A 52,681-nucleotide genomic window follows, 5' to 3' on the forward strand; every position below is an offset into this window, starting at 1 on the left:
ATTAACAGAGGTAATATATAGGGTGTTCAGTACGAGAGAACCATTTTGTGTTTGCTTGTGGAGTTCTCGTGTGAGTCTCTCTATGGTCAAATTTAAGTTGTTCTGCAACAAACAAAATTGGTCTCTGAATCCACAAATATCAATTGTGGTAATAAACAATGCAGTGCATCTTTAATTTCTTTGCAGCACAATAATTATTTCTGCCATTGTTTTTGCGATTTGTACAACAGTACATACAATACATACAAAGATGGTTCAGGTTGTAAGGTATGACAGTACAGTTCATTAGAAATGACACATTTACACGATGAAGTAACATTGCCTTAACATGAAATAAAAACATGCTGTTGCTTTTGGATGTTCCTCTGCAGGACTTGAATGCCGACATTGACCTTGTTTTTACCGACTTTTGTACTCGCCATTCAGTCAAAAATCATAACTAAAGATGTTGCCTTTTAATCATTTCCAATACAATTCTCCCAGGAGACCGACCGCCTGTTTGCTCTGACCTTCAGCCAAATCCAATCCATGATCAATTATCCCTCTATATACCTGAACTGTAGATTCCGCTTCCACTGACAATGCGTCCGCTCAATAAAAGTGGAGCATGTGCGGTATGTCTCTCAGAGTACTCTTTGGCCTCCTCCTCCATTCTATTCTACATTGAACCCAGTGACATCTCTACTTTGCACGGCATGAAATAAGTTTAAAAAAAAGTGTGAATGACTTCTGACTTGTTAGAAAGAGTTCCTGCAAAGTGTGAAATCGAAAGCCTTTCCCGACACACATGCATACCCGTGTACTCAGGTGCGTACACACACACACACACACACACACACACAAACACACACACACACACACACACACACCCAGACAGACACACACACACACACACACACACACACACACACACACACACACACACACATAAAACGGCATCTTCGGAATGTGTCCTACAAATAAATTTCCCTGTGCAACAGCTGAGTGAGTTGTTTTCATTCTGTATCTCACATGATCCGATGACTAAATCTGCATGTTTACATTCTTAGGAGGTAATGATATCATTTTGGAGTTCACCATCTCTTTCAGATCAGTTTCCATGGTGATAGCAAAGCACATTCTGAGCATTCGGATAATCACAATTAGTAAAGCTATTTCAGACTGAAAGGCCTGTCAACAGATTGTCCAGAATAAATATAGAAAGTATTGAAAATATTTGGGGCAGTTAATCCCTGCAACACGCCGCCCAGGTGGTATTTCTGGGCGCCTCAGATGACCCTTTTCCGGCTTATTACTGTAGTGATCTTCGAAAGTCAACAGATCAAGTTGTCAATCGACTGTAAATATACTTTTACTTTGGATACATTTTCCAAGATAAATCACGCCAGTGAAAATGACAGATGGATTCAACCCACAACCTCATATAGCCTAGTGAAGAAGAGCTTATGATCTGTCCGTTCACCAGAACATCCACCAGAACTCATGTATTGAAAGGATTCATTTATAGGGAATGTGATGTTGACATCACACTATGTGAGGTTTTTCCACACCCTAAAACCAAACCCTAGAACCCAAAATCCAACCCGAAAACTTAACCCTAAACTCAAACACAAACTCTGGAACCAAAATTCAAACATTCGAACCTTACAAAAAGTGCAATACATAATTGAATGCTGCCTAACACATAGATTGCAGACTAATTTCAACCTAGTTTATCTTTTTGATGACCTCTGATCTTAGAGCTGAACTAACCCGCCATAAAGTCACCTGAACTCAAAACAAAGGAATGTTATGCTGCAACTAGAATGTAGATGAAGGGAGTTTTTATTAAGCTATAAAAGGTAGTGGAGGCTTCAAAGAGACACAGCGATTAAGAGAGAGAGAAAGAGACAGGCGTGATCGACAAGGCCACACACACACACACACACACACACACACCTACACACACACACACACACAAACACACACACACACACACACACACACACACACACACACACACACAGACGCACACACACCCAGGCCCCCACCGTAGCCAAATGCCCCTCCACCCCTCCACCCCTCCCGCTAACCATTCACCACCCGCTGCGTCTCACCCCCACCATTCTCCTTCCACAGCCTCTCCTCTTATTCACCTCTCACTCACCAGGCCTCCCCTTAACAGGTCTTCGCCCGCTGCGTCTCATTTCCACTGACCTTTGGCTTCTGCTGTGGACCCCCACATCCCCCCTAACCATAACCCCCCCTTCCCTCCTACGCTTCACCTTAACCGCCCCCCGACGCTGGTTGAGGGGGGGGGGGGGGGGGGGGGGGGGGGGGGGTCTTCCACTAGTGTGAGCCTGGATCCCTGAGCCAGGTCATATTTCCCCACAGGTTCCCTGAGGGGGACCCTGACATCAGGAGACGATCAGGGGAAACAACCACAACCACACATTATGCCGCTCATCAGCACATTCACATTCACATTTTGGAAGCTGCAAGATATCCGATTAAGGGCCTGCTTCTTCACAGAAACAAGGAGCGACCCGGCTCCACACCAGAGCCACTTTAAGCAGCAGGCGGTCTTCCTGAACCACCACGCCTCCACCTCTAGCCCCTGTCTGCAGAACCTCCCCATACACAACAAAAACATAACTTACACCATCACATGCTCCCGACTGCCAAAAACACTCCATGCTCACTGGACTCAAACAGCATATTAGTACAAAGCACTTAGGCACACATGTCACATGCCTTAGAGGATATCAACCTCTTATTGTTTAATTTATTCTCGTTGCAGCTTTATTTCGCGACTCAAGTTTTAATTGGTGTGACTATGTAAGAGATAAAAGGCTATGTTTTATTTATGCTTTTTATATTCTTATTTATTCCAGCACTTATCCTCAACCACTTTGTTTATTTATTATTTGTGTCTTTTGATACTTTAGCCTTTTTATTTTTTCCGGGCTTTTATCAAATTAACCTTTAATTTTACTCATTCAATCATTCCTATTCTGCCTTTTATTCTTATTGATCATTATTTATGACCATTTAGAACACATTTGTTCATCATGATATATTATGTGTGAGAATGTTTGCCTAAATGCATCTCTCCTAGCCAGGTTATTTAACTTGACTGCTCCTTTATAATTGTATTTATTCTTTATTTTACAAGATGTCTATATGGTTGTTTTTCGAAGGACTATCCTTCTGCTAAATCCCACTTAATTCTACACACTGCACCTTTAAACGAAGTCATCTTCTGAATTATTAAGTAAAATAAAAAATAAATAAGAGTTAGACAAACAGATGTGAAAGAAGTTTGAATGTGAGTTGCTTGACATTCTGCCTAGACGAGGGCCGCAAGCTATATTTCTGAGATGTGGCCATGTGGTGAATTAAATCTTTTCTTCATGAGGGTACGGAGAGCCTATGATGGCCCATGTCCCTTCTGGATGCAGATAAGTAGGCTACCAGATGCCCAGACGTACCAGCTGCCATATGACAGGGGATGATCTGGCTTCCAGAGATCTTTCCTTCTCCGTTGTAGAGCAAACAAGGACATTAGTGATGTCAATAAACAGATTATCAAAACAATAGGTTTTAGTAAATAACAATCGACACTTTTCATGGAGTCATCGTCGTAGGACAAACAAAGGTGTCACTCATTAGGCTAATTATGGTTCTGATCTCCAACGTTCTGGTACAGAACTGTACATAAGAGTAAACATACTTGTTAATTATATTTGGAAGGGGTGGAGAAGGAACTATCCTTACAAATGCTCTTAACACATTTACAATTACCTTTATTGCTTTGAACAAAATTCAGACCTTACTGAATGCTGTTTTGAGCATTTTTAAACTAGCGTTACCCAAAGTGATTTCTAATGGATACGTGACATGTTTGTAGAGTGGTTGGTCACTTCTTGACATAGAATGCAAAAATAAATAAATACAACTCAATACAAATACCTGATTTTAGAACTATTTTGCTTTTTATTCACTACCGGCAAATATTGAAGGTGAAAGGAAGTGGGAACTCTTGGAAGGTTAAATTCTTGGCTGTGATGGAAAGGAAACTGATTGTTGACTTGAAACAACACGAGCAACTTGTACAAAATTCCTTCAAAGGCTATATTTTATGTCGCCAGAGCTGAAAAAAATGAGGTTTTTGGTGGATGTTGATTGAAAAGAAACCTGTACAAAACAAAAGATGTCACCAGAGGAGAACTGCGGGAGAACAGCGGCCCGGCCTGTCAGGCATAATTTATTATTCTCCAATATTGAGGAAGGCTTTTTCTCAGTGATGAACAACCCAGACCATCTCCATCTCTGTTGGGAATTCAGGCCGCGGGTACACAGGCTGCTAATGGCATGTTACCCTACCTGTGGTTCATCTCTAATAAACATCTACCTGCAAGGTACATATATTTTATACAGGTTATACAAAAGCATGGCCATTGTATGTAACATATCCACACAACAAACTCCACAAACACTCACTCACACACACACACACACACACACACACACACACACACACACACACAAACACACAAAAGCAGAAACACACGTGCACACAAACACACACACACAGATCACACAAAAGCATTAACACACATGCACACACAGACGAAAGCAGAAACACACACACACACAAACACACACACACACACACACACAAATGCAGGAACACACACGCATACACACATATGTGAAAAAGCACAGAGCAACCTTTATGAAATATTAAATATTAGGAGAACTGTTAACCACAGGAAGCCTCAGTATGGCTTCTGACCATTACACGTGTGTGTGGTACGCGCATGCGGCATGCTTATCTCTATGCTTGTTTATCTTGGCTTCTAATTGCATACAATTGATAACAATAGCAACAAGGAGATTAAAACAAATAGTTGTGGATTCATTAAATATAGATATATCATAGACACAGCACAGCAGTCACACTCAAGTAGAATTTTAATGAAATATCTATATTAATATATATAAATACATTTATATAGAATTACTTTCTGATGCCTACACCAGGTGCTTATCACTTCACCATTACAATCCCCATAACACTGGTATTACTAATTTGGGCGTCGCTGTGCTTGACAAAGGGAGAGATAGTAGGCTACTTGTTCTTATGTTATACTTCCCTCTGGTGGTAGAAATCAGTTTTAGAGTTCATAACCAAATGTATTTAATGGTGTGGAAGCAGATATTCTAATGTGACCAAAATTGGTGAAATATTGCTTTCAAATATTTAAAGAGGAACAAACTAGACCCGGTTATAGCTGCTGCTTTGTAACCAATAAACAAAGGCCCTGTTTAAAGCTTGGCTCTACCGGAGAATTTCGTGAAGAACGTTTTGGAGCTTGTGAACAGATAGTGTATCTGTCATCCGATAAATTCCCATGGGAAAATTAAAACAGCTGGCCAAAAGATGTGCCAAACACCATGGAGGAGCTCCTCAGTGTCTCTGCCAAAAACCAGCCAAAGATTATTAATACTTTGTAATAGCTCAGATTAAACCTGAATATTGAAAACATTGTAATTGGATGAGAACACAAACTAGGGCTTTCATTGATTATAATACTAGTCTAGACCTCTTTTGTCAACAAATGTAAAGAAAAATTTAAATTCAATTTGGTAATATAAGTTTCTGTATTTTTTCTATTGTTGGTTCATTGTGGGGGTTTGTTATAGGAATAATAAAAAACATGAACTTAATTCAGATTAAAATGATATATGCAATAAATCATGGAGGATTCTCCAGAACTCTCCAGAACAAACCTGATGTTGAAACACTGTGTTTGAATAGCGGCTGTGTTGCCTAAGAACTGAGGACGTGTCAGTGAGACATCTGGAGAGAATTACAGTACAATCAAAGTGCCGCGCCAATACTGTACTGCAAAGCGTTTCCTTTTCAAACAGTGACTCTCTGTCTCTGACCCAAGTGAACACTCTTCATTTCCTATTCTCGGTGCTCCGAACAAAATAGACACAACATCGTCCAACATCGTAAAGTTTGCATGACACATGACACGTGTGTATGGCAGAGAGAGAGAAGGAGAGAGAGAGAGAGAGAGACAGAGAGATAGAGAGAGAGAGAGAGAGAGAGAGAGAGAGAGAGAGAGAGAGAGAGAGAGAGAGAGAGAGAGAGCAGAGGAAGACATTGGGAGGGACCGGCGATAAGGTTAATTTAGATCTGGATCCAAAACAGAAAAACACAGAACATTCTGCAACGCCTACCATTACAAAACTTTAGGTAGGCGTTGCACCAGAGACTGCTCTGAGCTGTGTAGAGTTTGACAAGCTGCAGACACAGGGAGTACAACCTTTTCCACTCTGGAAGGATAACTTGGAGACACACTGCAGTGCCAGGGATATCAGCCAGTCACACTGGTGTTGTTTCAGAGCCATCAAGGATGTCCTTCGGCCTGATCGTTCCCATCATCCTGCTGTCTCTGACCTGGTTGGAGTCGGTGAGGGGACAGGGTTCTCCCCAGGAATCCTTCATGGTCCAGTACTTTGAGAGGAGGATGACACACTTGGAGGTAAGTGACACTAGTGGCTACTACACACAACTCCTTCAGGTAGTTGTGTGTAGAATTCCTGTGAAGTGATTTATTTATTTTTAACTTCTAGAGGCAATGTCAAGAGAGCCAACTGGTCAGAGCCTATTCTCTGAGTGTAAAGCGTCCCACTTGAGCGTTGCCTCAGTTTGTTTACATTTTTGTTAAACACACACCATCTGTTTTAGGTGGCTTTAGTCTTGCCATTGTAACCATTTTTTTTTTTTTTTTACTTACATCTTTGTGGTACAGTTTGGGAAACTCTTCTTGTGTTTTTGTCATCCATTCCAGGAACGTCTGAATCAATGTGAGGCGAACGCAGCGACCATGACCCAGAGGTTCTACGACCTCACCTCAGAATTCAGGGGTCAACTTTCCGCTCTCACTGCTGTGAAGTACGCACCACTTAAGAGCTCGATGTATATGACGGACATGGCAAGAGACTGGCTAATATACCAGAGACAGAAATAAATGACTTATGAATTCTTAAAGTGTTTTTGAAATGTGGCAGTGACACTGGCAACATTTCTGACATATAAGTCCCATTGTCCAGAGATGCTAATCACATAAAACAAAAAAACATAAATAAAACAAAATGAAACATTTCAATCAGTTCAACCCAATTCAACTGAAAGAGAAATCCCGCACATGAACGTCTTCCTCAGGTCAGAGGTGCGGTCCCAGATGGAGAGCATGTCGTCGCGAGTGGACCGTGTGGAAGGGGAGCTGGAGTACCTGGAGAACAAGATCCCCGCCCCGCAGAACATCGAGATAGAGGAGGCCCTGCTGGAGCAGCAGGTGATGGACGCAGAGCTGGAGCAGCTCAAGAAGAAAGCCAAGCTCAAACTGAACAATGGTATAGGATGTGTGTGCATTCATGCCTGTGTGTGTGTGTGTGTGTGTGTGTTTTTTTTGTTGTTTATTTTTGCATTGTGTTTAAGTGGAGCCAGTGAAGTTGGTTCAGATAGACAGTGTACAAAGAGACAGACGAAAGGGGAATAACAACAAGGCAAACAATTAACAATAGTGTGGTTGACTGCTCCAAGTGTGAAAGGATAACATCTGGATTACTCTATTTTCCTGTCATTTTGGGTCTAAGTGGCTAATGCAGACAATTTTGGAATTTGGTCCAGTGTTGAGCGAAAGCACTTCAGCCATTGCAGTCGTGAAACTGGCTGCAATGTAACCCTGAGGGCTAAAAGCAGCCATTTATGTCTGCCTCTTAAAGTGCTTATTCTTTGGCACTGATTCAGATTGTTATTAAAAGTGCCATTGGCTGAAGTGCTCCTGCTCAATACCGCTCTCGCAAAAATGATGGGAAAGTGGAGTGGATGGAAAAATCCTGAAATTATCCTTTAATTTAATCTTTTCTGTTAACTGGTGATCCCATCAGTAAAAACATGCACTTGTCCACTTGTTTTTCTGCAGTCATGGTTCATTACACTTCAAATAGGAACGGATATCCTCTATTGTTTTTGCCTGTGGCCCCAGATTGCAGCACTGCCTTGAGTGCAGTCAAGTCCCTGAAGATTGTGAAGAAGGTGGGAGACACCCATGGATCCTGGTTCAAGGACCCTACCCCAGGTTCCTCCAAGGTCAGTCCTTTAAAATTATATTGTAGATTGCGAGAATGTTTTTTTAACACTTTAAATTTATTATGTACTGTTTCAATTTCAAGTTAAGCTCACTAAGAAAATTACTCTATTTGCTTTATTACATATCAAGGGTGTGGGGTCATTGCAATCATAGCTTAATTTAATAAAAGATTATGACACTTTTATTCAAAGCAACTTAAAATAAGTACATTTTTCAGAAGAAAGAAACAACAACAATATATTGCTGTCGGTACAGTAAAGATGTTCATAGAAACAAGTACCTTGCACAATCGCTTGGTTAACCAATTTTCTGTATACAACAAAGATAGCTAGGATAAGATGCTACACAATGCTAATTACTATTTTTAAGTGCCAGGACGTACAAAATACAATACAATACTTAACAATACTTAACAATGCAATACTTAATAGAGATATGTTTGGTTCAACCCCTGTTTGACATGGCGGGTCTGAACCCAAACGGGTTCTCCCAGGTGTACTTCCTCAGCGGTCTGAGAAACGACACCGTCCTGGAGTACGCGTCGGTGAAGAGCTTCACCGAGGGCAGCACCGGACCCAAGGTGGTGAAGCTGCCCTCCCATTGGCAGGGGACCGGTCATGTGGTCTACAAAGGGTTCCTCTACTACCACAAGGCAGACACCCCAAATCAGATAGTGAAGGTGAGTGACATATAACCCCCCATGAATGCCCCCATGGTAACCCCTCTTCATTTTGTAATGTTGTGTGTTGGTGTGTCCACGTCTGACCAGGTGCGCTTGCCCAATGGCACGCATGCAGACACTATGCTGCTACCAGGGGCTGGCCGTCTACCGGCCTACAGTCTGAACCCCAACACCTACCTGGACATGGCCGTGGATGAGCTGGGTCTCTGGATCATCCACGCAGACCCAGACTACGCTGGGAACCTGGTCATCACCAAGCTGGACCCAGGTACACACTCTGTTACAGCCAGAAGTGTAGTGGACTGTTTGTGTGTCTGTGGGTGTTTTTGTGTGTGCGTGTATGTGTGTATGCGTGTCTGTGAGTGTGTAACTATGTGAGAGAAAATTACTGAGAAACAGAGAGATAGAGAGCGAATGTATAAACGAGAGAGAAGAGAAAGTGAGAACGAGAGAGAAAGAGGGGGAGGGAGTTAGAGCAATAGTTAGAGCAAGCTAGAGATTTATAATAACAGAAGAGAGAGAGAGAGAGAGAGAGAGACAGAGAGAGAGAGAGAGAGAGAGAGAGAGAGAGAGAGAGAGAGAGAGAGAGAGAGAGAGAGAGAGAGAGAGAGAGAGAGAGAGAGAGAGAGAGAGAGAGAGAGAGAGAGAGAGAGAGAGAGAGAGAGGATGAATGGGGGACCTCATGCTGCTCCTGTGTGCCTGTGCTCAGCCAGCCTGGCGCTGGAGCACACCTGGGACACGTTGTGCCGGAGCCGTGGGGCTGAGGGGGCCTTCTTGATCTGCGGGACCCTCTATGTGGTGTACAACACGCGGTACGGCGGGCGCTCCAGCGTCCAGTGCCTGTACGACATCCACGACACCATCCACAGGTGGGTTCCAGTGGTGATCCAGCTCTGTTTCGTCTGAATCCATTTCTATTTTTGTTGTATTTATTCACAAAGCGTTTTGACAGAAGCTAAAAATGGATAACAGCAAAACAACTCTGCCTCCATCTTTTCATCATCAAACTTTTTCAACTATGAATAAAACAACAACAAATGATTGACTATCATAGAGGATTACACTTTGAGATGAGAATGGTTTGAGGAACACTACATCTGGAGTTATTTTCCACTGATGTGTCCATCCTGAGTCCAGATGTGCTGTACACAGATCGAAAAAATGCTTGGGATGCTGGGGCAAGCCTATTGGATAAAAGGCCAGTCTGGCCTCCCAAAAGTTGTGTTTTCTTTGGTGAAAATGTTAACAATAGGATGGAAACTGTTGATATTTACCTTCCATTAGGGTAGTATTTCTATTTGGTTTTAAAGTCCTCCAATTGGCTTTATTTTTACACTGGCAGATTTACATGACAAGTTCCACACGTACAGACACATAGACACACACACACACACACACACACACACACACACACACACACACACACACACACACACACACACACACACACACACACACACACACACACACACACACACAGATCCTTCTAGGTTTAGGGGGTGTAGGATTAGGGATACCATGTAAACAAACACATACATTTATATCCATGTAGGCTTATATTGCAGCACATCTTTCATAGCTATACTAACTCTATGCTGTAGATACTGTTTCTAAATAAACATCATTGTTTAAATATGAATGTGATAATGAATGAATAAATATCCTTCAAGAAGCCACACATTGAGACCGATCATCTTGAGTCAATCACGTGTGTTGCAGTGAGGAGAGTCCGGTGCTGTTCTTCCCCAAGCGCTACACCAGCCACACCAGTCTATACTACCACCCTCAAGATAAGCAGCTGTATGCCTGGGATGACGGCTACCAGACCGTATACAAGGTCGAAACACAGAGGAAGGAGGACCAAGTCTCGTTTGGCACCGAATAATCTCATTGATATGTGTGCTACACACGACCATTCTGTGTATTACTACTTCTAACATTTATTAAGAACAACATGTTATTGTACCCGGAGAAATTCAAGAATTGCCTTGAACTATGTCTATGTAGAATAAGTACACCAATAGGCGTACTTATTCTCCACTCTGCTGGCATATTTTGTTACCTACACCTCAATAAAGTTCTTCATCGCTTTTGGATGTCATTTTATGTCTCTCATGTATATTTATTTTTGATAGGTTATCTGCTTTTTGTTATGAATTTATGAGAATAACATTTGACCGTCTTGCAATAATCCGCGAAACATTCGTAATAATCATTATAAACGCTGACCTAGCCATAGCTGATTCTCTCATTCATGCTGTTGACCAATCCCTGCGGTCACATCCCTAGCGGTGACAGATGTGTCGGTCAATCCCGCCCATTTTCGGTTGACTATGACGTCAGGAAGGAGGCGCGGCATGTTTGAATGTTGACAGCAGTAGCTCGCGTGGACACAAAAGTAGCGACCAAGCGTTTATCCGTTTAGCAATTGTCCGTACATTCATACTTGAAAGTGGCCGATTTAACTCTACAATGAGGAGGAGAAGCAGCACTAACGGCAGCAGGAGAAGCTCTATTACGAAACAACGCAGTGATAATCGGTGTTTTGACGAATTCGGTTTTGCCCTAACTAAAAGAAAGGACCAAAAGCTCTATCATCGATGTCACGATTACAGGTGCGGGATTAGGGTCCATTCTGCTCTGTTTTTATAACTTTCTCTCTTTACTCGTACTTCATAATTGGTTTAGTGATTTCCTTTCAGTTGCAGCTATCGTTAATAGACTTACAGTGTCAAACAAATACATAAAAGACCATCAGTCTTCTTCATTCGCTGGCCGAAGTCACTGGGAAATGGAAAATAAACCGTCTCTTAAAATTGACCAAACTAAAACATTGCATCCACTTTATTTATAGTCTATGTATAACTTCTGAGGATTAAATATTTCATTTCGTCATTTGTTCTGCCCTCTAATATATTCATTGACTAATGTTACTACTAGTTGTGGAAAAAAGACTTCAGGGGTCAATTATTTGCATACAAGCAGTGTGTTGTTGTGTCTGCATATATTGTATAATGTTTGATTGTCTTCATTCTTGGGGGGCTGCTTTTCAGGAAACTAGGACATTCTGTTACAATATGGTTGGTATTGTTTGGGATTTCAATTTGGCGTGGTCTTTTCTCAGATACCCCCAGATGAGCCCAGCCAGGGTCAAGGAACTGTGTGAGCTCCTTAGCTACTGGAAGTGCGGCAGCTTCATCTGCAGAAGTCAGGTGAGGGGCTGACTATTTAATGACTCACTTAGTCATTTAATCTTTTTACTTAACCCAAAAGGTAAGTAAATGTCAAGTTAACTCGCATCCTTTAAATTACATCATTTAAATGACATCATTGTGTGATGTCATTTATTTTAGAGTTTTTTTAAATATTTGTTGTGTCTGTTGTGTTTTAAATAAGCTGTTCCTGTGCATGTGTTCCAGATAGAACGCTATATCAGGATGGGTATTCCTCCTAGTTTACGAGGTCGGGTGTGGAAGTGTCTGCTCGGCATTGACAGCCAGAGAGAAACCAGTGACTTTAACTACCAGGTACTGTTTCGTCAAAAGAACCATTTTTGCGTTTAGCACAATGGTTTGTATACATTTTGTTGTATATTGTATGTTGCTTACTTATATCAAGAGTGTGTTTGTTATGAATATCAACTGTATTCTACTTCAAACGTATCTTCAACAGTGTCAGTATCTTAATATATTCAGCGATCGTTTTTATAAAGTGTGATTTCAATTTGAAAAGGGTGTAAATTGTACACATTTATTTTGGGAGACACAAACCAAATCTTTCACAAAATGACAACAATAAAACATCCTTCCGGCAGAGTTGCTTGTCAGAGGTGCGGGGGGCCCTGGTGGACCTGGGGGTCAGTGAGTACGGTGTCCTCTCTGCTATAGCCGCGCTGAGCGACACCCAGAATGACCTTGGATCAACCGATCAGCCGGTTTCCAGTGGCCTGCACCCAGGTTACTCCAGGGAGGACGTCACGCTATTTCGACAGATCGCTCTTGACCTGCGTGAGTAGAGGGACGCTGTTACATGGCGTGTGTGTGTGTGTGTGTGTGTGTGTGTGTGTGTGTGTGTGTACGCTTGTTGTCAATATGTTTGTGTTTGCATGGTTTCAAGGATGAAGGGAGGGGTACGAGGCAGATGCGCAAACAATTTAAGTAGCAATATGTCAAATTTCAGTCGTACAATATGAGTAACAGTGTATTCAATAGTATCTGAAGCTGTGATGATTCCCCAGAGCGTTCGTTCCCGTCCCACCGCTCCCTGATGGGGGACAGTCCTGAGGCCATCGAGGGTCAGGCCAAACTCTTCAGGGTCCTCATCGCCTATGCCAAGTACAACCCAAAGATCGGATACAGCCAAGGTGGAAAGGCAGATTAGTTTATTCATATTTTATTCAATCTATGAGTGGGTATCCATACACAGAAGTTTGTATGTATTTGCGTACATCTCAGTAAATCACAGTAAATCACAGCTCTTGTTAAGCTGCAGTATAAACTTTAACCACTGGAGGCCAGCAGAGGGCTAAAGTTGAATCAGTAACAATGGGGATTATCATGAGCCATTGCAGCCATTGAGTTCAGTAAACCAAATTCACTATTTTTTTCCAATATAAATCTGGGTTGGTTGCTGTAACCATACTTCCACACCTTCCATTGTTGACGTTATACAAAATGTGTCACTGAGCATCTGCGTGTGTGTTGTATTTCCCCTCCAGGGATGTCCTACCTAGCTGCAGTGCTGCTGATGCAGTTGGGAGAGGAAGAAACCTTCTGGGCCCTGGTGGTTCTGCTGGATAAGCCCAAATACCTGGCCCAGCTGTTTGACCTCAACCTCACCGAGTAAGGCTGCCCTTAAGCTCCATTGCCAAAACAACAGCAGACAGAATTAGACGTGCCTGATGGTAGAACGCACGATGAGCTCAAAAGTCAACATTATAAATAGCCACTGGTTTTTTGTTGTTTTGCATGCAATTAAGGTAACTTGTGTATTGGATAAGGTACTGTAAAATGTGATTGGCTGCTGCACAAGACTAATAATGACCATCTTGTATTTTGTCCAATAAGGGTCCAGCATCAAGTGAAGGTGATTCATTATTTCCTGAAGCATAGGAAGCCACAGCTCTCACAGCACTTGGTAAGTAGTATTCCAGGTGGCTATATGTAAGACCAGCTTTGTTAATTGTTCAAATGTATGTATTCATAAGCTAAAGATATCCACTGTGCGTTTGTTACACATAGGGTTTATCTGGGAAGGGCATTGAGACATTTTTTTAGAGATGGCATCCTTTTAATAGACCAGTCAACAAAGCAGTCACTCCAACTTTTAATCTGTGTATCCTGGTGTAAAGGTAATTAATAATGAGGAATTTCAGGTAGATCTATGTAAGGGGGACTTCACAGGCCTTTGAGTGCTCTTCTGACCCAGTTATAACCAAGTGACGAGAAGTTCATCCACCCTTAGGGGCCTCTGTGGCATCTATCATCAGATGGGCCCCGTTTCTGCTGTCATCTACTCTATTTCTCGCATAGAAACAACCCCTACCTTTCTACCCAGCCACCCAACAATTGTGTCTTCAGTGTGGTTCCACTGGAAAACACACACACACACAAACACATAGTCACACACACACATGCACGTGGACATGTACACCACACACTCACTCTATTCACACACTCATCTCTACTCTCTTATCTCCCATCATTTGTGCTGCTTGAATGTGTTGAACGGGGTAGTGCCTCACAACAAGACGGCAATCGGCCTTTTCCCCACTGATATACACCCACACTCAAATAGGTAAAACCTATGTAGAGACATTTGTAGAACCTATGGTTGCTGGCTATATTATGGTATTACATTTTAATTTTAATGAAGCTATTATGTTAAATATGTTAAATATTGAGGAGGAATTATGATTAATGCAAAAGGGACATATCTTTCAAAGCAATGGATTGGCTTAATCTCCCTTTTGTTGTTTCGATGCATTGACTTCTACTAATAATGATGACAAACACATATTGTTTGAATATAGTGATTGTTCACAAGTCGCTCCTGCTAAATGATTCCTAGTTGAATGTATAATAATTGGGATGGGCAAATAAACCAAATCCCGTGCAACAGAACAATGTCTGTCTGAATGCCTACTCTACTCTGTGATCCAGGAGTCCATGGGTGTGTCCTCGGTGCATTTCATCATGCCCTGGCTGCTGACCCTCTTTACCTCTCTGCCCTGCTGGGACTCTGTGCTTGCCGTATGGGACCTCATCATGCTCAATGGTAGACCAACACGTCTCAATACAGGGCCTAAAGCCTTGTGTTTAATGTAATGTGATGCCCAAAGCACATGGCTGTGTCTAGACGGCTATAATTGTTCAGAATGTACACGTCCAAAATGTTGGATATTGCGAAGCAAGCCGAAAAAATTCAAGCTCTGTTCAAACAATATGATTCTATTTCTTCTTCGGGTCGGTGGACATTTAAGGACTGATGTTCACGGTCTGTGGGCTTTGGGCTACAGAACCCATCTTGTGGGAAAGCAGAATGTAAATCCCTTTTTTGTGTGTGTGTGTCCAGGTGTGTGTGTGGTGTTTCAGACCTCTCTGGCCATCATGGAGCTCCTGGAGCCTCTTCTGCTGGTTCTGAATGACGAGACCGCGGTGCTGCCACTGCTGCTCAGACTGCCTGTCAACATGTGGGTAACGCATATTGACTCTATTGAAAGGAATTTGGCCATTATTTAAATCATGCAATACTTTGAATAACTAATAGTGTGGCGTTAGACACTTGTTTTTGTTTACGTTGTTTTTGTGTGTGTACACAAAAACTAATCCTTTTTGGGAATGTGCATCCCACTTCCTTGCAAAACAAGTCAAACGTTTTTGTCGTTCCTTCAATAGAACTCCAGGCAGCTCATGAATATCAATCGGCTCATCAGCCTTCCCAGACGAGACATGTTTGGGACATCAAGCCTTTTCCCAGAAGAAGGAGAAGTCTCATTGTATGGCTGTGGTTGTGATTTGCTTCTCGTCTATGTTTGGATTAAGCATCCTTTTATGCTAAGCTGGTGTTTCCTCCGTGGCGGCTCCCATTGAGCAGGCAGTCGGACCCCCCACTGTCCTCCCACCCCTCAATGTGTTGAATATAAACGTCACATGCCCCCGGACATGTTTGGTTGTCATGGAGCTGTTGTTATGGCAACCCCAAGGGGTCACCGGGTTTGTGCGTACGGCAAGTGCGTCCGTGACTGCCCGGTCACCGTTGCTTATTAAAGTCCCCTTTATCATATTTGTTTTAACTACTAATCTCCTTACAAGTGCTTTGTAATTCGGCACACATACGGTGTGAGGCGAGTGTGGAGTAGTTAGAGCAGTTGGAGTTGGTGTAGTAGATACACCATCTACTGCAGGTGGAGTTGGTGTAGTAGATACACCATCTACTGCAGGTGGAGTTGGTGTAGTAGATACACCATCTACTGCAGGTGGAGTTGGTGTAGTAGATACACCATCTACTGCAGGTGGAGTTGGTGTAGTAGATACACCATCTACTGCAGGTGGAGTTGGTGTAGTAGATACACCATCTACTGCAGGTGGAGTTGGTGTAGTAGATACACCATCTACTGCAGGTGGAGTTGGTGTAGTAGATGCACCATCTACTGCAGGTGGAGAAGGTGGCCCCTCAAGTTTGTGTGCCTTGGATCAGGACCAGTCAGGTGCTGGGCCGTTTGACTCCTTCGCGACATTGTGATAAAACACGTCATGTTCAATAGACACGCAATGCCCGAGTTAGAACTTTGGGTTGAGAAGGACAAACCTTGTTTGGCGTAGTTATAAATGGTAATCAAATGAGACACAAATCCAATTCTACCTCTCTACTAGACCAGATTTGAAGATTATGCTCCCTTATCCTTTATACCTGCACTTTGTCACGCGTCAGTTTGTCCAAACAATGTTCGTGACTTTATATCCACAGATTAAATGGTTTTAAAAGAAGATTCCTGAGTTGATTCAGATGTGGGTGGATGGGTTTGAGTTCATTGTTCCTGTTAAGACTTGGTTAAAGAAGAGCTAAAATCTCAAAGCATTCTGGGAAGGAGCTTCAGCCTTTTACGAGAAGACGAGATGCAGACAGCTTCCGTCAGCATGGATTCAGGAAGATTAGACCATTAACAAATCACCTGACCTTAAAGAGTAGGCCACTTCTTGGAACAACTGTATCATGCACCTTGTAAAGGCACTTTCCACACTTAATCTAAGTTATTGCAGTTGTGAACCCTGTGATGAGACGGACTGTTGTGTTGCTGTGCTTGTTGGTGCGGCAAAGCCATCACCCATGTGGGCGGTTGCCAAGGAGCTGCTATCTGAGCTCCTTCACATCCTGGCCGCCTGGCCTTGGCACTGCTGCCATGACCTGGTCATGAGTCAACGTGGCTAAGTGGTTTCCCAGCCTCGTGGGCCTGATCACTTTACAGTGGGAAGATTCTGCTGAGGAAGGCCCAAACCCAAAGGGAAGGCAACAAGGCTGGGTTGTACGTTGTTGGGTCAGCGGGTGCATTACCAGAGGTCTTGAGGTGAAGGAGTAAATACTTTTCCCGGTCTCTTTGAACGTCTTTGCTTGTGATGCGAGTTGGTGAAGTCTCTCCTGTTCTGATTAGTGATTGGTTAAGACGGCTTATTCATCCAGCCCTTTCTTTTTTATCAAGCTGTCAATCAGCTGTCATCTGCATGCCTTTGGCTACAACAATAACCCCAACCCTCTGACTACGAACTACAACCAAAGAAAGAAAGATTCTCCCCCCTCCTCGGTCTCTATGGGAAAGCTATTTAAAAGATATGTAACAAACGTGACTATCTCTATCTACCTACATTCCCCCTCATCTCCGATCAATCACATACATTCCACACATAGTACACAAAACTACAACACGTATGCACGTATAGCTCAATGCTAGTTCGCCGTTGGTATGTTTTTTGTTTGTGACTAGACGACACAGAATAAGCACATCAGCGCAAACAGTTTGCGTAAAATGCGTCTGGACGCAGTGGAATGACAGAATCTCTCGTAAAGGAACAAACAAAATGGTCCTCTGGCAACGATGCATAGCAGCACAACTTCCATGCACTGATCTCCCCTTGTCGTAGTCCTTTACTCCTTACCCCCCCCCCCCCCCCCCCCCCCCACTGCCTGGCCTTCTTCATCTATTCATCCCCCCTGACACTGTGTTATTCTGCTGGGTTTGACACAGCATTTGTTTACTCTGAACTGACACAGTCAGCTCCTCTACTTGCTGTCCTTTTGTTTTGTTATAAACAAAACTACTAGGGCAGAATTGTATGGATGCCGAGCGTTGTAGTTTTATTGATCTGAACAATTCAATCTCACACACTCCTGTTGTTTACAACAAAAAATGATGCAGTTGCTTCTGTGGCTCTCTACTTTCCGGCCTCAGACTGCTTATACAATGGACTCACAAATGTCATTTCATGTCCTAAACGGAAGCGGATCCATCCTGAAGGGTTCCGGACATCCCTTCCTTATTACCCAAGTCCCTGCTGCGTGATGGCTCCCTCTCTTTTCTCTGGCTCTCCATGTGCTCGATCACCCGCCGCGAACATCCATCTCAATTTCCGTGGGATGCAGTTTGTCACAATCCAGTAGACGGAACAGCTCAAGCGTGTAAGCTATCCTCGTTACACATCATGGATTTTAATCATCATCTGTTCCTCCCCTGCTCGTCTGCCGTCGGCACACCCATGCCTCCCGTATTCAAACTTTCCCACAGTGCTCCCTTCTCCAACCCTCACTTGTGATTGGCGATGCTTCCTTCTTTCTCTCTCTCTCTGCGTTTCCTTGCTCATTTTCGGTGTCTCTCTGTCTTACTCCCGCCCGGCAGTGCCCAGTACTCCGTTTTGGTGCCGGCCCTATGGAGAACCGAGGTCCAAGACTGGGAGATAAAGTGCATGAGCAGCCTGGTGCTGGACGACACACTGCATGGACCTGCTGCTGGTACGTGTATGCACGCACGCTCACACACAGTCTCCCAATCACTCAACCACACACACACACACACACACGTTCGTACTCAGTGAACACAGTGGGTACTCGTTGTACAGAGGGGGTACGGGCTGAGGCCGACAATGGAGACGGCTCGGCATCAAACGCCGGTAACTCAAGTCCTACCTCAAGCACTTAACCCGGTAGTTTCCATCACACTGGGCCTGGTTGTTGTTAATTTGTTGTTGAGCCCCCCCCCCCCCCCCCCCCCCCCCCTCCTGCCACTGGGCCTGGACCTCCGGGAGGACGACATGGCGTCGTCGTCTCCAGGCTTCCTAGACAAAGGAGGAGCACAGTCAGCCTCTGTCTCGCTCCTTGTTCCCTCATTCAGGCCCTGCTTGCTGGCACACATGCTTGGCCAAGAGTGCTGGCCACTTCTTCGATTACAGGCCCATCGGTTCAGCTTTCACAAAAGGGGCCCCCTTTTTTTTTTCTTTTTTTTTTGCACCTTATTTATTAGATGTGTATCCCTTCGCATTTTTATATTTCTTGTCTGCATATTTCTTGTCTTCAGTTGTCAAAGGTCATCGCAGTACACAAATCAGTGCCGTATTTTCCTGCGATTTTAAATGGTACACTGCCATACTTTTGAGGTTTGTGTTCAACTCCCTGTACAACATCCATAAATAGATCAAATATGCTTATTTTTAAAGAGAGTCGTGGTGGTTCATCTTTAAAAGATCAGTAAAGTTTGTGTGTGTGTGTGTGTTATACAGATTCCCAGGCCACAAAGATGAGTCACAGTGCTGTTGATATTTGTATTCATTTATGTAAATGTGTGCATGCATCTGTGCATATGGGGCCCCAGTGAAGGGATAGAGATGACAGCCAAGAGTCAGTTGCTCTTTCGAAGAGAAGGACATTTTGTAGATTTAGTCCTGGAGACTTAAACACCGACCAGTGTGTGGTGTTAAATCCATTGCACTGGCATTGTGTGTGTGGGTGTATGCATGTGTGCGCATGTGTGCCAGTAAGGATGACTCATCCACTTTTCCAGGTCTGTCAGACAGTCTAGCCCCCGGCTCGGCAGGTAGAGAGAAAGGAGCTGATTCACTCCAATGACCCCCATCAGTCTCTTTCTTGCTTGCTCTCCAAACCCCCCTTCTCTCTCTCGTCTTCTACCCCCCCTTCACTCTCTCTGTGTCTGTCTGCTCTCTCTCTGTCTGGCTTTATATTTCTCTCTCTCTCTTTCTGCTCTCTCTGTCTGGCTTTATATTTCTCACTCTCTCTTTCTGCTCTCTCTGTCTGGCTTTATACTTCTCACTCTCTCTTTCTGCTCTCTCTGTCTGGCTTTATATTTCTCACTCTCTCTTTCTGCTCTCTCTGTCTGGCTTTATATTTCTCACTCTCTCTTTCTGCTCTCTCTGAGGCTTTTTTCTTCTCACTCGGTCTTCTCTGTCCCCCATACCTTCTCTGTCTCTCTTGCCTTCCCTGTCTCTCAGGCTTTCTCTGTCTCTCAGGCTTTCTCTGTCTCTCAGGCTTTCTCTGTGTCTCAGGCCTTCTCTGCTCCCCAGAACTTCCCTTGCTCTATCTTTCTCGAACGTCATTCAACACATCCCAAAAAATGTTCAATGTTAAAATAGCCATGAGTGGCTTTCTCAATAAATCTTGGTCGGCACCTGCTGCTAGTATATTAGAGCTGTCGTCTAAGATGCAATGTTGCTTGAGTGGCTTGTGATTAACACGGCAGTCCCCAACGTTTGGAGAGCAAACGCAATCAATCATAATTTAAGCTCCGTCAGGATATCCTTCGGCCCATTTGTTGCCAGGACAAAGTCTGTCACCTCTGCTTTGCAATTAAAAGCCTGTTTTGGAATAATTAAAAAAAAAGGTGAATAATTTAACTGGAGCAGATGGTCAAGATAATTCCTGGTGGACTATTTTAATCGAAGTAAAATAACAAACCCCCAATATGTTTTCATTATAAAAAGTGTTATTAATTGCATTTATTCCAATATTCATTTTGATTACAATATTAAAGAGCCAGTGAACTCAAAGCACTTTCTTTTTGTTTTAAATGTGGTCATCTTTCTTATATGATCGTCAACATAGGAATTTATGCCATTTTATCACTGTTACTAAAATAAGTCCCCAATTTCGAGAAAAAAGGGGTGTTTTTTCTTCCCAAAACGCTATGTAAATGTTCAGCTCTGCTGAATACACAGGTGGCGTTCTTTTCATGACGTTGGACACATGACGTCTCTTTCTGTCTCTATTCTGCCCCTTGATTGTCAGACTGCCGTTTCTGAAGTAGTCTGACGTCACAACCAAGGGGCACGGCTGGCGTGGTTTGTGTGGACCTGTGGAGCTCTGTCTGGGCAGCAGTTTATTTTATGTCCACGTCCGAGTGAGGGTTATGCTTCCCGGACCCCTATAGTATAACGCTATGGTGGGCGGAGGTATCATAAAGTTGGCGTGGGTCGTAACCATTGGGACAACACCCCACCTATTTCCTAGAACTTAGTGATTGAATTCCATCTGTAACAGTGGGCTCACTGGCTCTTTAATATTACATTGTCTTGTTCCATTTTATGCTGGCTGCTTTAAATAGATTACAATTTTTGTGTAAATGTTTTGCCCCAAGTACACCACGCTTACGGCAAAATGTGGTCTTCCTGAACTTAACCCACTCAAATCAGCCAGAATAATATTTTCTAAGAGCAAGAAGGAATGGCAGCAAGGAAACCCTGGCTGTTTTCCAGTTGAGTAAGTGGGTGTTTTGGGGCAGGGGAGCAGGTGTATGCTTAGTCAGGTTTAGGTATGGGTTCTCGCATCTTCTGGTTCAGACTGCTGCTTCCTCCAACCTTTAGAGAGACCTTGTGGTCTCTCTAAAGCCTCTTCTATCTTTATTTTTCTAGTCTTGCTCTACAGCCCTCTACCTGTATTTCTCTAGTCTCTCTCTATAGCTCTCTTCCTTTATTCCTCTAGTCTCTCTCTATAGCTATCTTCCCTTATTCATCTAGTCTCTCTCTATAGCTATCTTCCCTTATTCCTCTAGTCTCTCTCTATAGCTATCCTCTCTTATTCCTCTCGTCTCTCTCTAAAGCTCTCTTCCTTTATTTATCCAGTCTCTCTCTAAAGCCCTCTTCCTTTCATCTTTTCAGTCTTCTTTCACCTTACCTTTCTCACCTTCCTCTCCGTTACATTTTATCAATTTGACCCCTGCTTTAATTAAGCTACCTGTCTCTCTTCCTCCGAGCTGTAGCTCTGCCCTTGTTTAATGGCCACTTATTTTCTTTGAAATATGCCCTGGCCTCAATTTTCGTGTGTTTTCACCAACCCCCTCCTGCTCCCCCCGGTCACCCATCCACCCACCCTACCTTTGGCCTTCTGTGTCTTTGTTCTTCTCCATGTCCTTGCTCCCTATGTCTCACCCCCCTCCCCCAGCCTTTCTTCTCCCTTCTTCTGTTCCCTGGCCACTGGTAGCAGATGCCGGTGTCCTGTTCCTCCTCAGCGGGCCTCTGTGGTACCGGGTTGTGTTGTCTTGCTGGCTGCCAGGACCCAGTGAAGTGACTCAGCATACAGCCGGCTCCATGTCCCTGTGCAACCTCTTGTATGATGCATTACTGTCTGCTGTGCTTGCATAGCAGTGCTTTTTGTACCTGTAATTTCAGCACTGCAGGATGTATTTCCTCTCCATAATTGTTTCTCTTTTTTTATTATTCCAAGAGTGGGTTTCTCTCTCTCTGTCTCCCTCTCTCCATGCCGCTCTCTTCTTTTATCACTGCCTTATATACAGCATTATTGACCTCAGCCCATCTGTCGTCTGGTTGTTTTGCTAGGCTGCACAGGGTGTGTGTGTGTTTGATTGAAGGAATATATGTGAAGAAGGCATCCACATATTCAAACCTTTTGTCTAAATAAGGTCATCCTGAACAGTAGCAAGCCAGGTACAGAGCAAGCTTGGTGACATTTTTGCCCTATTCCCTTTACAGGAAACTGTTTGCACTTCCAGCAATCAGTGTTGGTTGTTAATCCTTTTAGAGATTTCTCTGAGGGTGGGTTCGGGTTTAAAGGTGAAGTGGATGAGAAGGTCTTGTTGCAAGGTCAGGTTAAAATGTAAGATGATGGAGTGTCAGGATAGGCCAGGACCTATGGGCAACACACACGTACAAACACCCACCTACAAAGATTGACATGGCAAAAATCTGTGATTGTAGGCTCAGAACAAGTCTGTGTCCCCTAGAGACAAAGAGACATTTATTTTACTTTTCTGTCCAGACAAGATGTTGGCGTTCCTCTAAATCCCTCCACCATTACCCCAGTACTTGACTCCAGTGTTCAGTTTGGTGAGTCTATAGGTCACTGATGAAGTCACTGATGTCCTCGGCAGTTTCCAGTTTCACAACATTCAGCCTGATCCTATCCGTTTCAGCAAGGGCTTCTGGATACGTTTGATGGGAGTACATAGTTACAGATATTAAATCAGAGGATATAGACAGAGTAAAAAAGAAAAATGCTGATAATATTCAACCATGTGTACTCTGGAAAGAATCAGGTGGTGATGACACTCTGTCGAAGAGCATATATGAATGATGTTAAGCTTCTTGTTCTGATGTAGATAATCTGTGTGCGTGTTTAGTGAGTTACCTTTATGACGTTATGTTTGCTGCACATTTCCAATGCTGCTTATCTCATGCGATACAAAGCTGTATTTCCTTATCTTATCAACGAGCAGGACAGTACGCTGGTATAGGGCAAACGATAACGCCAATCAAGGTAGCAAAGTGATTTATTTCCTTTGCTTTTTAGTTCAGAGATTATAGCCGGTGGACGTATGTCATGTTTCTTCTAGTCGTTGTGCTCCGAGGGCCACAGCAGAGGCCAAAGAGAGTCTCTTAGTCCAAGAGGAATGTCACCTTTCTAACCTGGATAAGCCGTGCTAGCCTTCAGCACTTAGCCCGCTTATGACCCCTTGCTTTCTAGTAATATTTGGTCTCCGGAGGGCCCTGCCTCCCACCCGTGCTTCCACCCATTAAGTCTCCTGGCCTGAGTGGTCTTCCACCTGGCTAAGTGTATTCTCTGAGTACCAGGGTGTCCTTTTGCCCTCGTCTGAAACCAGGAATACAAATCCTCCTGAGAGGGTCATGTGGTCCGTGTAACTCGAATAACTTGTCCTTTCCTTTAAGAAAGCCGGAGAAAGTGAACTGACTATTTTTAACACCTTTTTAAAAATAGACCGCAAGTCTCTGCAGGTATCCTCCGATTTTATATTTTCTCTGAGGGAAAGATAGATATTCTTCTAGGGAATGCTTGACTTCCTGAAGGACTAAGCCTGGTCACAGTGTGGGTCTTATAGTCTGCTTTCAACCAACGGTACAAGCTAAGCTTTCAGTTCATCTCCCTTGAGTAAAAGGGGTTCTGGAACTTGTATGCACAGTATCCATTTATTGTAGAAAAAAAATGGATGGCCCACATTTTAGCAAACTATAAAATGGGCTTGATGGTTAATTCTACCTTGTCTTGATTAACAGACGAAAATAAAGAAAGTGGAGGAACACAAAATGAGCTTGCGATTCAGGATTCAATTCACTGCTGCTTTGCTCAGAGGACCACGACCCACCACTGTAACAGTGGATCTTGGAGAACCATCTGGGGAGAACAACAGTGTTGCTTGCCATTAGGCAGCCGGTAAACGTGAATTTCTGTTCACAGCCAGTGCCTAATTAGGCAGATTTACTAGTGAACTGAATTAATGAGTTATTATTTTATATTCAATGTGTAGTCGCTGAGATAATAGTTTGCAGATACAAATAGAGATGTTTCATTGGTGATACTCATTTCAAGAACTGCAAGATTTACAATCAATGTAAATCCTCCATTTAGGGTTAGGACTAGGAATTTGGTTTATTACATAAAAAAATAGTTTGTCCAAAGGATTAGCTAGTTTGCAATAGAAAGAAAAGAGTTCCTCCGATTTAAATCTACCAAGATTTCTTTGGTTGATTAAAGCCCTACTGCCCAATTTTCTCAAATATTGCCAGCAAACGGAACAGTTCCACAAGTTTCCAGTTTGTTGTCGTTAATATACATATATTATTATATGTTGCTGTACAACCTCTGTAGCAAGCTTTGACCAAACAAGGAAGGAATGCAACTTTACAGTTTATCTCCATAAAGTAATTATATACACTTGCTCATTGTTTGACAGGGTGATGGCAGAGAAAGAACCTTGTTATGCTGTGTTTTGTCATCAGTATCAATGACAGGGAAATTATTATAAAATATTTAAAGAGCTGAAATTAGAGGGCCCAGGATCCATTTTTAGATTGTACGTCACTAGTTTTGACAGGGCTAATCACAGTGCTTAGTCAAGAAGTGCTTAAGTTGAGGTCCTTTCTTCTTTGCTGAACATTTCCTTTTGGAACTTGGCTCCTTTTTTCTTTTTTTCTGATCAACCCCCTCCTTAAGGCTTACTGCTAATAGACCAGAATCCCTGTTGGACCTTTGCTCCCTCTGGGGCTGAACTTTGACCTTGCAGTATGCCTTCAGGCCCATTAACTTGCAGGTGTTGAATAAACGGGCTATGGTCGGGTTCAAACATCATAGGCCATCACCAGGGATCCATCGGCAAACTCCACCGGGTTCCCTCACACTATTCTCCTACTCCTGTTCCTACTCTGTCTTTCTTCCTCTTTGTTCTCTCCCTTCCTCCTGCCACTACTTCCCTCTACATGTATTTCCACCTGCTTCCTCATGACCATCCATACTTCCTCCTTGTTGCAGTCCCTTCCAGCCTTCCTTCCTTCCTTCCTTCCAATCCCCCTCGATCTCCCTCCATCCTCCTTCTTCCCTTGCCCTTCCATTGTCCCTAGAAGGTCATCGTGTATATGTGGGTTCTAACTGTAAAAGTTATATTGTTTGTCTGGTTAAGTTTTCATTCATTCATTAATATCAGAATATGACCTATGTTCTTTGCAAAATCTGTTTCTTAAAGTCCTAGACAACACAAACATACCAATGTAATGCAGCCAACGGGCAAACCCGACGGTAAGGAAGCTGCTGCCAAGGACCTGATTAATGAGACCCAATGCAGGGGATTAGGTTTGTATCCTAAGCTAAGCTATTATGAGCAAGCATGATTGTGCTGCTAAGTTTGGGCCTTCCTGAACACCAGAGAGTTGTGTGTGTGTGTGTGTGTGTGTGTGTGTGTGTGTGTGTGTGTGTGTGTGTGTGTGTGTGGGGGGGGGGGGGGTGGGGGGGGGGGAGGGGGGGGGGGGGGGGTGATGCACTTTGTCTGTGATGACAGGATAATGAATCGTTACAATCTTTGATGTAATCAGCATGGTGAAGATCAGATAATTATGCTGATTGCACTCCTCTCACTTGTCAGTCTGCCCCATAACTTGTGTGGACCACAACGTTCTCTGCTCACAACATCGCTCAAGGTTACCCAGGATTCATGAAACCTTTCCTTCACCCCGTGCCTTACTCTGGATCCCAGTGGAATCTACCATGCCCACTGTTCATGGTTTACTATACAGCCAAAAAAAACCCACTTCTGTTTTGGTTTTGTAGTGGCTGTTATTCCTTTTTCCATTTGTTCCCACACATAGGCCTGGTATAGAGTTTCCTGTAGCTCAAGAAAAACATGCTCCTGGCCACGCTAGGAACGGTTGCTAGGTGAAGCTCACTACTTTGAACATTGTTGCTTCCCATCTACAGTTGACTCAACAAGTTCCATTGTAAAACCCTTTTACTGTGTTCACTTGTTTGTTAGTGCTGGTGTCCTTGTGCGTCATTGTGTAAATGTGAGGGGCGAAAAGGGGCCTTGCGCCTCTGTGTGTGTACATGCCCTTTGACCCTATCAATGGCAGTGCAGTGCTCCCGTTTGCTTAGTTTCTTCTTTAGCCTCTTATCTTCTTTCCTCCTACTGTTGACTCCTCACCTCCCATAGCATCTCAGAGTCCTGGAACTGGTTGAACTCCCCAGCACACAGACAGACAGACAGACAGACAGAGTCACACACACAAACACAGACAGACAGAGTCACACTTAAAGAGGGCATGCAATTCAATGCATATTCCCTCTGTCGTGTAGGTTATACTTGCTCCTTTTCCGGCCCATCTCCCTCTTTCTTTTTGAGTTTCCAGACTGCACAAAGCAGCGGGGGTCCACGCTGGCACCCACCCTGTGTATTGTCGTCACCGTTCGTGGTGTTTCGGAACGAGTCACAGCCTCAGTGTCAACCCTGGTGTATCCCGTGTCTCTGGATGTTTTTCTAGCACACGTGAACGTGTGTGTCAGCAGGTGATAAGAAGAGCAGAAATGTCCTCCTGTAGTAAGACCGCAATCCAGCCTTCAATCATATAATGGGAAGAATAAGACTAAGTGAGCTCTTTTCTCAGTTGGTTCAGTGCTGTGGAACTCGTATGTTTTTGACTTGCATGCAAGGTCATTCAGCATTTTAGTAACCCCTAGTCAAGCTGTCCACCTTCAAAGTTAGATAAGTCTTTGAAGCAGGAGCATCTTTGATGTTGGAGAGACTGATAAGATCGCTGCACGTCCACAGCCTCAGCCTGTCTGAGTGTGTATTTGTCTGTTTGCCTGTGTGTGTGTGTGTGTGTGTGTGTGTGTGTGTGTGTGTGTGTGTGTGTGTGTGTGTGTGTGTGTGTGTGTGTGTGTGTGTGTGTGTGTGTGTGTGTGTGCTATGTTTGTGTATGTGTGGTTAGGGTGTGTTTAACCTTGGTTTCTCAGATTAAGGGTATAGCTTGTAAGAATCGTGAAAACTGAACAGGATTCGACTCAACAAAACACAGGTGAACTCAAAAGGCGTTAAGATTCAGATTAAGCAATTTGCTGCAACATATTATGCTACTGTTGAAAAGTCAGTACATTACCATTGTGTCATTTTGCCAGAAAGGTAATGAGATCAAGCCCATATATTCTTACTCTGTAGGCCAAAAACTCAAACTCCGAGCATAAATGCCTAGTTTGAATGTTTATCATAATCAAATTAATAATACATAATAAAGGGTTTCTGTATTAATAGTCTCCAAAGGGATATGCGGTGCATGTTTCCCTGACTGTGCGTATGAGCGGTTCTACACAGTAAGTCACCAAGCAGCCCAGCAAATCTGTAGTTCTGCTGATTAGGTGCCCACGTTATCTCCCCATACAAACACACGTCTTGCCTCTCTACACACTCCAACGATGATTATTCACTCACCCCACCCCTCTCTTTTCCTGCCTTTCTCTCTTCTTGCTCTCTTTCCTCTCCTTCCTCTTTGCCTCACTCTCTCCCTCTCACTGTGGCCTATCTCACCTGCCCTCTGCCCGGGCTGTGTCATGGAAACAGCCGAGCGGCCCCTTTGTGTTGTTAGACCGTACGCTAATCACCAGGAAGGATGTAGGGAACGCAACGTAGGGCTGCCAGGTTCATACAGTGGGCAGAAAGCAAGCAAAACAAGGAGGGAGCCAGAGTCTCCTCGTCCACGGTCGCCTGCTGCCGCGCTGGGAGACGGAGACTCAATAAAAAGGTTACAGCGTTTGATATCAATACACTTATATAAACATTTCTAAATCAATGATCCCAGGCACACATTTTTTAATTCAGAGGCTGTCCAGAAGAATTGTATTCTTCTCAACACACACACACACACACACACACACACACACACACACACACACACACACACACACACACACACACACACACCCCTTTTAAGACCTGTGTAAACCAGGCTCAGCGTTTTAGCATTGAGAGCATAGCACATTCAGTCTTTTCATTCTTTTAGAACATAATCTCTCAGCACTTTAGAGCTACTGTCGAGCTCATTGTCTGCGATCTGGCCGCCGGGCCGCTGGTTCTGCTGAGAGCAGCCTTGTACAGCAGCTGATACGGCTTCTCTCTTACAGGTGTTCCAATGCCCCGACCCATCCTCTACCCCAAAAGCACAGCGCTGGGTGCTTCAAACGCACAAAAACACAACCTTGAAAACTCTGTGTCATCAGCATTAATACCTGGACATTGAGGAATCAGCAGAGCACAGCGTCATCTGAAACGACAGTGTGTGCGGGCGGGCGTGCGGGCGGGCATGCGTGCCATGCGGTTCACCTTCTGTACAACACAAACGCTGTCATTCAGACCATCTCATTATATCCCTGAGTCATAGAGACACCCCTGCGTGAGCTCAGTGCTGCCGGGTCCGTGGGTGGGTGGGTGGGTGTTTGTGTGTTCTGACAGCCAACAGGAGGTCTCTGCATAATGACAGGGGGAAGTTTAAATCCCTGACACAAACCAGACGCTGACCTTCACTACCTGTCTCTTAAGGCGAAAAAGGCCACAAGCTTGTTTCTGTCCATATACGTCTGCCTGGTCTGAGCAACACCTGCAAAAAAAATCGTTCCCTGCTCCATCTTAGTGCAATCCAAGTAACAAACCTGTCTCGTGCTTTTATTTTTAAAGATTGTGGAATAGAACGTCTGTCTTCAAGTTAACTTGTACTTTCCATCGCTGTCTCTTGGTGTGAGACACGGGCACAGAAAGGGTTTACTTCACACCTGCTTGTACACATGTGGTGTCTATTGTTCTGAGGCTCGGCTAAATTTAGCTTTAAACCTCAGCCCCCAAATTAAAGTGTCACACTTGCACTGCATGTGTGTTTGTTTGTGTGGGGTGCTAAGTGTTTGTCATTATGGCATTAGTCGTGTAGGGTAAACACCTATTTTGGAGTCCTGTGTTGATGCTCTTAGGATCACCCATTTATTATTCAAGTGTGTCTAGTGTGATGATCCAGTTTTTAATGCTGTAGCTATTTTAAATCTGTCAGGTTTTGACTGCAAAAGCTCAAAAAGCTGGCACAGTTGAAGATGGATTTAATAGAAAGTCAAGCTAGCATTATAAGAAATTGCACACATCATGTAGTTTACCCTGAATAGGCGGTCTGTTTACAGAGTGTATTCACTGTTTAATGTTCCGAGACTTCTAATCTGTAAAACCGTCCCCAAAATATGTGTTCTACTACACCGAAATGCGAGCAGCGTTGAATCTTTACATGCAGCTTCATGGCTTTCTGCCATGCTTTTCAGGTCATAAAAACACTGACTCATACACGCACATACGCAGGCCCTCTTATTACATGCTTTACTCACGCAGATACCAGGCCTCTGAGCTCACCTGGGGATGACACATCCACTGGTGTCTTCCTGCTGTGTCTGAACATCTTGAAAACATTTGTATTTTGTACTGTGCCTTTTGTTGATGTCCTGCGCTGTGTTGGTTCTCCATATGGGAAAGCTTGGCTGGTAATAGTGAGCAACTTTATGTTTACGAAAGGTATGTTTTGTAGTCCATCCAGTGATTGGTAAAGCCTGGAGAGTTAAAAAAGAGGTTGAGGTCTAACAATGGATACAATATGGAGTTCTAGGGTAGTATTCACAAGGCTTATGAGGAAAGCGTCAAACTGATTTATTTCTACAAGTTATTTTTTTGTTTAACTTGTAGAAATCAAACCTAGGATCAACCTGCCACAGCTAGGAAAAGCTGTTTATTAATTACTCATGCCTAATTTATTCTGCAAAACCCACAAAAAGGTAATGTCGAAATCACCCGTTGTGTGGCTTCTGGTGGCCCCCCAGAGACATGCTTTGACTTGTCTCTGCAGTTAAATGTTTGGCTTTGGACGGATCCTCTCCTAACCCACACGTCTGACAGTGATTGAGATGAATTGGAAGGCGGGAGAAGGAAGTTGGAGGGAGCAAGAGAGGTTGGGAGATGGGATAAATGAGAAGGGGAGAGAGAGGGAAACAGCCGGGGGTTATAGTAGAGGGTGAGGCGTGCCTGGGAAAATAGGTTGTTCTAACATTGGAGATAGCTCCAGACTGCTATCTGCCTAGTCTGGCATGAGACCGGGTGAAACCGCCCCACCGTATCATTTAATCTTCCGGTTTGACAAGGGCCTTGTTCTGGGACCATGCACTACACCGATACGCTGGTGCAAATTCCATGTCAACATTACAACTACCCTCTGGCCGCCCACACACAGTGCCGTAGCAGCCAGATCCCCTCCCCCTATTCTCCAGCATGAAGAAATAAAATGTTGCATTTAAACGGTTAATTGTTTCCCCAATTAACTAAATGTCAAATTAACCACCACCAAAGACCCAGATATAATCCTTAATAATCTTGGTCCATATAGGTGAACCGAGAGTGTAAAATTGCCCTTGATGTGGTTTCAGTTACGTTCCAATAAAGTATGACAATTTCTGATCTTTTTTTGTTTGTTTCGTTTTTTCCATAGAGAGGCCAAGACCAGAGGGTCATTTAATCAATCCGGTCCACGATGAGGAGCACAAGAAGAAGGAGAACATCGCAATCCCTTCCCAGCAGGAACAGAAGGCAGGGAAGGGTGAGTACACCGCTTTTAGCCATTACTATCATGTAGGGGGATCTTATTCACTGGCCCTGTAGTTCTCTTTATCCCTAGTCGCTTGTGGTAAGACAGGGTTAGGTCTAGAGTCTTATATTTTGGTAACTAGCTAACTAGTATTAAATCCCTGCATTGTTATGACCAGAGTGAATCACGAGAGACGGGCCAACAGCAGGCATTACTTATAGTAACAAGACGTTTTTCCAGGTAAACCAGATAATCTTGCTGAACAAAGTGCAGGAGGAATACCATTCGAGATTCAGGATTTGATTATACAATTGATGAAACATGCTGGTCAGCTTTTTTCAGCTTGATATGCCTATTTTATATACCATTGTATTTGTTAAAAAAATGAAAAGATGCCTTCCCTTTATTCATCCCGGACGGGAAATTCGGGGAAATTTCATGATGTCTTGAACTTTTGGGACTTTTTACATTTTAATATTGAAAGTCAAACTTGCCTTCACTTACTGCGGGCATGACTTCACTAGCGACAAGAAATGGCTTGTCTCAGGATGGTTCTAAATCAAAACTAAACTATCCAGTGACACGAGCTTCCACATCCTTGGGTTTCTAAGCTCTGATACCTGTCAAAGTCCAGTGCAAAGACATAGTGGCACTTACAGTTACAATAGAGTGTCGAGAGAGAAAAGGTAAGCTTCACTGTACAAAGAAGGGGAGGGGTCTGCCGAGTATTGCCCCTAAATCACTCCTCAGCAGGCCCAAGGCTCGAACCCTCCTCAGGACAAAGCAAAGGCATTCTTTGACTGGTAAAAAAAGAAAGAAAGAAATACTATCCTTGTTTCTGCCTCTTCACTAAATCAAATGTAATTGAATCCAAACCAGGTAGACTTATAGGCAAACCTTTTAAAGCTTTGAAAATAATGGAGAAAAAAAAGATTGTCAGTTTAGGCCGCTCCACTCTTTCTCTTGATATCTTTCTCTAAATCTTGTCTCAATATTGTCTGCCGTATTGTTTGTGTTATAGTGCATGTGGGTATGTGCATCATGTGCTTGCTGGCGCACAAACATGAGGACAACGAGCGCTGGATGAGTGCATCACTGTATTCACAGCTTGTTAGTCTACCCCCTGTGTAAATATGGTGAGCCACCGATAACATTCATTTGTGTCACACAAGGATTCATTCTCTCACGGCGACAGACATGCATACAATCACACACACGCATACCTGCACAAACGCACGTGCACACACTGAAGGACAGGGTATTCAAAATGACCCCTTTGCTGGTCATTTTGCTCAATTAACCTAAACTTAAACTTACCTAGTTTACTCATCGTTAAATGTAACCATTCCGTGCAGGTGAATTGTGGATTCATTTCCTCCGATTTGCTATCCAACATATAATAACGGACTCCATTAACAGCACCCATAATTCAAGACTTGAAGCAGCTGGCTGTTGAAACAACAACAGTATAAAGAAGCAGGCTGCCAGTGAGCCGAGGTTTCGTGCCTCTGAGTCTACTTTTTATCTGTAATGTGTTTAATCCTCAGTCATCCCAGGGCAGCTGATCATTGTTTTAGTTTAAGCCTCAACTTGAACCGCTGTCCACATACACGTATATTACCATCCTCTTCTGGTTACTAGGTGGAAAACAACACATGTTTGTTGCGTTACCTTAGATAACAAAAACAACTGTGGCTGTGTTAAGTTAAACAAAAGACGTTCAGTTTAATGAGGAGTTAAGAGTACCTAGTCTTTTCTTATGCTTTCAATACGCTTGCCCTCAATCACTCTGCCCCTCATTCTTCCCAGCTGCTAGTATGAATTCCGGACAAAGGGTAGGCTTAAAGGCGAGCTTGGTCGGAAGGCAGAGTAAGCCTACCTTTCTTACCTTTTCAAAGTGTGGCACTGATGTATACCTGTTCTGGATTGGAACTTGAAATGGGGCAAGTTGAAACAATATCTGAAATCCCCCAAAACAAACAAGCTCACTATATTTATCAGTTAGTCCATGATGTTTATATCCCCCCCTCCAACAAACCATACCATATAGACATTTATTGGGAACTTCTCATAATTCAAGCAGAGTTCTAGCTGGTTAGTCAAAACTGTTTATCTTCAAGCAAAGGCAGTTGAAGGCTTTGTGTCCTAATGTGTGTCACACACCCCATTTTGTTGGTTCCAAAAGGCATTTTTTTGTTATTCAGTCTGATCGTTTCAACATGCCCCATGTCAACGCTCTGAAATGTATTGTTGGTCATGTAACAGCTTTTTTCCCCCTTTTTTCTTTTTTTAGGGGCAGTGGGTGGGGCTAAGGGTGTGTTTACCCGGCTGATGCGGTTAGCTCAACGCAACCTCCTGGACCCAGCCACCCGCTGGAGGGCAGAGAGGAAGGCCCCGGCCCGGCCAACCAGCCCTGTGCCGGGGCCCTTCCACCACAAGGGCCGCGTCTCCGCCTCGCTCACCAAAGCCCGCGTGCGTTCCTCTTTAGCGTCATGACAACCATTGTATGTGTTTCAGGAACTCTGCCGCTCATTGGCAGAGATGAGACCAATAGTGTGGCTATTAAACGTGGTTTACCTTAGACGGTTTGTCACAGCAATAAAATATCTCTTTTGGAATGGAGAAAACGTCAGTATTTGGTCACTCAAATGGCAAACTATTTCCATTAAGACACATGCAGCTGCCTTCAAACACAAAATGAACATGAACATCAAACGGACAATAGCAGAGATCAGCCTGGGACACACTTCATTGAATCATGTGTGCTAAGACTAGCGCGCGTACACTCATTCGGTTTCAATTCTATTAATGATATATTGAAGCACAGATTAATAGTCATGTCCTGATCCCTCATTTGTTTATTGTGGAAATGTAATGCGCTTGCCTTGGCGCATTGCTTTTGCCACAAACCCATGGCAAGAAGTCAACGCTGCATGCAGCGTAAAAGCGAATAAATGCCTGTGACTGTTGGTTATTATTATTTAAAATAATTTGCAGCCTTTCTCCTCCACTCCACTAAACAGTTATTTTCATATTTTCTTTCTCCATCCTCTGGGGATTCCAACTTTCTTTCAGTCTAGTCTGTCTTTTGCTCCCTCTGTCTCTGTCTCTCATTCTCTCTCTCACCAATGCAGTGTGTTTTGTTAAGCTATTAGAGCAGGCTGAATCTTCAGGGGGCCAATTCTCTGAAAGACCCTTACAAAAGACTAAGTGTCTGACCAGTCCACTTTCAACAGCCTCTCAAACCCTGCTTCAGTTGCCAATACCCCCTGATGAAAACTTGGCCCTAGTCTCTCTCTTTCTCCCACTCTCTTTGAATTTGTCCAACACAGCAAAGCAGTTAGGTCTAGATCAGTTAGAATAGTTCAAAGTGTGCTTGACGTATATTTAGCAAAAGCATATCAACCAGTATTAGAAGGTAAGACTAGTAAGATATATTGTCCTGATCACACCCCCTAACTGTACCTTGCCCTTAAAGTGACGGATAGGGAAATCCATAATTTACTTCTATGTATGTTATTAATGGTTAGCAAAGTGTTCATTACTCGTCAGAAAAAGATGACCCATGAAATCAATTCCAATCTCAGGTCCTGAGATTTTCTTCTATTCCTTCAACTCCTTCTGTTTGAGTGGGAGCAGTCTATTCCACTTGTGGCTATGTAGCCAAATGGATGACCAAATACTCTCCCCTCACCTTAAGGGGTCAGTGCAGCTGAATGAAGCTATTGCGTTTAAGACAAACTACACAAAGCTTTTGTCATTTTTCCAAGACTTTTAAATGTATGTTCATATAATTCTCCTGACTGGATATTGGGTAGGTGTGCAGTGGGGAAATCCCTCTGATATTTTTGTTATTTTAAGCCTTTATATCCTGTTCCATCCTTAAGATCAATTACTTTAAAATCGTGGAAATAAGCAATGCAGTTTGAACTACCTCTTTCAATGAACGGTTTCAAAGTCCCCTTGCATCCCTGCTAACTCAGTTAAAGTGTGTAAAAAAACTAAACATGCATAGTTGTTTGCATGTACTGTCCCATTTGGGAAAAAAGCTTAACAGGATTTCAACCTTTACCTTGAACGGTCTGTTTCACAAATGTCTCCATTCACCCCGGATGGGCATTTTGTGTACATCATTTGACTTGCCCTTTATAATTGCCCCTGATATTTTCCTTCTTCTCCTCTCCCTCTGTTGTCTTGTCCTCCAGCCCCCAGTCCGCCTGCCTTTCAGCACTATTGCCTTCTCATGAATCACAGCGCCCTTTATCCCCTGTTCTTTATGCTGCTTCTGCTCCGCCTCCTCCAATGTTACACTCTATTACTATTATTGATATTTCTGTCGTATAATTATTTTTAACTATGTTCTAATCCTCTTTGTCTGTCTGTCTAAAACTCTCCTTTCCAGGCCAAATCCAGGAGGCGGTGCATGCATAGGGGCGGGTCCCACTGTCCTCCAGTGGGAGGGGCCAGCGATGACATTGCCGTGGCGCCCACACCCGGAATGGATGCAGCCGTTGCCAACAAAGAAGTCAGGTTGGTTCACCTGCCAAGTAAAAGGATTCATAAGTCACACTTGACCTGGAACAACATGCTTCACCTGCACTCATGCAGACAAACCACTGGAAATCTATGGCATGAAGTCAATGGCATGCATGAACACAATTAGCATGCACATCAATGTCAATTCTTACAATGCATTTTAGTTTGTGTGTGTTTCTGTTTGTGTGAGTTTATTGCTTTTTCCTGGGTGGTAGTGCTTTGTTTTTCCCCATTATCGCTTTGTCCCCCAGCCCTCTATTTGTCCCAGCGTGTAGCACCTAGCGTCTGTCTTTCTCCATCTCACAGTCTGTCTGTCTCTCTCCAGATCACTGCTTCCATTTCCAGACTCAGTTCCAGACTCATATTTTATGGGAATTACAATTCCCACGTCTCGTCCCGCTACAATTCTCCCTGCAACCATAGTAGTGATATATAGAGTGAGAGATATATAGAGATATAGAGATACCATAGAGTGTTTATTACTATGCTGTGTGTGTGTGTGTGTGTGTGTGTGTGTTGCATACTAGTTTCTTGGCTGTGTCAAGGGGGGAGGTTGTTGTCACCTTATGGTGTGTGCGTGTGGTTCCATGAACACACACACTCCAAGAACTCATAAAACCACACTCACGCATACTTAACTGTTTTATTGGCAGGCACAGACACATACGGCTTGAAGACTGGAGGTAACATTGACAACCAATTCCCAGACACTTCCCAGAGGCCTTAACTATTAAACAATAAATACGTTTCAAATGTTTTTTAACTCTTCACCTCCTGTACAGTCACTTGGTCACAAGGTACACAGGTATCATTGAATGACGAACACTGCGGTGAAATCTTTTAAAACCACAAACAAGCACTTAAGCCAGGCTTTTTTTCCAGCCGTGCTTAAAATGTGACAATAGTGTTCTAGTACTCTCATCGTCATGTTGATTTTACCTTTACACACTGCTGCTTTGTTACACTTGTGATCTCTGCTTGTTGACATGAGTCTCCAACATGTATTGTTTGATTTGTGAGTGTGTGTGTGTGTGGGAGGAAGGGGGGTGTTTGTGTGCGCACATGCGTGAATTTGCCCATGTGTGTCTCCTGCCTCAAGAAACTGAGGAATTCCTCCCAGCTCTAGTCTTTGTGTCAAGTGCTAGAGGTCACGCCGAACAGGCAGTGGGTCACACAGCAGGTCACCGGGGGTCAATTAAGGGATTATTGTAACTGGGCAGTAAATTAGCGATGACAGGATGGGTTTTGGACTCAATCAAGGTAGTGAAAAGGAACTGCAGACCTACTACCAGACTTGGAAGAAACTCCCCTTAATGGGTGGCAAGATGGCTGAAACAAGAGAATGTCATAAATGAAAAAGGAAGGTATGATAGAAGCAGAGAAAGGGAAAAGAAGATAGAGTTATCGACTGCATTTATAATATTATGAAGACAACCTTTTTTTCTCGCAGGATTCCTACGAAACCTTGCAACTCCACATTGTTCCAGCTACCCACTGCTAGCTGCCTGACATGCTCATGGAGGCTGGCTGCTAATGTATGAAGGAGGAAGGAAGTTGCTCAGGCCGACACAACCTTAGGTCATGTAGGACAAGGTTAAAATACCTTTTATCGTGGAAGAAGGTAGCTCGCATCATGTGCTTTGTCTCTCAACTTTGACACGTTAGGAAGACCATTTGACCCAGCAATGTAATTCTTGATTTATATCTTTCTTTACTCTCTGGAATTCTGTTCAGGGACACAGTTAGACATGTTGAATTTAAGAAGATTCCTGAAAGAGCAGACATGCTGGTGATTCCGGGACAGTTGCATTCAAACAATAGCAGGAATGCTCTGCACTCCATTGTGGCATTTGTGTCTTGCAGGAACCCCACTTTCTTGCAAAAATAAACACCATTATGATATGTTATTCTCCAGGACCTGTCACAGCACTGTTAATACACCAACAAGTCTTCATTTATTTGGGGTCATAAACTTATGGTAAATAACTTTGTGATATATTTTTTACTCATTTTTTCCTATATATAGATGTATCTATATGTAGATACATATATAGGTATATCTATACATTTATTTAAACTTGAATTAATTATATTAATATTGTCCTAAATATGGGTCTGAAACTGTTTATGCTTAGCCTATGCTACAACCTGAAAGCTGCTCATTTGAGTGTTCTGAGTGGTAGTTTGTGGGAAGATTTTTTTTTAGTCACTGCATAAACCTGACACCTCTGGCTGTGGTCTGCTTGTTTATTGAAACCTTTCTTCTTTTTCTGTCCTCCAAGTGTCAGTCCATCACTTCCCATGTCCACCAATATACCTGCTTTTCCTTTGGCTCAATATGCAGGTGTTTCCTGTGCTGCGCTTCACATGTGAAGGCCTGTACTTTGGGATGAAGCGAATCACTCTGCGGAAACAGGGACATTTTGTTCCAACGGAAAGCAGTGGGGGTTAGAAAGTCTAAAAGAGAAAGGCCCTAGAGAAACTGTTATTGTTTTACAGTTTACTTTGCAGTACATTCCTGTGTTTCATCGTAGCTTAAGTGATGTCGGAACACCTGCTTAGAAAGCCTTATGCCTGAAAGGGAAAACCTAAGCAATGGAAGCCCTGGTATTCCTGCACTTAAGACTGAGGTAGCATCATGGTGATAGTTGACCCATTGACCTCAGGGTCACGCTGATGTCACTTATCTGGGTGTAATCTCTATGAAAGGGAAACCACTATTTAATACCCATTAAAAGAACTACAATTTAAATGTAATATACAGAATTTAACTTTTTAGTTAATATAATATATATTTAACAAGTAAAGATGTTACCTTTTATCATATCCATCTTGTCTTCGTCAAATGAAACGTTTGCCGCCTGTATGTTCTTGGGTCCCTAGGCCGGAGCGAGCGTTCAAGAGAACCAGCACGGGGCCCGTCGGCAAGGTCGCCCGTCGCCGCAGCAACAACGGACTCATACAGCCAATAAGAGCCAAGTCCTTCCAGTCGCCGGGCAACGCGAAGCCGACTGCACGGGACGCGCACCGCCCGGCTCCCTCCTCATCGGCGCTGCCGCCGTCCCTTCGAAGCGTCAATTACCCAGCATGCACTCCTCCGTCACGGCGACCGGCGAGCTCGACCCAGCCGGGAGCGGGACAGCCAGGGACACCGGACACGCCCAGGACGGCTCTCATCAGGTAGGCATGTTACTGTCCTAAGGAGGACCGTAGGTTACAGGGTTAACGTCAGCTCACCGGTGGCAGATCTGAACTATCACAGAGTACTGAGACACAGGTATATTTTAACGTTCTTAAAGGCGTATCTATTGACGTATTTCTTGGCCTTGATCTTCTGTGCTTATCCCACTTGTGAGATGAATCAAGGTGGAAGAGATGGGGTTAGGTCATCAGCTTGCCAGGGATCTATCTGGCTTGGCTCAAAGATTAGATTAGACATACACTCGCATACAGCTGAATTTAGAACTACAATTAAAGGCAAAAAGAAGGTATTTACTTTAGAGATGATTTCAATAGAGGCCCAAGACCTCACTCTCGGAGCTACATTAAAATGTGTGCCTATTCAAAGTGAATCTAAAACTAGTCCACTCCTAATCATTTCCTATTAGTAAGGAAAACACTGACCATTTTCACAATTGGTAAGCTTTGACCTGCCTGTCTTGCAGTTGGCATCCCACCGGTAGCCTCAGGTAGCGGTGAACATGATTATGTTGCAGTTGGCATCTAATTGAAAGGATTAGAAATAAACAACCTCTTGGATGAAACATGACTCCTGCAAGAGGCAAGAGCATGTTTTGATAGTCCCTAAGTAAACTACTTAAGTCAATGCGAAGCCAAACACTTGGGCGAAAATTCCTCAGACTTCATCTTTTGGTCTTGGCATACTAAACAGAGATTATTTATTTTCCTCTCCCATTATTTACAGTTGCACATTGTTTGAATGAAAGCTGCATGTTAAAATACACATGCTAATACCTAAGCCAGTCTTGACCATTTGTTAGATCTTGATGTGACTTGGAGCACACTTTGATGATTGTTTGGTCAATGATTCCCTGAGCGGCGGTGCTCTCCAACTGAATCTTATCTTAAATCCCTCATCAACAGTTCAGGTGTCCTCCCTGCTCTGACAACCTACCATGAGTATAATGAATACTTATGTAGAAGCACAACAAGGCTCTGCATGGGGCTGGCGATCAGCGGGTCAGGGGCTGTGGCTGCCCCCTGGTTGTAAGGCCACTGAGGCTGAAGGGGTGGCGCATCACACTGACGTGTTTAGGGCCTTCCTAATGGGTTTACAACGCACCTATCTGGTGGCTTTGTGGGAATATCTGTGGTGGTGTGTGGGGATGAGAGCTGATATTTTCATACCATTGTACTGTCCCCTAGGGTGGAGACGCTACAGCGCTCCTTAAAATAGACCTGCCCGTAGTTTCCTGTCCAGTGACTTCCTGTCGGGTTTTGACTGTGCATCATAAGTACTGGAAAGAACAGGGTGAGTTCACACCCGGAACATCAGTTGTTTATAAGGTTGAATGAAAATGTGTGTGTGTGTGTGGTTGTGTGTGTGTGTTTTTGTGTGGGTGGGTGTGTGTACTGTGCGTTCATGCGTATATACACATTGTATGGGACAGGGGAATTCTGATCACGCCTCTACTAATCATCCATTACCTCCGTGACAGCTCTCTGCTTCTCTTCTCGTCTGTATCCAGGTATTGGATATCATAGCAATCATACGGTTGGCGTGAAACAAGATTTAAAGCGGCAAAGCCATACGGGAAGCTTGACGAATAATATCTGGTAGGGAAACGCAGGGTGGAACACTATTGTTGGCATTTGGTCAGGTTTCCATCATCCACCGAAATCACTCAAATATTGTCTGTGTGCAAAGTCTGATAACCTCCTTTTGTGATCAACCTTCATCCATCTTTACACACTTTGTTGGCCTTTGTTGAGCGGTGTGGTTTCCCAGCACAGAGAGGGGAAAGTGAGCCGACGGGGTGACCACTACTTGGTAAACATGTTTCCCTGGATGGGGTAGAACAGAGCTAATTAGACCTGGCATGGCACCAGGTCACAGCGTCGGCAGGGGAAGCCGAGACGAGATCAACCAGTATCTTCCCAGCGCAACGTCTGCATGGAGTCCGTCAGACACTCACACGGCCACACACATATGTGTACGCACGCACACACATCAACACGCCCACAGAGAGACGCGCACACACACACACACACACACACAAACATAATTAAAACATTTATAATTACTCACATATGAGTAATTATTTTCTCATATGTGAGTAAATTATAGTAATTTCAAATTCGTAGTAAAAAATAATTGAGTGCAAGTGTCAGTGTGGAATCAGGGCGTGGGAGGTTCCTCCATTTAACCTCAACAAGATTCAGAATAGATGACTTCTGTGTCAAACTTTTCTTTTGAATTCCTATATGACAGCTTCATATAGCTTAAATAAAGTCCCTGGCTACTTAGTAATTATCATACAATGCCGATCGCCCCGATCTGCATTATATGATAATTACTAAGTGTATATAAATATACACTTAGTAATTATAAAATAAATAAATATAATAATAATAAATACAATATATGCATACAGAAGAAAACAAGAAAATACAGAAATACAGAGACAATTATAATAATACAGCTAATGTACTTTACCACATCCCAAAGGCGCTCTGTTGGATTGAGACTTGGGACTCTGGAGGCCATTGGAATACACTGAATTCATTGTCCTGTTTATGGAACCAGATCGGGATGACATGTGCTTTGACAAATGGTGCCTTATCTTGGCGGAAGAAGCCATTAGACGGTGGGTTTGTGTAGACTGGCCCTAAAAGGATGAGCATGTTCAGAAAGGCCAGGCTTTTATGTGGCATTACACCAATGCTGAATTTGTTCTGCAATTCATTATCATGCAGTTTGTCAAGCCTGCTCCACCTAGGGCTTCAGATTCCTGTCCTTAGCTGACAGGAGTGGAACACGGTGGGGTGTTCTGCTGCGGCAGCCCACCCACTTTAAGTTGAACTTGTTTAGTTGTGCGTTGAGAGGTACGTCGTCCTGTCAGCGTCGAGCCGTCTGGCCCGTCTCAGATGAATCTGCCACTGACGAGGTGTCCCCGCCCACGGAACTGCCCTGGATGTGTTTTGTTTTTCACACCATTCTCTGTCGACTCCAGAGACGGATGAGAATTCCCAGGAGACCGGCCCCTTTCTGAGACACTCAAACCACCCTGTCTGGCACCAGCAATCATCCCACGGTCAAAGTCACCGAGATCACATTACTTCCCCATTCTGATGTTTGCTCTGGACAACAGCTGTACCCCTTCACCGTGTATGTGGGCTTGTATGCATTGAGATACTGCCACATGGTTCATTACTAAAGTATCGTTTTAACCAGAAGGTGTAACTGGTTGTCAGTTACACCTTCTGTGATCAGTCATACATTTATGTGGTAACCCTATTGGCCTTGAGTGCAGTCTGAAAGTCTGCCTTTGAGTCTTCCTCAAATTTAAGCAAGATTAACACACTAACTCATCAAAGTGTTTATGTTTAGGTTTGGGGTCTTCTCTTCATCCCTCTGCTATATTATTACTTATGCATGAACGACGTACAACAGACATTCATATTTGAGTTAGTGAATTAGGTCAAACAGTTCAACCTGTAGCAACTCTTGGCCAGACCTAAAGTTATTGTTAAGTGGAAATTTTCCAACATTTCAATTGGCTATAAAATATAAAGAAATGACTGCATAACAAATGTAAGATCTTATCTAATTCAGAGACCTACGCATGGGTAAGTCTGCATTGTGTTTGTCCGTGCATGTGTTTGCTGTGGCTTGTCACTTGATCCTCTAGCGTTGTTTGTTACATGTTCAGTAGTGTGGGAGCCACTCAACTCTCCTGTACACACCTCTCCCCCTGGGGATGTGTGTGTGTGTGTGTGTGTGTGTGTGTGTGTGTGTGTGTGTGTGTGTGTCTGCGCCCCCGATGGTGACTGACTAGATAATGGTTGAAAACAGTGGGTGCCTGATGATGTATGTGTGTGTAGCACATCCGGTGTTTAATGTATCACAACATGAAATCCAGATTTCACAAACATGAAAAGATCCATAAAAACTGTGATGATTGATTAGTCTCTCTTAATTCAAATGCAGACGATTGCAAACACGCACACACAGGTGCTTAAGGAAATTATAAGGTGTAGGTTATGTAACGCAGAGTGACGAACTTGTCAGTGTTGAGTAATCACATGCACCACACATACTATAAGCAGTACTGAATCGTCGCTTGCATTACAACAATCTATGTGATACGTAGATGCTTAATCAACATACATCCACACTAAACCTGGCTCTTCTGCACAATATGTTCAGAGGATTAATGCATGTATAATGCATGCAAATATTGACTGAAACTTGAAGGGACAACACGTTCACAGACAATGCACTCATTAGATAAACAGACAAACAATATATATGCATTACAAATATAACACGTGCTCTCAATTAATTGAGGACTGTAGCAGTTCAATAAGGGACTGTGTGTGTGTGTGTGTGTGTGTGTGTATGTGTGTGTGTGTGTGTGTGTGTGAGATGCTCGACACACGACACCACACCAATGTTAATCATTCATGACATAATTCCAGATTCCCTGCGCAAGCCTGGCTGTTGTTGCATGCGCATGTGTGTCTTTGTGTGTGTGTATCTGTGTGTCCGAATAAAGGACCACATTCTTCAGGTCACACGTGAGCGGAGAAAACAAGGGTTACTCTGTGGTGTTTGTTTGATCAAAGCCACAGCCTCAAGCTTCTCAGGAAAAAAGGAAAGTGAAAGAGCTCCTTGGTGTGTGCGGTGTATAAGTGCAGGAACATTTAAGCGAGTAGCAGAGAGATTTGAGGGGGGAAATATACTGTAATGGCATCTGGGTATTAACTGTTCAAACTCTGGCTGAACTTAAGTTGCCCTCAGGGATTTACACAGAGTCACACCACACTTCACCCACTATGTCCAAGCCGTGTCCATGCTTGATCTGCTTGAATTCCATGTTGCACTTTAAACAGTTCAATCCTATCCGCTACATGTACAAGAGCGTCTGTTCCATTGCTGTTGTTGTTGTTTGTGGTTTTCTCCAGCCAGGCCAATTAGCATGTGGTCTCATTACCCTGCAGGGGGGGACAGTATCGCATGGCTTACGGCCGCCATTCATAATGACTTGTCAGACATCAGGCCTTTTCAGAAGTGAACTTTGCCCCTCTGGCCAACGCCTCTGTGTGTACGCTAAGCAAAGGAAGTAGATACATGGATGTAAGCTCATCGTGAGTGGGCCGCACCCCTTTATATTGTCTGAGGGGCTTAGTTGCCGAACGGGCATGCCTCGAGTCCAAGAATAACAGCAGTGACTGATGACGAGAAAAGTAAAAATAGAGAGGTGACTTGTTTTAGTTTCATGAATGCACTAGCTAGAGGCTGAATGAGAGGGGTCTTCTTCACCTGGGCGTATAGAAAAGGTCAAAGTTAATGACGTTGTCACATGAGAGGCCGGCTCTGTCAAGGAAATCACCTGAATGTTCCCATGGGGCCTCCCCTCTGTGTTATTGATTCCTCACAGAGCAGATGGCCGCTCAGATCAAAAGGTCCGTAAGGGTACAGGAATGTGGATATCAATGGAGGTGGAGCATAGATTTTCTTCACTCATTTTCTCTGTGATGTAAGTCCAGTCACTCACCCAAGGGCTGTTTCTCTGGATAGGTGTGTTCATAAGTCTTTCCAGACATTACAGAATTTCTAGTTTTAGCCAAATAGAAATTTTGCCAAATACATTGAGTTGTTGTATTAGTGGTTCTGTTGTTGATAAACTGCACCAGTAGAGGTAGGCTGGGTGACTTATCCGGCAACTATTTAACTGCAAACCTTTCCAACCAAAGTACATTATTTTTCTTCAGTGTATAACTTCCTGTGTGTTGCATGACAAAGACACATTTTTTACTTACACCAAGCCACCCAATATTACTAAGCCGACTAACTGAGCTGTAGTCCAAGCTTCATCTGCAACTGTGCGTTTTTTTTCTATGGCACCCGATGGCTTCCAACGCTCACGAGTACAACACGGTCCGTTTTCAAAGCAAATCAATAGATGATGGCGAACGTTGACCTAAGAAAAAGATCCATCTTCAGGACTAGCTGTAGTCCCCTTCTAAAATAAACCCAACAACGGTGCTAGCATGCGTGTGTGCGTGTTCCCACACCACCCCAAGAGTCTGTTTGTGTTGTGGTGGGAGGGGGATGTGCGCTGCAGACACCATCAACACAATAAACAAATGGGTAAATACAGAGCAGACAGGAAGTCACCCCTTGGTACTCTACTGCTGCATCAAAGCAGAGCCCTAACTGCACTAGCCTTTCTTCTTCTCCTCACCTGTAAACGCCGCCCCACTCCGCCCCTGTGCTTGTAATTGTAGCTGGGCCCTCTGAAGTGGCTCACTGGGACCAGAGGGAACACGGCCAGTGGTGGGAACATGGAGTTTATCCAGAGTTGGTCCCGCTCATATAGTCACTGAATGTGGACCAAATAGGGAGGGAGGATCCGGAGATGAAAGCGAAAGGGAGATGGAAACCTGAATAGATTCTTAGTACATTTCCACTACCCAAATACGCATTTAACTTATTCTCTGATGTTATTATCATCCTTTTAAGTGGTTTTGTGTTAAAGTATGAATTTAGATGATGTCTGATGAGATATTGAGCTCCATTACTGTCATGGTTGCAGCAGATGAGTGAGCAGTTGTGCTGAGTCAAGGGCTAGGAAAATGGTGTTACTGCTGAGGTGTGTCTGTGCCCCGTACGTCTCTCCCACCCTCCTCTCTTTCTGGGGCTTCCTCTCTGTGTCGATCTCCAGTGTCCTCCCTCCCCCCGTCGTGTAATTGAATTTAAATAATATATAGGGTCCGCTGTCTACTGGTGAATATGTCAGGAGCTGTGTGTGTGTGTGTGTGTGTGTGTGTGGGGGGGATGTTGTTTGGGTAGGTGCGGTTGTGTCAGTATGTGTGTTAACCTGACTGATGTAACCCAGTCACCTCTATAATCGTCCCGTCACAACGTATCTTCTGCTGCTCAGCTTTTGACATGACACCTGCTGTAAATGTTTCAGCAGTCTCTTTTGTGGCTCCTTTCAGAATGGAAACCCAGCTAAGTTCCCCCATCAGAAGAGCTTAAGCAACGTGTCTTCTTTATTACAAGGAGTTGTCACACCACCTACAGTATTCCATGTAGCCCCTAACTCAAACAATGAAGAAAAAAAGAAAGAAGAAATTCCTTATTTTTCCCTTCCCAGACGGGACAAGTCCCTAGTGGAAGATAAGTATGAAAATGACATTGTGTTCAACGTCTGGTGGGTCTCGGGTTCACTGTAGGTGTTTCCACAGATGCGTACAGAGATACAGGCCGTGAATCCCATCTCAGATCTCCCCATTGTACAGCCAAGGCATATCTCGAGATTATGAATGTTATCATGTGTCTCATGGGGGCATGCTATGTACAACCCCCCACCCGCACAACTCTCTCCTCCGTTTTCTCTACCAAAGCTGTATTTAGTTCATATAATGACTTTCTTGAATTGTTCTAACCAAAGAGATATGAATATGTTTAAAAGCAGTAACAGTTACTGCTTACTTGATGAAATTAGACTTTGAATTTTTTTTTGTTTTGTTTTAAACACTTTTAAGCACTTTGGTGCTTATGAGTTATTTTAAGAAGAAAACGATTCCACCTGGAAATAGTTATGGGCTTCTTCATGAATTCTCTGATTAAACGCCATTATGTGTGAGTACACATAACGCATCAAACACACTTGTATGCATGCACACACGCACATGCACACACACACACACACACACACACACACACACACAGGTTATTTCTCATGCAGGTCATGCCCCAGTGATTATGCAAGAGAGTTTCCATGATGTTGCGGTCACAAAAGGAGCCGTGTTTGCGGGTGGGAGTTAGACACTGTCAGGGGTGTGTGTTTGTGTGTTTGTATACATACACATACAGACAAATACATTGATAAGTCAGACTATACTTTAGGTTATTGCATGTTTCCCCTTCTAGGACCTGTTGGCCTCATCAGCCGCGACTGCTCTCTTTTTAATGGACTTGCTTTGAGTGTAGAAGTGAGCCCATGAGCACTGAGTGAATAACATGCGGAGTGGGGGGTTCATCCATAGGCCTGCACTGTATAGCTACATTCAGGTCTGCTAATCTCTTAACGGCGGCAAAGGCTTGTGTTTGCGTGGGGTCAGAATTAAGCTGAGCCATTACCATATTGTCAATTCTTCCATGGAATTACCCCCACAGTCGTGCATTGTGTGAAGGGCAGACGGACGGCTAGCTGGAGATGAATGGCTGTTTACCATCCAGTTGGATCTGTCTCCAACCGCACGCAGCTAAAGCCACCATGGCTAACCAGCTCACTGCACTCGCCAGCAGCACACACACACACACACACACATACAAACACACACACACACACACACACACACATACAAACACACACACACACACACACACACACACACACACACACACACACACACACACACACACACACACACACACACACACACACACACAGAGACAGTGGCTAAATGGATGTAAAGTCCTGCACACACAATCCAGTTTCTCCATGGAGAGCATTTAAAGCTTCTCAAGCACACACACACAGACCAAATGAGACATGTTAATCCCAGCGACCAATGGAAGGCTGCTGCTGCCGGACCGGGACCACGATGCCAGGTCTTATCGGGGTCCGTACGGCATGCTGGGAAAAGCTGCGATTGGTAGGGAGTCAATAGTACAACTTGCATTTCATTGAGTCCAGTAGCGCGCTCTCATATGCATGTCTTTAAACACGCACCGCACATACGTCGTATGTAACGTAAGTAACGTAACGTCCACGTAGCCGGTGATTTTACCATTTATTAGTTGAAGGTCTACAAGGTGTACAATTTCAAGGCTGGATCATAGTTCCAAAAATGCAGCTCAAAAGTTGTCATATGTTAGAATATAAAATGCATTGATGATCATTTGCATCATGCACATTATGAACCTTTACTCATTAGATGCATTCGTCCTGTCCTGGGTCACCAGTCTGTGCATGGGGCACGTCTTGTCCTTTTTTGTACTTGTCTGCAATTAAAACACGGCTGCGTGGCAAGCTGTGCAGCGTCTTCTGCTGAGCTCAGTGTCACCCTGGGCTATTGACGAAAGACCTGACGTAATCCGTCTCACGCACTGAACTTGAAGTAATCTTTGCTTTTCAGTGTCTAAACATGAACCTAATTATTATTCTCTCTCTCTCTCTCTCTCTCTCTCTCTCTCTCTCTCTCTCTCTCTCTCTCTCTCTCTCTCTCTCTCTCTCTCTCTCTCTCTCTCTCTCTCTCTCTCTCTCTCTCTCTCTCTCTCGTTTCTTACCTCTTCCCTACCTTTTCCCGTTCCTGTGTCTCCTTTCTCCCCCTATTTGTCCTCCTCCCAGGGAGCTGTCTTCCAGGCATCAGTCCATGGTTCCCTTTAGGAACGCTCAGGAATCCCAGCTGATCTGAGGCTAAAGAAAGACCGTATAGATGGAGAGGTGCTGAGGACGGAGGGAGGCAACACACCACTGAACTCAATAGTATTTTTTATGAACATCACTTCTTGACACTTTTGTTGATTGTTGAGGGAAATTGTTTATAGAATGTTTTATAGAAATCCAATCTAATTTGATGGACCTGTCTTTGCGTGGCTTAGAAATCCTGTATGAATAAAGGTTTACATTTTCTAGTTAGGGTTTTGAAATATCATCTTTGTAACAGATATAATATTTCCTTTTGTACATTGAGAAGCTTAATTTCGGTTTGAACAGGAATATACATGGAATTCCTTGTTTGAGTGTGCATGTCTGCATCGTGATTATGTTGTATGTATACCAGGGCTTGTTCATTCATGTATGTGCACACATGTTTGCCCACGGTCATTTGCACACTACTAGGGGTTTTCAGCTAGAATTCACTGGGAAGGCTTCCCCCAGCTTCCGGTTGGCCCAGTAAGTCTGTTTGTGTTGTTATTGTCCTTGTCTTTTCTGTAGCTTGAACTGATTAAATATTGAGAAACTTCCTAATTGTGATTCATTATTCATTTATTAATATGTTCAAAAGCCCGCGAGCGTGCGTGTGTGCCTGTTCGTTCACCTGGCTTCCAAAACCACACTATCTACATATCTAAATTTTGACTTTCAGTGAGACAAATATTTTACAAATTAATATCAGGGTTCATGAATTGCTGCCGGAAACTGACACAATCCAAGAAAAGTTAGATCCTATCAATGGATAGATGATGGAAAAAGGGGCCTGTGTTTAGAAAGTCACTCAACCATTTCTGTTATTACTAAAACAACATTACAACTAAAACTATTGTTATTGAAATAGACTCTACTCTTACCTCTCCTTTCTACTTTGCATCTACTCACAATTCCTTGCTGCATATGATTGATTCATTTATTCTTAAATGTATTAGAATTATTTTTACCAAATTGGTAAACTGGTCCCTTTTATGCTGTTCTTATCTAACTTATTTCTAGCCTTTCCCTGTCTCTCATCTCCTCCCTCCCAATTTTCTCTCACCATGACTGTTTGAATAACTGGTTATGAAACAAATTCATGATGAAGTGAAATCATCACAAAAAAAAGAATTGAAATTGATCAGCCGTGCGAACCTCGTCTATCTCTCTCTCTCTCTCTCTCTCTCGTTCTCTCTTTCTCTAGTTCTCTCTCTCTTCCTCTCTCTCTCTTCCACTCTTCCTCTCTCTCTCTCTCTTCCTCTCTCTCTCTCTTCCTCTCTCTCTCTCTCTCATCCTCTCTCTCTTCCTCTCTGCCTCCCTCACTCCCTCTCTCTCCCTGTCTCTGTGTTGAAAAGCGTTCCTGTCAGCCTTGGTGACCTATTAACAGCTGTGGAATGTGTGGTGCGTCCCTCTCCGACCCTATAGCCTTGAGGTCCGGGCGTTCTAGAGCAGAGCACTGGGGAGGCGTGGGGTCGATAGAGCAGGTCTCTATAAGTGTACCTCTATGGCTCTTTGAGTCACAGCAGGTTTGACATATTTACATTTCTTCACCCTCTGTCAATATGGTTACTGGAAACTGTATTGATTTACTGTTCCACTCACTCCATCTACTACCTTGTCAATGTGGTTCCAAGGAACATCAAATTATGATCATTTTAAATAATGTATTCTTTAATAATTACATCCTTATACACAGGCGTTATACAAGGGAGAGAGGGAGACAAAGAAAGTGTGTTGAGTGATCATCAGAAATGTTCAATTTAACAAATGTATCATTTTGAATAGAAGAAAAAATAAATACTTTCTTTATTCCCTAAGAAGAGATGATGATGGTACTAATCATTTTTGCTGATTCTGTGCACATAATCAACAAGCCCCAGGTGGTGCTGTCCTCCGTCTACGTTGTCACAACTTCTACACTACTTAATTTTGATTTGATGGTAATTGCCTAGATGAGGGTTTTTTAAAGGCCAATTAAACCGGTTACAATGCACTATACCCTGCCTTCGTTTCCATTACACCCATCAAGAGCAGCCAGCAACAATAAAAGCCCATAATAGCCTCCTGAACATGTTGACAAGACAAGATTCAATTGGTGCATCTTCCTGTTTTTTTCTTGAGGAAGTGCAGTGGTAGTGCACTGTGCTGTGTTTCATATCGTCATTCATCTTTTCCACCTACAACTGCCTAGTGTAATCCTACCATATGGGACTGCAGGGTCGGCTGAGCATAACTTGACACAGATCTGGAGTTAGTTGAAGGGCATCTTTGGTATCTCACTCAATGCCATACAGTTCTCAGTTACACACACACACACACACACACACACACACACACACACACACACACACACACCGGCCATGGCGCAGGTGTCAAATAGAGCTGTGAACCAGGTGTGAACATCATAGTTTACCTTTGCCCTAATCTTTATCCCATCTTATCGCCGTGGGTGAAACGCTGTCTGCTAAACCTACTGCACCCGTATGACGGTCACTTCCTGTTCCCAGGCCCTCAGGAAGCAAGGCTCTACGCCTGATTGGTGTCTAGGTTTGCCACTACATGCCCGCCTGTTCTCATAGAGTATTTGCATGTTGTTTTTTGTAAACAGTTAATAAGTAGAGCCTTACTTATAATTGCCATTATTATTATTAGGGTGCTATGCTGCCAAGCTTGTAAGATGGTACAGCGATCCCCCCCCCCCCCCCCGTGCTGCTGCTGGAGGGATCCAGTTTGACAGAACAGTAAATGATTGGTGGTTGTGTTTGGCCGTGGGCAGGATTACGTCTGTGCTATTTGTTTTTTGAAATACTGTGGAGGGGGAATTGAAATCTCAGATTGTATCTTTGAAGAGTCTTTAAATGAACCAGAGGTTTATTGTTTGAATAGTCTTCTAATGAACCAGAGGTTTATTGTTTGAATAGTCTTCTAATGAAACAGAGATTTATTGTTTGAATAGTCTTCTAATGAACCAGAGGTTTATTGTTTGAATTGTCTTCTAATGAACCAGAGGTTTATTGTTTGAATAGTCTTCTAATGAACCAGAGGTTTATTGTTTGAATAGTCTTCTAATGAAACAGAGATTTATTGTTTGAATAGTCTTCTAATGAACCAGAGGTTTATTGTTTGAATAGTCTTCTAATGAACCAGAGGTTTATTGTTTGAATAGTCTTCTAATGAAACAGATTTATTGTTTGAATTGTCTTCTAATGAACCAGAGGTTTATTGTTTGAATAGTCTTCTAATGAACCAGAGGTTTATTGTTTGAATAGTCTTCTAATGAACCAGAGGTTTATTGTTTGAATAGTCTTCTAATGAAACAGAGGTTTATTGTTTGAATAGTCTTCTAATGAACCAGATCTATTGTTTGAATAGTCTTCTAATGAACCAGAGGTTTATTGTTTGAATAGTCTTCGAATGAACCAGAGGTTTATTGTTTGGTTCATATTGCAAAACAAATCTATGTTGTGAATCTTTGCGTGTTTGTGCGGTTGTTCCTCGTCAGTGTGTGTTTCTTCTAATCTCTTCGGCGACGCCCCGCCACCTGTTCCGCCGATAGGCCTGGCAGGTTGGATTCATGCGCTTCCACTCGTGGTTAGAGTTGACATTTGAGATGTTTCAGGGCGTGACCTCTCAATATGGTTTCCTTGTTTTGATTTGAACATGAAAACGTATACTTCACATTAGAAAAAACACAGGCAGTAGGACCTGGGCCCATGGCAATGTTTATAGGATATTGTGTAGCAATCACGTGTGCACTGCTTCTTGTCTCCTTCTGCCCAATGAGGCTACTCTACCGATATGCTTATTTGCTTTATTTTCTCATGAATTACCTTGAATATTTATATATTTAATATGAATATAATATTTTGTAATGACTATGCCCTTAGGGTCGGAGTGTACTGCATGGCTGCGATTGTGTTTGTGAGGTGCACAACGTATCATTATCAGAGCATTAAGTCAGGAGTCTGTGATTATCAACCTTTCCTTGTTCCGAGAAACATTGACTGTGGGACACATCTTTTGTGGAAGCCTACAATAATATAATTACAACACTGCTGCAATAGGAGGATGAATTGCGTTGGCCACTTTTGCCATGTATTGTCCTTGACCAAACATGACTAGGCACTTCCAACCATAATGCTTTATCACCATATACTATACATCCGTGGTCAGGGGCGCCACACACGATGACAACCACATTTCCTGTGAGGCCAGCTATGCTGATGTTGATGGTGATTTAATTCCTCACTCTTGGACTCCAGACGAGCTGCCCCTCAGGTTTATAGTCCAAAGCAAAAAAAAAAGATGACA

General features: G+C 43.4%; 2 protein-coding genes across 2 annotated transcripts; both read left to right on the top strand.

Moving 5' to 3' along the window:
* Positions 1–6,287: 6,287 nt before the first annotated feature.
* On the top strand, positions 6,288–10,918 carry olfml1 (olfactomedin-like 1). The gene is made up of 8 exons (XM_079743155.1): positions 6,288–6,539; positions 6,849–6,952; positions 7,223–7,413; positions 8,049–8,152; positions 8,647–8,832; positions 8,923–9,103; positions 9,545–9,704; positions 10,555–10,918. The coding sequence occupies exons 1-8, from the start codon at positions 6,411–6,413 to the stop codon at positions 10,718–10,720; spliced, it is 1,221 nt and encodes a 406-aa protein (XP_079599281.1). The 5' UTR covers positions 6,288–6,410; the 3' UTR covers positions 10,721–10,918.
* Positions 10,919–11,307: 389 nt separating this feature from the next.
* LOC307080188 (USP6 N-terminal-like protein) lies at positions 11,308–32,805 on the top strand (the record flags this gene model as incomplete). Its single annotated transcript, XM_079742826.1, has 12 exons — positions 11,308–11,450; positions 11,960–12,047; positions 12,255–12,362; positions 12,650–12,842; positions 13,073–13,198; positions 13,553–13,676; positions 13,902–13,971; positions 14,997–15,111; positions 15,409–15,526; positions 18,725–18,837; positions 31,128–31,235; positions 32,771–32,805. The coding sequence occupies 12 exons, from the start codon at positions 11,308–11,310 to the stop codon at positions 32,803–32,805; spliced, it is 1,341 nt and encodes a 446-aa protein (XP_079598952.1).
* Between the last annotated feature and the right edge of the window lie 19,876 nt (positions 32,806–52,681).

This window comes from Pollachius pollachius (genome assembly GCF_949987615.1).
Source record: "Pollachius pollachius genome assembly, chromosome: 9".
Taxonomy (NCBI): Eukaryota; Metazoa; Chordata; class Actinopteri; order Gadiformes; family Gadidae; genus Pollachius; species Pollachius pollachius.

Bases quoted from the DNA above. Each gene is read 5' to 3' on its own strand.
- olfml1 (XM_079743155.1), top strand. From the start codon at position 6,411: ATGTCCTTCGGCCTGATCGTTCCCATCATCCTGCTGTCTCTGACCTGG. The intron at 6,540-6,848 runs GTAAGTGACACT...CATCCATTCCAG, and splicing joins GGAGGATGACACACTTGGAG to GAACGTCTGAATCAATGTGA. The intron at 7,414-8,048 runs GTATAGGATGTG...CTGTGGCCCCAG, and splicing joins CAAGCTCAAACTGAACAATG to ATTGCAGCACTGCCTTGAGT.